The sequence below is a fragment of the Alosa pseudoharengus genome, unplaced genomic scaffold (assembly GCF_046254945.1).
Source record: "Alosa pseudoharengus isolate Yale_2024_CS ecotype anadromous, Long Island Sound unplaced genomic scaffold, YU_APseudo_1.1 YU_APseudo_1.1_scf_2, whole genome shotgun sequence".
Lineage (NCBI taxonomy): Eukaryota > Metazoa > Chordata > Actinopteri > Clupeiformes > Clupeidae > Alosa > Alosa pseudoharengus.
This window is the reverse complement of record NW_027468663.1, coordinates 18,034,805-18,095,752: the sequence shown is the minus strand read 5'-3', so window position 1 is coordinate 18,095,752 and position 60,948 is coordinate 18,034,805. Positions and strand designations below refer to the sequence as shown.

At 42.6% G+C, this 60,948-nt stretch overlaps 3 protein-coding genes across 5 annotated transcripts in view; 1 reads left to right on the top strand and 2 right to left on the bottom strand.

Annotated features, from left to right (window-relative positions):
* Positions 1–5,443: 5,443 nt before the first annotated feature.
* hmgb2a (high mobility group box 2a) lies at positions 5,444–7,732 on the top strand. The gene is made up of 5 exons (XM_076294001.1): positions 5,444–5,527; positions 6,316–6,472; positions 6,675–6,829; positions 6,931–7,105; positions 7,192–7,732. Exons 2-5 carry the CDS (start codon positions 6,326–6,328, stop codon positions 7,369–7,371), a joined length of 657 nt encoding a protein of 218 aa, XP_076150116.1. The 5' UTR covers positions 5,444–5,527; positions 6,316–6,325; the 3' UTR covers positions 7,372–7,732.
* Positions 7,733–8,685: 953 nt separating this feature from the next.
* On the bottom strand, positions 8,686–32,963 carry galnt7 (UDP-N-acetyl-alpha-D-galactosamine: polypeptide N-acetylgalactosaminyltransferase 7). 2 transcript variants are annotated; one of them, XM_076293999.1, is made up of 12 exons: positions 32,698–32,963; positions 30,926–31,356; positions 19,456–19,622; positions 17,714–17,844; positions 17,132–17,211; positions 16,365–16,547; positions 14,861–14,978; positions 13,524–13,646; positions 13,167–13,385; positions 12,953–13,051; positions 12,741–12,869; positions 8,686–12,619 (listed from the first exon to the last, which is right to left on the bottom strand). In XM_076293999.1, the coding sequence occupies exons 1-12, from the start codon at positions 32,818–32,820 to the stop codon at positions 12,482–12,484; spliced, it is 1,941 nt and encodes a 646-aa protein (XP_076150114.1). In that variant the 5' UTR covers positions 32,821–32,963; the 3' UTR covers positions 8,686–12,481. The 2 variants fall into 2 exon arrangements, with proteins under 2 accessions (XP_076150114.1, XP_076150115.1); XM_076294000.1 differs by lacking the exon at positions 16,365–16,547 and adding an exon at positions 15,989–16,171.
* Positions 32,964–51,318: 18,355 nt separating this feature from the next.
* Positions 51,319–60,948, bottom strand: part of galntl6 (polypeptide N-acetylgalactosaminyltransferase like 6) — a 152,772-nt gene continuing 143,142 nt past the window's right edge. For both annotated transcript variants that reach the window (XM_076295814.1, XM_076295813.1), the window contains 5 exons: positions 59,840–59,947; positions 59,069–59,290; positions 54,028–54,144; positions 53,352–53,501; positions 51,319–51,486 (listed from right to left, as the gene is read on the bottom strand). In XM_076295814.1, coding sequence (XP_076151929.1) covers positions 51,319–51,486; positions 53,352–53,501; positions 54,028–54,144; positions 59,069–59,290; positions 59,840–59,947 — 765 coding nt within the window. The remainder of the gene's footprint in view (positions 51,487–53,351; positions 53,502–54,027; positions 54,145–59,068; positions 59,291–59,839; positions 59,948–60,948) is intronic.

Sequence of the window (60,948 nt, the reverse complement as noted above, 5' to 3'; positions counted from 1 at the left end):
GTGTAATCCACTTGACTCAGCTCCTTCATTGGGAAGTCAGAGTTTGCTGGGTCCATTTCTGGTCGGATCGTACTGTCAGGGTTGTGCTGGAGGACCCAAGTGCAAGACTCCAACAGGACAATACACAAAATGGCCACCAGGGTGGCACAAACTCCAACAGTCCGGGCCAGATCCTGACAGAAGGGGGCAACAAAATACTAGAAAAGTTGTGTAATGACAAAGAAAACAAAAGGAGGAATATTTCACAACTAGGGTAACTGGCAACACGATTGGGTATGAAAAAATCATAGAGAGGCAGAGTCTCTTAGAAGTAAAGATGTAGGGATATTCATCACTCTGTGTAAACCAACCTGTGTGGACAAATAATGAAACGATATACCTGTAATATATACAAATACTTCATGCTTCTTAACATGAAATTATGAAGTATTTGGGGAGTTCATCATCTATAGATATTGCCTGAAATACACAATTAAATAGGCCTAACATGACTTATTAATGTTAATAATGCTAGTGTAAACTTTACCATGCAACCGCCACAATTGAATTTAGAGTAGACGATACAGAAATACCACACTTGTTTAAGATGTTAGTGGAAAAGGGTCCTGTGGTTTGGCAAATTGGCAATTCTTTTTGGAAATCATGGACTCATCTGGGCTAAAGAGGAGAGGGCCTATCCAAGTATCCAACCTATTTTAGTGCTTAGTTCGAAACCCAACATGACGGTGTGGAAGTGCATTAATGCCTTCAGAATGGACATCTTGCAAGGCAAGGCACAATCAATTCTGAATGATGTATGATTTTGAGCAACACACTGCCATCCAGGCAATGTCTTGAATATTTCAGGAAAACAATGGCAAAATTAATTCTGCACATGCACAGTATTCTAGAAGATTCCAGGTGCTAAAATGGCCTGTCTGCAGTACAGACCTGTCAAATTAGGTGCATCATGGGATGACAAACATGATTAAGAATACCCCATACTGTTGAGCAACTGAAATCCAATATCGGGCAGGAAGAATTTCATTCTCAAAACTGGTCTCCTTAGTTCCATTTACAGAATTTTGTTAAATGAAGAGGTGAAGCCGCACAATGGTAAATTTACCCCTGTCCCAACTTTTTTGAAACATGTTGCTGGCATCAAATTCAAAATGAACATATATTTTCCATTAAATAGTCAAATATTTAATTTTCAACAACATTGAAATTTGTCTTTTTGCAGCTAAATATGGGTTTTCAAAACGTGTAGATTTTCACAATCTGTTTTAATTTGCATTTTACACAACGTCCCAACTTATTCTGATTTGAGGTTGTACATCCCCAACCGCCCAGTCTTCTGATGAGTGTCTTTTGTGTCGTCCAGCCATAAACGTTAGGTCAAATTCATGTTGAGTTATTATTGCTAGCCTGGGCCCCAGCCGAACTTAGTCCCGCGCACAACATTTGAGGTCGGGAAGTTCGGTCTGGCATTGCTCCATTGTGGAGCAACTATGCTCGCCCAAAATCTGGCGGACCAATCAAATCGGGCTTTACGATGATGGACAGGTGATTATGTTTGCAACAAAAACGCTGTGGCTAGGAGACAGATGGCTTCTGAGACCCCATATGGAAAATGCATATTATTTCAATGAGGTTTTATCACTGAAAATTATTATTTCTGAAAACTTTGGCCAAAGTTGAGATGTGGGAAAACTCATGGTTTTACTTTCATCAAGGGAAAACAGTGTGTTGCATTGTGACATGTTGTTCCCTCATTCGTTTGAAATCTCTGATTGACCACCTGTTCGAGGGATTTGCGACAGCCTTTCCGAGCTGTTTAGCCTATAACATGTTTGTAGCATATCCGTGTTCAACAGAATTATTTTTAAAAACGGAGGGGATATAGGCTATCAGTTTTTCCTAATAGCCTACCCTACGTATCTCTTAGATTTCGCTAATGAGTGTTATAGGAGATATTGACGGCACAATAACTTTTACAAAAGACCAGAAAACAATGTTAAGGCATTTGTGGAGAAGGATGGTTCTTTTGTTCTTCCTACAATTCACGGTAAGTTATTTCGTTGCTCTGATTGGTTAGGTCTATCCAATTAAGTGCAGAGGCATCCCCCCCCCACCCGTATTGGTTGAAACACGCCCTATACGTCCCAATGGAGCAGTATCAGACTCATATTCTGACTAGAATTGAGTATGGCATCAGGCTAGCTATTCTCCTTAATGTAGTCCAACCTTTTAAACTGTTTACTGTTAAATTTAACTATTGTATTGTTGTTATTTGTATGTCGCTTTGGACAAAAGCACCTGCCAAATCCCATAACCAAACTATTTAAAAAAAAAATCTGTGCAACAGTCATCATTTGCTGACTTTGCATCATTTCCATGCCTATGCCACCCATTAAATGTTCACCCTGGATTTTGTTATTATTTACACGCCTCCAAACAAATTTGGCAAAAGGTTTTCTTGAGGAGTTGGGTGAACTGCTGTCAGCCATCTGTGTAGAGTTGGACTGTCTTAAAATAAGGATGGTCACTGAAAAGAGCTGTGAAGGAGCTGTCCGAGGCTGCTGAAAAGGCAAGCATATGGCTGAAGCACTCAGACTACTTTGAGTCATGTTATCACCTGAATAGACTCGGAGATAGAAAAATCCGGTCACTGCATGTTCCATAGCTGTGTCTGTTTGCAATGTGTCCTAACCCTTGAGTTTGAAGAGGGATGGGTCCAAGACTCTGGATGCCACTGTTGAGCCTTCCTGAGGCATTGTGGGCTAAACTAAACTACGATTAAAGAAGGTGCCTGCTTGAAACCCTCAGTGAAATGCTCACAAATGCTGCTCTGTTAGGTAGTAGTGTTTTTTTTTTTGCTGGGCAATTGTGTAATTTAAGACTAGTTGTTGATTGGCTTCTGTACCAGCACACATTGTACTGTGAATGTGGGCCTTTGCAGATCATGTGTAACTGTTTGTTTCTGTTTGTGGCTGTTGCAGACAATCATAGGCGATATTGCTTTTGTATCGTGTCATGTTAGCTTTGGTTGTTGGTGGGCCACTGTGAAAAATCCTCTAACAGCACAAGAAATGTAACACCTTTCCTGTATATCTGAAATTATTAAGGGATCTATTCTGAATAATCCAGAAAACAGTTATTCCAAGGAACTAATTGCACTACTTCATACCTTTACACAGCAAATCTTCACTGGGTTGGATTCTCAGACAGTCATCAAGTGCTTGTAATTTTATACCTAAGAAATGAGCTTCAGCAACCTATGCTGTCAGCCATGATGCAGGGGTCAACCTTGGGGCCACTTTTCAATCTTCATATGTCTGCACTTAAACAATCATCAAGAACAATTTGATTACCCAAATTGTAATCTTCAGATGCCTGTCTTTAGGTAGCGTTATCTAATTTTAAACTTTCATCTCTCACACAATATTTTAATTAGGCCTACAGAAGTTTGAAGCCAAAGATCCAAATAAGCCCAGGGGGAAGATGTCATATGCCTTCTCTCCCAGTTACAGCATTTGGTGGCACATTCAGAGATAGCAGTGGTAGGGGTCACATTTTGGAGCATGAATAACAATGCTGTTGCCACTAGTGATGGGGCAATAGAATGAGTGACTTATTCATGGTTTACTGACATGAAGGCTGATACACAACACCAAAGGTATACTAAGCTTAGTCATTTCAGTGTTTCCTTTACTTCAAATAGCACATGTTATCATACATCAATACCCCATAATTTCAGACAGAGTATCCTGCATATAATTACAAAATAACTAAATGTTTAGGACTCCTAGTGGATTGGAGTTCAAATGATAGTTTTCCTTTTCAGTTTTTCAATATTTATGTTTGATATCATCTAGGCCTAACAGCCATGGTCTCATTGTCCTTGTCATGTTGGCCAAATAATATGCATGTCTCAAAATGTTCTTCAACTGCATGAACAAGGACAATATTGAATTTAGGACTGCCACACATCTTAGCAAAAGTGTTTATTTTATAATATAATTCACTTTAAAGCACTATTGCCTGTTAAATCACTGAATGGGATAGGACCAAATTACCTTACAGATATGTTTCAGCAATACACACCTTCCAGGCCACTTAAATCACTGGAGAAATAGTCTAGGCCTACTGGTTTGTAAAACCCACAATCATGAAGCATTTTTTTTTGCTGCATATGTTTCAGCTCTGGTAACAACTTCTGAATAACAAGCAAGATGCTCCAACTGTTTCTAATTTTAAATCAAAGTTTAAGACCAAACTGTTCATGCTGTCTGTTAACTGATAATTTTATGCACATTCATTTTATCACACACCCCTGTGATGTTGGTCTTAATTAATTGGCATGAAGGCCTACATAACTTTTTGTGAACTATTGTTATTTTATGCTTTTATTGACCATTTCCTGTTGTTATTTGCAGTAAAGCATTGGTCTAACTGCCGAGCTGTATTCAATGCGATATATAAATAAACATGCCTCTCCTTGTAGCTTAATAGGTTATGCTAAAGTACTAGGCCTTAGCAAAAGGCTTTGGCAGCTGTGCTTCAGTCATTCACTGACTGTCTCACGCTCCCGCACACAGTCTTGACATACAATCCCCCACACACAATTCACTTCTCTTCCCATGTGACACTGCGACCGGTTTGGTCTGCTTGGATCCAGTTTGCAACACAGACTGAGAATGCAATAACATAGCCGGAGACTACGGTAGGAAGACCTAGTTTGCCTTCAACAAGCAGGCTACACGTTTAACCAAAAAAGTCTCACAAACTCACCATAAGAACAATTTAATAAAAAATAAAAATTAAGAAAATGAATGCTGTATTGCCCAACATTAGCATTAAGAAAGTCAGACCTTAAAGCTAGTATTTTCTGTACATGGACGTTTCAGAGCACCACTAAAGAAAAAAACATTTTCCCTAAAACGGCAAACGTTCATCATCATTTCAACGTCCCATTCAAACTTATCCGACATCAAACAAAAGAGATGGCGTGGCTTGGGTTTCATATCCCAACAATGAGGTCAAGGCGGGAGACTCATGAACCGCGAGTTTAAAAACATATGGCGTATGCTAACTAGCGATTTCGCAAACCATCTGTGGTGTAGTTAACCACGGGCTAAAATGTGTACATTGCATTAAAAATGTTGCCTATTTACATATAGTATATAAAAGACTCACGGTAGTGTACAGAAACTTTGTGACAACACCAGCCTACAATAGCAAGATCTTTACATTTAGCATGGATGTTTCCCGCTGGTTATTTTAAAGAACACAGCTGACTTACACCTGATTGGCTACAGAATCACGATGGCTGGAGTAAGTATAGTACCAACCAGTAGGAGCAACGCATTTCTTCCCCTGTGCCCGCGGTTCAAAATTTGAAAGGGCTGGAACCACTAACAGAGTAACAAGTGGGAGGAGCCCTCGAGCCATTTAATCAAGCTTGTGCGGCTTCTGCTTCTGAGAAAACATCGAGAACTTCTGTAGTTGCAGGCGGTGATAGAACAACGTTAGTGGCTGAAAACAGGTATGTCATAAGCTCTTCATTCAAAGTGATTCATTTTTGGATTCTATCTATGTGGTTTTCAATGGCTATTGGTAATAAGAACGTATATTACCCATATGTTTCTGTAGTTTAATAGTAACATTTAATTGTTAGTCTGCGGACTAAAGTTAAGGTTAATGTTAGCCTTGCGAGCTAAGGATTAATGTGCCCGAGGACCTGCTAAGTGTTAGCCTGTGCGTTGTAAGGCTAGATATTCGATGCTCTTTTCTTAAAATGTAATTTCAGGCGTTTTAGCAATATGGACTTGTGTTTTGCCCATATCTTAATTAAACACCCGGCCCATTTGTCAGCAAAGTTAACCTACGCAACTCGCTGCTAATGGTAGCTGGTTAGCTAACGTTAGCTACCGCGTTATGGTTAAACTCCATGCAGGACGAATTATGCATGCGTTACAATAGCAAGTTGATGAAGCCGTAAACGTTAACGTCCCGGAGAGCCTATGTTTGTCACGTCTTGGAGTTTAACATCAACAATGGTTTACACACATGCTTTTAAAATTATCAAGGAAATTGTTTAGGCGGGAAACAAAATGGTGGGGTGCTTATTGTTCTGTGCTATGGACACCACGAAGCAGGAACTTGATCGGATTAGATCAGTAATTTCCTCGACGGGTTAGCAAGCGCATTAGTGAAGCTAAATGCACTGTTAACGGGTGGTTGACTTGTTTTTTTTACCTGTTTTGATGGGGATAATGGTTAACGATACCGAATTTTAAACTTTAATCTACTCCCACGCAATTTTAATTACAGATTTGCAGTCATGGGTAAAGATCCAAATAAGCCCAGGGGAAAGACGTCCTCATATGCCTTCTTTGTTCAAACGTGCCGGGAGGAGCACAAAAAGAAACACCCAGGCACCTCCGTGAACTTCACCGAATTCTCCAAGAAATGTTCGGAACGGTGGAAGGTGAGTCGAACAGCTTAACAGCCATGTTGCAGAATAACTTTGTTTTTCCGGGGGTTGGACAAGACTGGAGGGGGTGGGGCGTAGTTGACACAAGTGTTAAAACCAACCTGACCCCAAGCAAATGGCAGACGGGAGACTCTTTGAAATGGCTGATGTCGACACTAATCCCTTTTTATTTTATTTTTTTATTTTTTTTTTAAAGGGCATGTCTGCCAAGGAGAAAGGAAAGTTTGAGGACCTGGCCAAAACCGACAAAGTTCGTTATGACCGTGAAATGAAAACCTACGTGCCTCCCAAAGGCACAGTTGGGAAGATGGGAAAGAGAAAGAAGGATCCCAACGCCCCCAAGCGTCCACCGTATGTTCTAGATAAATTTGCAATTACTTGTCCCCCCCCCCCCCCCCAATATCACTGCGGTTTTGATCCTTACCTTCAATATTTTTGTTTTGTTTCACAAGGTCTGCATTTTTCGTCTTCTGCTCGGATCACCGAGCAAAAATCAAGGGTGAGAATCCAGGCATCTCTATTGGCGACATTGCTAAGAAGCTTGGTGTCATGTGGTCAAATATTACCCCCCAGGAAAAAAAACCGTATGAGCAGAAGGCACTTAAGCTGAAGGAGAAATATGAAAAGGTAATTTTCAAATGTCCATTCTTGATTCTAAACCCCCCCCTCTTGGATCTTAGACAGTTATGTAATGAAACTATTCCTATGTGCAGGATGTTGCAGCCTATCGTGCTAAGGGGGTAAAAACCGATGCTGGTAAGAAGGGTGGACCAGGTCGGCCAGCAGGAGGGAAGAAGGCAGCACCAGTAGATGATGATGACGATGATGATGATGACGATGAGGAGGAAGAGGATGACGACGAAGATGACGATGATGATGATGACGATGATTAAAGTGCTTGGAAATTTGAGCTGGATTATTTTCAAAACAATGTGAACACGCAATGAATTGTTATATTTTTAGATTTTCAAAACGTGTACAGAAATGTTTAACTGTTGTGCATATCAAGGGTCATTTACTGTTTTGTAAATTAACAGCTTTTTTTGTTTTTTCCTAAAGCACTGCTTTCTCATGGGTAGTGGTAATTGCCCTCCCATCTCCATTTTTGAACTGGTTTCTACTGCTGTGTAAAGGATTCAGAGGAACAAGTCTTGTTTAGTAAATGTAATGCAGTTTTTTAAAAACTGAGCTTTAAATTGTGTGTAGACGGAACTTTTTTATATAATAAAGTTTTGTATATTATGATCGACCACATTGCCATGTGTTTGTCCATTTATTGCCAGCTGAAAGGATGCCAGGCTATGCCTCAAAGTTATATTTTGTTGCTTTACAGGGAGATATTAGCTATGCAGTTTCTTTTCAGAAGCTTTGTATTTAATGATTTTGTGAGGCTTAGTTTTTGTGCAGGTCTTAAAGGGATATTCCACCATTTGGGGAATTGCACTCATTTTCCACCTCCCCTTTAGTTAAACAATTGATATTTTTTTACCTTTCTCCAGTTCATCCAGCCGTTCCTTGAGTCTGGCAATACCACTTTTAGCTCCAGCCTAGCATAGATCATTGAATCGGATTAGACTATTTGCATCTCGCCTATCACGTTTAAAAGTGACTCAGATTTCCAGTCATTTTCCTATTTAGAACTTGTCTCCTGTCAAAATAGAAAGTGTAATAAGACCAATGAAAAATGAAATGACGGATTTGATATGGAACTATACTCATTCAGGTGTAATAATCCAGTCACTAACCAATTTGGTGCTGCATGATATTGTGCTGCTGCTGTGCCCATGGTGTTCCTTGATTATTACGCTGGAATGAAAGTATAGTTCCATGTCATCAGCCTAAAAAATTGTCAAGTTCCAATTTACGTTGGTCTTATTACACTTTCTAACTTGAGGAGACAAGTTTTTTTTTTTTATAAGAAAATAGGAAAACTTAGTCACTTTAAAATGTGATGCTAGCAGGCGAGAAGCTAATGGTCTAATCAGATTCAATGATCTATGCTAGGCTGGAGCTAAAGCTGTTATCGCCAGACTCTGAGAACGGCTGGATGAACTGAAGAAAGGTAAAAATCAATTGTTTAACTCAAGGGGAGGTGGAAAATTAGTGTAATTCCCCAAATGGTGGAATATCCCTTATAAGTTAAGACTGTTTACTGGCTTAAATGGTTGAACTTGAATTGCCACACAATGTGGACACTGGGAGCCACGTCGGTAAAAAGATCTCTTTTATTTGCGAAAACAGAGCCAACATATATTTTGTATAAGTTAAGATATTTACACCTTCATTGAAAGGCTCCACCTTCATAAGTATAGAAACCTATTTACATTGTACAAAAGCAGCATACATAGCATGATTCCTCACCTCTGAAAAGTTTGTCCAATTGCAAGAATTTTGTACATTGCAATAATCAGTTAGCCATATAGTGGGGCTGTTAAGCTCTTAAAATAGGGACGATCTTGCTTTTTATGAAAAAAGCATGAAACTTTCAGAGTTTGTTCTTGACCTAAGCTTTAATTTAAGATCTGGAGGCATTCTCAGTTTGACCTCTGTAATATAATAATAGATATCACCATGAAACTTTCTCAGTTGATTACTCATGTTAAGCTAAGAAAAATATGTATTGAAAGTTTTTTTATATTTTAATGTTTAAATATGCAAATTAGGCCTTATCTCGTTAAAAATGTGCTAACTTGCATACATAAAAAACTAAATCAGATTGTCTGATAAAGCCAGGCTCAAAATATTTTTTTCATTTTGTTGTCATATGAGATGAGAAAAGAATGGACATCTACTTGTATTATCCTTTAATTCACCTGTGCTTCTGTGATATGAAATTTCTAGGCCCGAAATTAGAAATGGGTGTTTCGATTTAAATGTGATAGAAATTTAAACTAAATATGTTTTTCCATGTTTCTGGGCCTGAGGAACTCATCTATAGCATGGATGTCCAGTCCACATTGGGAGTGTTTTCTTTATCAAACGTTGAGCACATGGTGCAACAAGGTGTTCCTAGGTTTCTTAATCAGTCATGGGTGTGTTTGGGGCGTAACATCATTTAAACCAATGAGAATGACATCTGTCATTCCCTTTAACGGCGCAAAGCGTGACCTCAAAGAATGCATCGGTATTTTGACAGTCAACGGCACACTTAAAGGAGTCTGCAGTCAATTGCGAGACTGTATGGAACAGTCATTCCACTACCTTTTTTTGCTTTACTAAAACCTAGCATAGCCTTTACGCGTTTGCGTCTATGGTTTGCACTCGTCTATTATATAACCTCATTGGCAAAGTGAAACTAGCTTCACCATGGTGTCAGTCAACGACAAGACAGTTATACGCAGTAAGTTACTTTCAATATTGACTGACAATGGGTTACCATCGAAAACATAGGCTGGAAAAAGCAACACTTACCCTAATATTTTTTTCGAATGACTGAATAAAACAACGTTTATCCTCCAGGAGTTATATCTTGTGATAGTGCGTCTTCAGCTGTATTCTCGCCTAATCACTTTTAACCGTCATTACCAATTTGCAAATGCTAATTGTAGTCTAATCGTGTAATTTCTAATGTTTTGTATGGATGTGTGCGCTGGTGTGCGTTCATGGAGGATAGAAGGATGGTGCGTTGTGCACCTGCCAATATGACTGTTGACAATGCGCTCTTAAAATAACATATAAACAACTCGCCATAGACTTCTGACCAGGTTTCTCTTGGTCAGTGGCATAATGCGCTTTAGGTGGTGTACAATAGCGATTTTTAGACAATGCGCCAGGCCACTCCCTAGGTTGTTAAACGGCACACCCCTGGGCGCAAAGTTTAAAAAATAAACGTGCAAAATAAGAAAATAAACTTTGCGCCGGGTGGAAAACGAGTTTTACGCCATGCGCCACGTTGCAAGATAGGGCCCTAAGAGGTAAACATTAAGTGCAGTGAAGATCACTGGCAAAACATTTACTTCTGTTATCCTGCATATATATAGCAGGGTATTCAGGGGAAAAAACGATTTCATCTTCCTTCGTTTGTGAAAATAATTCTGTTCACAACAATGATAAAAACAGCAGGGGAAGGGTGACATGAACACTTGTGGAAACAGGTGGTCAATCAGAGATTCAAAACAAACGAGAGACCAACATGTCACAATGCAAAAATGCCGGTTTCCCCATTTACATGCAACTGCGAAACTGGAGTTTTCCAAATCGTTTTTGTGTTTTTTTGTGTAAATGAGAGGCCAAACCACGTTGAAATATCTGCGTTTTCCCTTCGTGTAAACGGGATCTTATTTTCCCACAGTTCTGGGGTACAGGGTGGGGCAATGGGTGTGGTTTCAGAAGTTACAGCACTTGGAAACCTAAAAGGTTGTATGCTGCTCTCTCTCACTTTCTCCTTTGACTGTCCAACAGTACAGAGCGATAAACAGCAGACTCAGTTCTTCAATTAAATAAATTGCATTGAATCTTTTCTTGAAGTCCATTTAAAAATCATCATCAAAAGCTAAGGCCTCTACAGCAACTTTCACTGTACTATTTTAGAATGCTGATATGTTACCTGTTCAATGTTACATTGGGGATTTGTGATAGGAGTTCAAGTTGAGTTTCTGATAGGAGCTGAAGTTCAAGTAGCTCCACATTTTAGTCATGTCCATATTTGGAATTGTTTGGTGAAATTGATTTGTACTTGGATTTGCTCAATCACTGGATCTTTTTCCAGTGATCTTCACTGCAATGTTGACGAGTGCTATCAATGCTATCGATGAGTTCCTCAGGCCCAGAAACATGGAAAAACATATTTAGTTTACATTTCTATCACATTTAGATCCTAAGATACACCCATTTCTAATTTCAGGCTTAGAAATTTCATATCATAGTGGTACAAGTGAATTACAGGATAATAGAAGTAGATGTCAGTAAACCCACCTGTAATTCTTTTCCCATCTCATATGACAACAAAATGAAAAAAAAAATATTTTGAGCCTGGCTTTATCAGACAATCTGATATAGTTTTTTTTTAAATGTATGCAAATTAGCGCATTTTTAAATGAGATAAGGCCTAATTTGCATATTTAAACATTAAAATCTAAAAAACTTACATTTTTTTCTTAGCTTAACATGAGTAATCAACTGAGAAAGTTTCACGGTGATATCTATTATTTAAATTTTTTAGCCCATTCACCTGTAGTGTCACAACATTTTACAGAGGTCAATGACCTCTATCTGACCTCAGAGGTCAAACTGAGAATGCCTCCAGATCTAAAATTAAAGCTTAGGCCATCAAGAACAAACCCTGAAAGTTTCATGCTTCTTTCATAAAAAGCAAGATCGTTGAGCTTAACAGCCCCACTAATATGTATGTTGAGTCAAAGATTGCTCACAAACCATTTCCCCAAAAGCTCAATTTGTGCAATTAAAAATGGAGTTTCAATTAAGTACTCCCATGATTTCCATGTTCTGATTTCAGTGATTCACCACAGCTAAAATTGAGGCAAAGAAAAATCCAGTTTCGAGCTCTGACGTTTCACTGTGCCTGTGACCCGCATCGTCATTACAATGTCAGTAAGTCCTCATAGCAATCCAGTGTTAAGTCTTAAGTATGAAAAAAATAATTCCAAAAATACTCATCACTTTTCTCCAGTGATGAACAGTGGGACAAAAATAAGTGGTTCTGAATCAAAAGTCAAAACACTTGCAACTCCCAAATTCGAGGGGAAAAAAACAAAAACCCTTAGAAAGACCCCGGAAAGTCAAAGTAAAAAAAACCCCCAAAATCCTTTCATTAAGATATGGCAATGAGGAGTGCATTTTGAATGTAAACATCTACAATGAGAGAAGAATAGAGTGGACATCCTCATAATCAGCAGTCTGAGCCAGGTTGGGATGGAGACTGCCCAGTTCTCTGTCAAATTATTTACACCCTTTTTAAATTCATAAGTACATATATTAAAAAGCAAATCCACATGTTCCAATGTTTAGAGAAAGGATGCACTCCTGCCGAGCTGTGTTTTGGTGTCAGACTGCAACAATATTGTTCATCTCCCACTTCTGAGTAGATTTGCTGTTGTCACACTCAGAGATGAAAACCTTGTGCAGTATGTCAGAACGGTCTAAGCACTTCCCAGTCGGAATGTGTGTGAAACGGTGAAGATCCTATAGGAGGGGAGGAGAAAAAAAAAATCAGTTGATCCACCAGAGTAATCTAACTAGTGTGTGAGAAAGATGTGATTGCCTGATTGACAGGTATTGACAAAGGGACTTGGTGATCACCCACCTTGAAATATCTCCACTCCATGTGCTCATTCATGTTGCAGTGTGTGATGAAAACTGCAGACCCGTCTGGACCTTTGGTCAGACACTGGTCGTACTGCATCAGCTGATTGGCCTCGTTTATCCTAAAGAGCTGTGAGAAAGAGATAGGGAAACTGTTATTTGCCAAGCAACCCCTAGCTGTACAGAATGCCCCTTCTCACCACATCTGCATACCTGGTTGCCGCCCATCCGGTGGCAGGGCCCTATCTCCACGTCACCTCCATTAGTGTGACCCATGCTATCTATGCAGTAGCTGGTTTCAAAGCCTCGGATCTAAGGAAAAGCAAAGTGATGTGATGATTCAAAGTCAAATGTATCTGTTCGGCAGCTACAGCGATCTTTAATAATAATGACTGTGATTAAAACTGAAAGGTATAAGGGGCAGCACCTCTCCCCACTCCACATTTTTGGGAGGCAAAGGGTAGTGTGTGGGTATGTCATAAGCAACCTCCTCCATGAACCACTTGAAGCTCTTGCATCGGTGTTCTTCTCTGAACTTCTTGAGCTCGCTGATGTCGCCATAGGCTAGTGTCAGAGTCTCAGGCCGGCTGGCGTAGAAGTAGTCCTTGTACTCGTCCCACCACACCTCTACCACACGCACATAGTTCTGCAGGGAAGCAACAGAGCAGAGGACATCTTTCAGACACCTAAACCTGACAGAGAGCACTGATTGGCGCTGTAAGATGAACTGCAGTGCGGACAGTCACAGAAGAGTTTAGACAACTGTGCTTAGGTAAGCACTGACCTTAAGTGTTGGGGATGACCCCACGTGAGCAGGGGGTGGATTGCCCTCCCAACCCTGCAAACGGTAGATGTGTCCCACACGGGAGCATGGCACAAAGAGCAGCTTCCCACCACACTGCCAGATCTACACAGGGTACAGGGTAAGCCATGAAGACTTGTTTAAAATCATTTTACAGATGCCTGTTGACTTGTACATCACCTATACTAATACATATTCACTCCATACATACAACAAAATAACACTGTTTTTAAATACTTATACAACAATTGGGTTCTATAGAACTATTTATTTGTTTCTGATTGGCCGAGAGACGTTCCATGAGTTGGAATATCCCTGGACATTTCAACTCAGACTTTGCACAGCTAATAATAAATCACTCCGCAATACAATGCGAAGATTTGACACAATGTTCTCATCCCATCCCTCCACTATTTCAAGCAATGGGTTACTCCTTAGCAAACCATAACGAAACAGTGCTTCACCACATCTGTGGATTAAGCCACACAGTCAACTCAATGTAAGTAAGATAAACGAGGATGCTCTCAGCATTGCCAGCATTGTGTATAATATGATTGTCACTTGGAGGAGACTTGTAGATAACTAACGTTAGCATAATTAGCTAACCACTGCTAACGTGCTAGCATCGTCACGTCAGGCTGTGCACAGTAGTGTAACATTTATTCACCTTAAATTAATAAAGTTGAGTGGTTCTGCAATGTAGACTATGTTTCCGTTTTTTTGCAGTACCATGTCCCTTACATGACATGGCCCAGTGTCCTTGTAACATGCATGCAGCAAACCTAGATATGAATGTGATTTCAGCCCGACTTTCAACATTTCTGTCAAGAAGACATTTAAACCACAAAGACCCGTAACGAGGGATCTGGAATGTTGGTTACCTAGCAACCAAGACGCTGTCTATTGAAAAGGGAACTATGTTTTGATGCGTAAGAACGATGTCGAAATAACATTTTTAAACAATAATGGGGTGTTTTCAGATTATTTAGTTTGTGGTAGAATTGTTGTATAAAAGCAATATAGCACCCGTGATCGTGGGATTGGTCATGGATATTCCCACGGCTGTTGTTGCCTGCGCCACTCGGCCTCCGGCCTCGTGGCTACGGCCGAACAACACCCGTGGGAATATCCATGACCAACCCCACTCTCACTCGTGCTATATTGCTTAATTATATCACCAAGGAACAACCTTATCAAGTGTCAACATACATCCATTGGTGGTAAGATACTGAAATACATAAATACTTCAGCGCAAACACTGGCCTGACTGAAAGTCAACCATTTCATCAAAAACAGTCATTTCATTCACTTTTGTATACCTTATATGATATCTCAAAGTTCTCTCCTCCCCAGATCTGAAGGCCTGGATCATACAGCCCCAGCTCAAAGAAGAATTCCCTCTCTATGGCAAATAACCCGCCTGCCATGGCAGGGGACCTGAGAGAGACACACAGGCACACGTCAGATGCTGAGGCTTCCTCCTGTCGTCACATACACACATACATGGACTGACACACATCGACAGAGGAAAAGACCAGAGTGGCACCAGAAGAAAGAGTGTTTTTTTTTTACAGGATCTCACAAAGCCACAAACACTTAGTCAGCACTGCAGTGTTTTTTTTTATGCCCACAAACATTACGTACAAGAGTCAGAAGAGATTACAGTTGCTTAGTAACAAGTAAAACCAATCGAGTTAGTGAGTGAGTGAGTGACAGACAACTTGAGTGAGGTGAGTATGTGAAAAAGGAATTATGCCAGAGCTGCATGCATTTCCAGAGATAGAGCTTCTAGAGATAGAGTTTTTTTTGTTTCCCACCAGACACACATTTCAGAACCCTTTGTGTAAGTTATCACTGCAGGAACAAGGGCTACTTTTCTTTCTATGATTTTTACCTTAGGTAGAAATACCTGTATTTGAGTTTGCATAGTCTAAATGAGTAAACTTAAGTAAGGCTTAAATCTTAAAAAGTAGTATTATGATGGACAACTGCAGAGCAGGGCTGGCCATTATATCCTAAGTATGGAAGTATGTCATCACCTCAGATTAAATTTTCATGTTAGCAATTGTTTTCCTACAATCCCTCCAAAAAGTGGTAGTGCTGTGTTTGCACTACACCATCAGAAGCATATGATTCCATCCTTTCTTTGCAAGATAAAAGCAGGAAGTGCCACAAGCGAGGCAGTCTTACAACATTAGTAGCCATAAGCTGCTAGCTGAGGTCAGTGAAGATTCCGTCACCAGACAAAACAATCAATGTAAAGCGGGGAAGGGGGCCACCACCAAAGGGACCACAAACCACACTTGAGGCCCAAGCACACACACACACACACACACACTCACACACACACACACACACACACACACACACACACACACACACACACACAGTTAGGGCTCAGGTGTGGTTTTCACTCCCTTTGGCTCAGCGGTGTAGTGCTGATTTACCGATAGGGTTCGGTTATAGTTAATCTCCTCTGCGTCTCCCTGTTAGTGAGCGGCACGCGCTTCCAGAGCATGCTCCAGTCCCATGCTCCTCTGGCAAAGCCATCCTTGTCCCCTCCCCCCTGAGGTTCAATGGTGAATTTGTGGCCGTGAATGGAGTCAATGAGCGGCACCGTGCACACCGTTCTGAAGCCACGGAGCGTAGAGGGGATGGTGGGGTGCGGATGAAGGTGATGAGCCATGCACACGCACACACACACACGCACACGCACACACACACACACACACACATGGGGGCAGGGGGCAAAAAACAAAAACAAAGAGACAGAAGAGAGAGAGAGAGAATGTGTTTAGATGGACATGCGGGACCAACATTTACCCATAGGGCTCGGTCTTATGCTGCCTCTTAGCCTTCTCCCTGCTGCTGAGCGGCACACGCTTCCACAGCAGGCTCCAGTCCCACGCCCCGCGGGCCAGACCGTCCTCGTCGCCGCCCTGCTGGGGCTCTATGGTATAGTCTTTGCCATCTATGTAATCTATCAGTGGCACCGTGCACACCGTTCTGCAAATGTTAACCACAACAGCAGCTCAGCACACACACACACACACATATTCACTGTGCAGTGAGGCGAGGGAGGGCGAGACGTTGGTTCTTCCACCTGGGTTTAAATAAACTTGTTAGACGAATTAAACAGGCAGGAATTAACAGGGGCACAGGGGATTTCAATCCAGTACGTATATGGGTCTGTAAATTTGCATTTAACAGTGGTAAATAAATGCTGGCAAATAATATTGAACACACTTAAAACCAGTTCTTCACTACTTGCATTCATCTTTTCATCAAACAGTGGGCTATACTGTAAACATATTGTAATGGCATTGAAACGTGAAACAATGTCACATTAAAGCAAGAGACAAGGTACATATTAAACAAATCACCTCAGCAAATACAGACAATGAGATTACGCCTCAGAAGGACAAAACCTGAACGAAACCTGATCAACCAAATAGACATGAAACCGCCCACACTGGTCATTTGAATATAAATTGTGGGCTCTGATCCTTATTTGTTACCCCCAGTTTTCTTTTGAACAAATTCACATCATGACCGTCGTAGCCCAAGGTGAGTGAGTGGGTGTGCCATACCTGTCCTTAGATATGGGGGCCACCAGTGGAGCGTACCAGTTGATGCTGACCTCACAGTGAGCGTCCAGGTAGATCAGCACCTGTGTGTGTGTGGGGGGGTAATTCATGATGAAGTAACAGGTGAACTATGGCTGCGTGAGCCTTGCTGGCTTTCAGGACAGAGGCTTTGCTAATATTACCACTTTTAAACATCCAGGCAATAATCCTTTTGATGCCTAATATACCATACTATTTCTTACAAGGTAGTACAGGCTAATTTATGTCTGCTTTGCAGTTGTGTGATGTGGCACTATGACAGGCGCGCAAAATAGGAGACGCACAATCCTGGTGCGCAAGTTCAAGACATATTTTTCTGTCTCCCTTCTTTGTGAAGTGTAGGTGTACATATTTTACATTCAATTCCAACACACTGCAACACTGAAAACTGGTCTGGGCAGCCTAGTTGCACTTGTTGAGTAAGCGTAATAACATGTGAACAAGATGCAAAAGATGATCACCAGATATGCATTGTGTTTCACTGTGGGTTAAGCGTGTGCGCACACACACACACACACCCACACACAAAGAGGAGTCAGATCAGACCTGGCCCAGAGTAGCTTTGCGAGCCCCAATACTCCTGGCCTGGATCAGTCCCTCTCTTTTTTCATTCCTGAACACCTTCACCATGCCATTCCACTGCTTTATGTACTCCTCCAATCGCTCCTTTAGATGAACTACAGGGAGAGAGAGAGAGAGAGAGAGAGAGATAGAGAATTAATACACTGCATGAGTGCAGTCAGACAGACATTGGCTGACTGCCTGAGGACTTAGCAGAAATGTGCTCCTCAGTGCATGTGATTTTGCAGAAATAAATCCTTTACAAACACCTCATGATAACATGGAGGATCTCCACGCCATGTAGGCTGCCATTCCCCACATGGGAAGCAATCAGACAGGTCCCACCTCATGTTAGCTAGCACTACAGCTGCTTGCTAAACTGACTAGTCTCTCTTGAGGTTTAACATATAGGGCCTGTGTGTACATCAGCAACTATAGCTTTCTAAAACGGATCGTTCCGATCTTTGATTATTATTGGCTGGCTCCTGTTCATTGTCATTGTAAAACCCAATTCAACCACAAATGTATTAACCTGACTCTCGCCAGATGAATTTCGTTCCGCCTAGCTCCACTCACATCCATCAGGGATCATTCCGTTGAGAGTGATTTTGGCACCAGATTGTATGGTAGAGCCAATCAGGAGGCAGGGCGGGAGTTTCATAGATGTGACGTAGCGTAGAAGCGACTGTGAGACTGTTCTCAGCGTCACAGGTTGGCTTCGATGTGAGTGGTTGAAGTAGCACGTCAATAGATGACGGACAAGTGGCTTATCCAATCATATGCAAGTATTTTTGATGAGGCTCAGCCTTCTGAAGCACCACTCCAATGGATCGATCCCAGATGGATGAGTGGAGCTAGGCGGAATGAAATTCATCTGGCGAGAGTCAGGTTACAAATGTATAGCCTACAAAAGTTAAAGTTCCAGTGTCTCATCATTGCTTGGCAACCATTCTGATTCAGAAGGATCCAGTGATTTTAGAGCGGTTAAGGGGGGGAGGGGGGGTCTTGCCTAATGCCTCCTCTTCTTATCGTGCCTAACACCGCCCTTAGCTCTTACAACATCAACTGGAACTGGAACAACTGGAACCTACAGCCTCTGGGGGCTTATTGCTTGAGTTTAGCACAACAGTGGGGCCACTTCAGCAGAGGATGGGCTGACACCTCACTGATGTCTTCTCTCTCCACGAGTAGCCACTACCTGAATGGCCTTACCATGACAATAGGCAGAGTGCTGAGAGGAGCTCAAGACGAGGTGACAGTGGCTGCATATTACGCACATATCTTGTGTGCTATTTTACCTTTATTTTACAAGGCAGAACAATTGAAATAAATGAATGCTTGGTCTGGCCTGAAGGTGTTTCAGCACACTAGTGCTAATACACATGCCAGGTCACGTGGTAAAACAAGAACAAAGTTACTTAACTTCATGTGTGAGATAGACTACCTCTTTCAGGCAAACTGTATCTCATACCCAACACACAAAAACACACAGAACAGAGAGAGAGAGATAGAGCTAGAGACCTTTCCAAAGTGCTCGCCTTATCTGTGCTAATTCAGAGAGAGATTGCACTCAAGGGATTTGAGCGGGCATTGTTTTACAGGCAAGCTAACCACAAAAGGAAGAGATGGACCGTTACACCCCGAGCTACAGTCACCGAGCCTGTTTTGCACACTGCAGGGAGGGCAAGAAAAGGGGAGGAGGAAAAACAAAAGACTGCCAAGCATACCTTTGTTGCTGAAGTCGTCGATCATGACTATCTCGGCCAGGTAGCGACGGGGGGTCCTCTTGATGACGCTGTGCACCGTCCTCATCAGCGTGGACCACCCCTCGTTGTGGAAGACGATGATGACGCTGGCCGTGAGCAGGTTCTCGTCATAGTGCCAGTATTTACACCTGCCAGGCCAAGGACAGAAAGAAGACTTTTAACCCTTAGAACCCTAAGCTGTTTTTAGGGCATTTTCACTACCTTTATTCATAAGGATTTATTCTGGTCATTGTAAGTGCCACACACACATATTATATATTGTTTTTTTCAGCAGAGTCTAGGCTATCCAGATCTGCCATTATTCCATGTATTAGTACTAGCATAGTAAATATAAAAAGCGTATTATAAAAAATCGTATATTTCGACATGTATCTCACCACAGCAAGCTCATAGCTCTACATGCATTTCATGTGTGTGTAGGGCAGACTGTCCTGAATCGGGCAATATAATTGCCATGTTGGAGGGATACTCTGGGGCTGAGCAATTTACAGAAATATGTGGTGTGTGATTTACGGAAATAAATGCCATTTTTTATTTAGTGATGAAAAATGATCTTTCTGCGCTCCATTTCTGACACGAACTGATCTGACCTGACTTGACCCGAGGTTGCGTGTTAGCCTGCATTCCTATGCACTCATAATGATTCTCAACTTTTTACTGGATTGCCATGAACAAAGTAAAGGCAAAAAAGGTGTTTCTTTGTTTAACAAATTGGGATGCAATGTGAACCTTGAATTGGATGCCATGCAGGAATTTGCTAGGATCTCAAAACCGGATTATGAACATGCTTTGCCATAGAGAAACACACGATAGCGTTGGATTATAAACATGCTTTGCCACAAGAACAGACAAAAACATGGGGTAAGTCCAGCTACAGTGATGGCCAAAAGTGTTGGCACCCATGCTAAAGTTGACTGAAAAGAGGAATATAAAATCATCTTTTGGAAATTGATCTTAATGCCTTAAGTGAAAAATTAGGAAATATCTAACCTTTAAGGACACCAATTTTCTTAGTGAATGAATAATGTATCATAAATAAATAAATGTTCTTCCTTAAAATACAGGGGTCATAAGTATTGACACCCCTATGTTAAATTCCCACAGAGACAGGCAGATTTTTATTTTTAAAGGCCAGTTATTTCATGGATCCAGAATACTGTGCATCCTGATAAAGTTACCTTGGCCTTTGGAATTAAAATAGCCCCACACCATCACATACCCTTCACCATACCTAGAGATTGGCATGGGTGTTATTTCAGTTAGCCTATTAGCTGGTTTGATTTGCATTGAGCTCAATGAGCATCAAACCAGCTAATTAAGCATTAAGATCAATTTCCAAAAGATGATTTTATATTCCTCTTTTCAGTCAACTTTAGCATGGGTGCCAACACTTTTGGCCATCACTGTATATGAAGTTATTATTTTGCTGTCACTTCGTCTTTTTTATAACCCAGAAAGAACTTGGTATCAAATGATAGCTCTGTGTCTCCTCTTTCATCTGACATGCGTGGCATATCTATCCGATCACGGGTCCGCCAGTAATTCAAACGAGAGTAATGGGTGTGCAGCGTTGGTTTGTGTACATGACGTTATTATTTTGCAGTCACTTTGTCTGTTTTTATAAGCCAGAAGGATCGATAAACATGGCAATGGATAGCAATGGATAGCCCTGTTTCTCCTCTTTCATCTGATATGCTTGCCATATCGATGCGATCACGGGTTCGCGAGTAATTCAAACGAGAGTAATGGGTGCGCAGGTGAACGCTGAGAAGTATAGACTGTAAATATGATGCAATTTGATTTAATTTCATGATTTTCTTTAATTTTCATACTTGATCGTACAGACAAGTGTGTAGTCTCTTTGGAAAGCCCCACTTCTGCTCTGTCATGCAATAAAGGTTTCATCTCGCTGCGATGAACAGTTCCGGAGCAATGTAACAGAGAAGAAAGGCTGTGCACTTTGCGTCAATCGGGTTCTAAGGGTTAAAACTGCCCGCTGCATTGCAAATGAGCAGATGGTTAAAGGGAGCACCTGACAATAAAAAGATGAGATTTGGAATGGGGATGTGCATAAACAAAGAAACTCACTGCTACCGTTCAACCCCCCCCCCCCCCCCACACACACACACACACACACACACACCCACACACAACCCTTAGCGAGGGCCATCAGTGAGTCAGAGGAAGATGGTGGGCCCTGCTCTGGGCTTCCTGTGAGCCGCTGTGACCTTGCCTAACTTCCTGCTGTGCCTCGTGCTCGCAGCTGAGCTAGGCTGAGCGAGAGGGTAGGGAGGCGGGCAGGGAGGCCCGATCAGACTTGCTGGCAGCTTGGCACTAAGTTAGCCCGCCGCTCCCCACAAGCTACGCGCCTGAGCCACGGCATCCAGGGCTTATAAAGAGGGAAAGAGAGAGAGAGAGAGAGAGAGAGAGAGAGAGAGAGAGAGAGAGAGAGAGAGAGAGGGAGAGAAAGAGCGCTGCTAATACTGCCACAGTGAGCGCTGAGGTATGCTGTGACTTGCATGCCTATTTTTAGATGCGTTTCCAGCAGTTCAGATTGTAAACATGCTATTGAATGAGGGAGAGGGAATGAGAGGAAAAGAAAGAGAGAGAGAGAGAGAGAGAGAGAGAGAGAGAGAGAGAGCACGCATGAGAAAGAGGCTTGGCAGCTTTTGGATTTTGAGGTCATGTGACGGTGGTATGCGGCAGACTTCATTGGCTACATGCAAATCAGCGAGTGTGGTATAAAGTTAGCAGGGCTGGGCTGGGGAGAGAGAGCACAGAGCGACAAAGAGAGACAGAGGGAGAGAGCAAGAAAGAGGGAGAGGGGGGGGGGGGGGGGAACTGACAGACTCCCCACAGGGAGTTCAGCAGGGTGAATCCAAAAGGGCCGGCTGTCCTGCCTGGCAAAGCCCAGAGTTTTATTACATTAGGCCACACAAATGGCCTCTTTGTCGGACCAAATGTGTGTGTGTGTGTGTGTGTGTGTTTACGAATGTGAGATTAACTCAAGCACACATAGCTTTTACACAGCTGCGCAGGAACTAGCTTACTCTCTGCTACCCAACAACACCCACACACACACACAGAGAAAGACAGAGAGAGAAAGACAGAGAGAGAGACAGAGAGAGAGAAACAGAGAGAGAGAGAGAGACATGTGTTCATGTTTCCTGTTCCAGACTGCCTTTGTATCTTAGTAGGGCGTGCTCTCTATGAGCTCTGTTGATCACAGCTTGCAGCAACCGCACGGCTCTGCTTGCTTTCCCTAATACCAACAATCAGGAGAAAATGTCAGCCCGTGGCTGCCGACACGCTGGGCCACAGACCCTTACCACACCAATAACCTCACTCACGTCGTCTATGGAGGAAGAGGTGACAAGAAGATCTAGGCCATCAATTTTCCTTTCTACTTAATGCTTTTTCACAGACCCACAAAACTTAAAGCAAGCATGCCACTACACAAGATCAACAACAAAGACTTACACCTCAAAGGTGTCTATTCAATAGAAAACATTTGACAAACAGGGGCAGCCACAAGCACATATAAACAGCAATATAAGTCAAGGGCTTGTCCTTTGTCCCCTCCAGTAAACTGATAGCAGAGAGAACCCGACACTCTTGGAACCGACTGAGCTTCTCCTCGGCAGCCGCATATAGGAGCTACTCCAACAAAAACAGCACTTCACTCACGAGCATGGAAGTGGGGAGCCCACGTGCATCAGGCCTATTCTAAAAGCACTAGGATACTTACTACAACATAAACAGAGCACGGTCTGTGAGTGTTTAAACATGTCCGCCACCACATACCATTCACCTGCAACAGCGCTCCAGTGGTGGCCAAAGGTGAACATATCTGCTGCTGTCAGAGGAATCCATTAAGGACAAAGAAACACAGGGGGAGATTTGAAGGTCATAAAGGCAGCGTAGAGATGTAGAGCCCTCTGCATGGCATACCACAGCCAACATATTCACATTCACTGTGACATTAAAAGCAGATTGTTTGTTAGCTAGGCTTAAGCTTATCTGTATAGGCTATAGATACCTACACAGAGGTTCTCACTTTTCTCTGTGGCACCCTGACGGTACAAATAAAATATATATAAACCTACCACTGTTGAATAGTTTTATAGTGAATGTCAAGCTGAGTAAATTAAACTTAATACATTGATGATTATTGCCCATGACTCAATAAATTACTAGAAAACTTTCTCTTATATTAGTAAAAGGCAGAACACTTTAAATGTGTTACAACAACCCAAATGAACCTCACAGGACAGTTGAGAAAAACATAGCACCAAAATGTCTCAATGGGCACCCGGCTCCATCTACTGGACAAATATGGTACTACACACAGATATTAGGAAGGAGAATAAAGTGACGGCAGTTCTATGTGCACAGAACTAGGGATGGGCAACATGGCGTAACAATCATACCTCAATAGTCTGAAAAGAATAAGTAGATACTACATTCTTTCCTTTTTTGTGTTATTTTGTCATGCTTGGCTGAATGACGTTTCAACATTTCCGTCTTTTGGAAATGCCATTCAGCCAAGCATGACGAAGGAATGAATCAAGATGTGTGCAGACTTTTTAAGTATCTATTGACAGATTTTTTTTTCCTACACCTGGAATGTGTTCTAACCTATTTTATACAGTCTATGGTTCTAACTAAATGAAGTATAACGGACATAAAATCGAAAACAGTTTTTTAGCCTTGTTGAATAAGGAGAGCTCAGTGCATGGCCGCAAAGTTAACGTGAACTGGAAACACGGTTGTTTCCTCCTTCACATGCAACTCTCACAACTACCAAACAAACTGAAACTAAAAAAATGGGCGAATCAGAATAAAGAGAGAGTGTGATGCCAACACAGAGTTGGACACAAACCATCCCTCTGATCACCGCCCCCCTCCACGTTATATTACAACTTTCGAGTTTGAGATCCAGGTAGAAGATGCAGGAGCCTGTTGTGAGCAGTCTTTGGGTGCAAGGCAGCCAATAAGTAGCCTGGGTGCCAGCCCCGCCCACAACATTTGAGGTCGGGAAGTTCGGTCTGGCATTGCTCCGTTGTGGAGCAACTATGCTCGAACCAAAGTTGTTAGGACCAATCAAATTGGGCTTTACGATGATGGACAGGTGAGCAACAGTGCCTTGTCTATCACATCATCTGAGCACGCTTAGGTTTAGGGCTGAAACGATTCGAGTTACTCGAATAAATCGATTACAAAAATGACTCGAGGCAAAAACCCTGCCTCGAAGCCTCGTTAAATTCCTATGACGCGCACTATATGCGCAGGGATCTGATTGTTCCACACGGACAGTTGTTCAGGAAGCACACCATTAGCGCGTGAATCGTGATACATTCTGAATTTAGCCGGCGCGATTGCGGAGTCAAGATGTCCATAAATGGCAGAGAATGTCTAAAGTTTTCAAGTAAAGTTTTGGGATCATTACTCAAAAAGGAAAAGAACAAGCATCTGAACCGAAAACATCCACTCCATGCTGTTTCACTAAACGTCAATAAAGTAGGCTATCCATCTACGTAGCCTATAGCCTACATTGATGTTGGCTGATTTTAATCACATACTGTATTTGTAGCGATGTCATGATATAATGTTTAGCTTTAATGTTTTTAAGTAGTAAACTTATTCACGTTCAATTGCAAGACAGTAGGTTATGCCTAAAAAAGAACCCCTTCTTATACACATGCATGCACCCTCATCTTCCCTCATGCACCGCACGCGTGCACACACACACACAGGTTGCTAGGTTACCACAGCAAATAGGCTCACCCAAAAAAAATTTTTTTTAGTAGCCTAATGGTAAAATTATTTGTTAGTAGCCTAATGGTAGGCTATTTTTTAGTAATGGTAAAATTATTTGTTAGTAGCCTAATGGCAAATGCTGCAGGTGTAGAAATCTACATAAAACAGATATTTACTTTGATGTCAGGTCTAGATTACAGCATGAAACTTGTTGTGCATATTAATACATTAAATTGCTTTCCCTCTTCTCCCTCCCAGCACTTCACAACATAGTATGGACAGCTTTGTTCGCCCAGCTAAGTCATGCACAAGAGGCTGCAATTTTACAGAGAGCATTTTGAACATTGTTTAATTGTTGGCACTGGCACTTATAAACACTAAATGGGTAAATTGCAATAAATGGGCTTAGTTTTGGAGCCAAATGTTGGAGTTAGAATAAATACCTCTGTGCCAATTGCTTGATCATTTACAGCAGGGATTCCCAAACTGTGGTACGCGTACCCCCGGTGGTACGCGAGCTGCTGCTAGGGGGTACGCGAGATGAAAAGGGCTATGGCGGACAGGTGTAAAATGAAAATTTTAAATCTTTTGTAATTAATTCATGAATAAATACATAATTTCGAATCAGGTCATAATGATATGGAAACATGAAATTAAAGGATATCATTTATAAACTCTGTATGTGTTCATCAAAAAAAGGGCAGCTTATTAAACATGACGCCTGGAATAGCTAATAGAATGCGTTACTTTTGAATGCGTTGGATGGTCCGTGGTCGGTGGGGGGAAAGTTTCGCGGATATAACAGGTTTTTGAAAACAACAAAAACAGAAAGGAGGGAAGGAGCAAAGCTAGGAGTTATTTCAGATGGGCAAGAAAGGTAACATTAAGCTAGGCTTTACATTTAACAAACTAAAGGTAGCCTAAGTTTAGCCTTTCTAGGCTGTATAGCCTAATGTTGTCCAAACGAATACATCCTTGTCAGGCGTTGTTGTAGGCCTATTATAAGATATTGTATGTGGATGTAGTTAGGCTACTATGCAGGCTACTTTTCATAACTTTTTAACTGACCAAATGCACTCACCTAAAACCAGGAAACGGACAAATATTGTCAACGCGGGGGGGGGGGGGGGGGGGTTATAGAATGCGTTATGTTTTTATGTGTTTATGTGTCGGATGGTGGGGGTACGCGAGCCGAGTCGGAATGTAGGCGGTGGTACGCGGGGGGAAAAGTTTGGGAACCGCTGATTTACAGCAATGTCATTTTCGTAAAAAAAAAATGTTATCCGATTAATCGATTAATCGATCGATAAAGTGCTAGATTAATCCATTACAAAAACAACCGATAGCTGCAGCCCTACTTAGGTTGATTTTGTTTGCGACAAAAACGCTGTGGCTAGAAGGAGACAGATGGCTTCTAAGACCCCATATGGAAAAATGCATATTATTTCCATGAGGTTTCATCATTGAAAACGATTATTTCTGAAAACTTTGCCCAAAGTTGATATGTGATATTGATATTGATATTCTGCTATCGGGTGTTACAAAAGACCAGAAAACAATGTTAAGGCATTTGAGGAGAAGAAGGCTGGTTTGTGTGTTCTTCCTACAGCTCACAGTAAGTTTGTCTATCCAGTTCGTCCAATTGAGTGCAGAGGCACCCTCGTATTGGTTGAAACACGCCCCATAATTACGTCCCAATGGAGCAATATCACACTCATCATGACGCGTCAGGCTAGCCAATAAGAGTACAACTGACTTAATTATTCAAGTAAGTGCCAGCTAAGCATGGGGGGGGGGGGGGGGGGGCTAGATATCTGCTAAAATGGCCCATTTTTTTTTCCAATTTTTAGGGTTTCAAATGGACTTGCAAAATAGTGTCTGGGCATGTTTGTTGACAGACCAACGTTGCATACCTTCTATGTTAACATCAGAGAACAAGGTGAAATACTCCGCTCATCCATTCTATGTCATCTTTAAGTATCAGTATTTAAAAAGGTCAATAAAGGTTAACTCATCATATCACACACAGCTGTACAGTACCCTCCAGAATTATTGCCACCTCTGCTAAAGTTGACTAAAAACCGGTATGAGCAACGTGTTTTCGTTAAAAATATTTATTTCTTTATGAGATTTTCCTTTTTCCTATATAGAATAAATTTGCTTTCCTTCAAGGGTGGATTTTTCCTCATTGTTTTCATTGTGAGAGTACAATAAATCACCAAAAGATTATTTTTTATACCTGTTTTTAGTGAACTTTACCAAAGGTACCAATAATTCTGGAGGGTACTGTACATATTATGTTGCACATGTGCACATGCCTCCACATGTAGTCCACTGAAATATGCTAAATGCACAGCTATGAAAAGACCTTACCATACCACAATATCATCAATATTGTAATATGGCAAATTCACATTGCATACAAGAATGATAACAGTAAATGAGATACTCTACGACAGCGGTTCCTAAACTTTTTTCACACGTACCACCACCTACATCCTGACTCAGCTTGTGTACCCCCACCATCCGACACATAAAAACGAAACACATTCTATTGATGCATTCCAGACATCATGTTTAATTAGCCGCCCTACATGATAACAAATAACAAAATCAAAACGTGCAACTGATCTATGAGCTTTCACACTAAGGCTACGTTTACACGTGGCCGGCTATTTTCATAGACGGACATTTCACCCTCTCCTTTTCAAAAATAACATTGTGCACACCTGTCAGTTTTCAGAAAAGTTTTTGTTTACCCTAACCCGTGTATACCATCAAGAGCATGCCAAATCTGTAGGTGGCAGTGTAACGACAAGCTCAAGCCCACGTTAGCCAATCAGAGTCCCGAAAATAGCAACAGCAACAAATCACTTCCTCTTTGTCTTTTACACTGTATGCAATTGCAAACAGACAAAAAGAGTTTGCACCAACATAAATGCAACTACTACTCTGAATGCATCCATGATCACCATAGCCAAATGAAAATGTGGCTAAAGGTTGTACGTTGGATGCCTAAACCTCTGTTTTTGTCAGTTTACATGCAAACGTGCAACCAAAGTTTTCCAAAATCTTCACTCTGGCCGGAGTGTTTAAAAACTCTGTTTGCGGGGGGATGAAACCTTCGTTTGCATCTAAATGACAGGCTCAAACACAGAAAAATATCACCGTTTGCATCGTTTTCGTTGTCGTCTAACCACCTAAAAAAGGTTATTAACACTTTTCCGACATTGCCCTTCTCATCTTGCGTACCCCCTAGTGGAAGCTTATAGTTTGGGAATCCCTGCGCTACGATATAGCACATGCCAACACAGAACTCTTTCTGCAGAATTTCCGTATTGGATAGACACTCCAGATCCGGTTCCTGGCCATGCTGATCTGCCACTCTCTGTGTGCTGGACATGGGTGTCAATAACTCAGTGTACTGTTTTATGAGCAAACAGCACACCCTCAGCAGAAACACGTGCTGTAGCAGTGGAGAACCATAAACCAAGTTAAGAATCAACTCTGCCTGTTCTATTCTATTCTATGTGTGCATGCAAGCTTGAGAGAGAGATAGTGTGTGTGTGTGTGTGTGTGTGTGTGTGTGCGCAAGCTCGAGAGAGTGTGTGTTTACTACCTGCCCCGTAAATGCCCATTGTGCCACGCACACATTTGCACACATCCCTGAACAACAGGGGAACCTTCAACAGGGTTGGCCTTTGTTTGCTGGCTGGCAATCAGCCAGAGCCAGTCTAGCGTTCTCCACCAAAAGCCTATTTGTATTTCCCTGTGGAGTCTGTTGCTTTTGGCGTGGCTGTATGTAGATAGACGTGAGTATGTGTGTGCTTAACCAAATGTGTGTGATCACCAAATGCTGTAAATACTGTAATCAGACACAGACTTAAATGATGTATTAAGTCGAATCTGATCCACAGAAGTCCAGGATGCATCTATTGACTTTTAAAACACACATACAGACGTGGTGGATCAGTGAAAACCAGCTGACGATGGGTCGACATCTTGACACATGATAGTAATGTACACATCTCTTTCTCACTCTGAATGCACAGAGCTTAGAGTGCCAGGCAGGGTGTTGATAAGGGACTTGCAAGGAGACTGATCTGTTCCTCTGCATGCAGCCTCTCCATCCCCAATCCCACATCCAATACCACCAACAGCCAGACAACATTAGACATCCCTTATTAATTTACCGGTTGCTATGACAGCATGGCAGAAAGATCTTCAAGTCGTGGCTTCGGGACGGTTAAACACAAAACTGTTTGGCCAGGCATTGTGCAGGTGAGTACTGTTCACTTAGGCGGAGCTTGCGGTCATGAACATTTATTGGTTCAAAAAGAACAACACCAAGTGACCTCTGAAGTTCACCTACAAAAGGGAGCCATCTTTGCCTATATAAGGAGATCTGGGTGTTAATTGAAGCTAACTACACCTATGGCAAGTTGCATTGTAAGTTATCTCTGGGGTAGCAAAGATTAAAGTGTGCAGAGGACAAAACTGTGTAGAGCAAAACGTCTGCATTTCCGATTTCTTCGTCCCCGCAAGAGTTTAACAGATGCAATAATTCAAAATCCCCATGTTATTTTCCCATAGAAAAAAACTCAAGATACCGGATCTCCTCATTTGGGCAAAGATGGTAGCTTTGTAGGTGATCTTCAGAGGTCTATGGTTGATCAGAAAGCAATGTAATTCAACCACAAGAATGCAGCTGTTGAGTGAGAAAAAGTAAGTGTATGACAAATAAGTGTGTGTGTGTGAGTGTGTTTGTATGTGTGTGTGTGTGTGCATGAAAGCCCTGAATGAGATTGTGTGTCTGAGTGTGTGAGATAGCCCTGCCCCGCCTGCTTGCGTCACAAAGACGAAGGCGTCATTACTATTAGATACCACAGTTCTGCTTATCACTTGCTGGTGACGTGGCTAGTCAGTCACATTTCAACTAAGGGATTTATGTAAGAGCAACTACAGCACTGCTGCAGTTTTTTTCTGGGGCAGGATTATGAGGCGGGAGAGACAGAATGAAATTCACATGGAAGATCTTCTAAATCCCAGCACTGGCTGACTGCTCGGAAAGACTACAGTAACTTGAGCTAAAAGTGCATTACAACAAAACCCAAACCAATCCTGTGGAAATTAGTGCACACTATCTTCACGACTCCTCTTCCACCCAGCATTAACATAGGATCCGTATGAGGATTATCCGTCTCTACGCAGTAAAATGGCCTGATCTTACTCGCACTTTGTGGGTTGTACACAAACAATGCAATGGAATTGAATTTGGGATGGGCCCACTTGATCTGACAATACAGATCATAATGAATACCGCAACGTGGTACATTCCGTTAGCATGCACTTCCCCATCCAGAATCAGAGTGCGTGCCATGTGCAGGCTAAAGAGACGTGGCATTAGTGCATTGCAACCAACTGTAAGGGCTGGTCCTCTGTCATTCACATCAGAAACCTGTTCTATCAGTCCATCTCCCAGGCCTCACCTAGTCAGAGACACAGCTCTATTGCACTTCATTCAAAATCTCAGACACAATTAAACAAAAACCTCTAATTGAAAGGATAAGAGAGTTAAGAAATTAAAACTACATGCATAAAACTGATCACTGGCTGACTGGGCATTTGCTTTCAGTGTCTAAATAAACTAAAAGTATAACAACCAACTCACTCTTCATGTCGCAATTCATTGATGGTCCTGTCCAGCGAGATCATGTCACTGGCAACCATATTGAAACCGAACTCCTTGACGCTGGCCTGGATCGCTGACTTGTATTCTGCTCCCAGCACAAACGGCTTGGCCCCCTCGCCAGGTCCACCCTGCACCCCCTGGGGCTCTGGCTCTTTCGGCTCCAGGTTGCCCAGGATGCCCCGTTTGAGTACAGGGTCCGAGTAGACATGCGTCTGGGGCTTGAAGGTGACGTACTGCTTCTGGATGACATTCTGTTGGTTTTGCGCCTCCGCTTGCTGCTTGTCCCCACCATTTTTCTGCCGGATGGAGTCCAAGTCAACCTCAACACCCTCTACATGTGGCCAGGGCACTACGGGCTTGAACTGGTTGGCTGCAGCGTCGTTTTTCTGGGGCTCAGCCTCCCTGGAGTCCTGTGGTTCAGAGGTGATGGTGACAAAGTGTACTTTTGCAAAAATGTATTTATAATAATATGCAATCCACGTCTTTAAAAACAAAACATTATCTCACTTATCACCTATGCCTGGACACGTGTTCACAACGATTGCCTGCGCTGTCCTAACGTCAACCCAACGCTACCACTTTTCATAAGGAAGATGCCTTGATATATATGTAGTAAGTGCTTCAGGCTGTAGTGTAGTAGGCTACATGCATGTCAGTTTAAGACATGCACATTGTAAAGAAATTGACATTGCAGGCACAACTGTTGGACATTGCAAATAACAGTTTGCTGTTCATCCCACGAATGAGTATTTGCAGCAGTGCTCATTCAATTGACCTACTCTCACGAATGTTTCCTGGTTACTTTCAGCAAGTTAGCCTAAATAAAGAATGCACTGGTTTGAAAACAGGTTAGTAAATTGAATGCCACGTGTCTTACTCTAAGCTCAAACTCTGAGACCATCTATTTCGGGGTAAAACGTATGTAAGCAACGGTAGAGTTATACTGATTTTACCAGTATAACTAGTCAAGCTAGATGTCCAACAAGAAAATCGCGTGAAACCATTATGAACGTTCTGTATGACAGCTTCCTTCACCTTAGGTAACGTTAGCTTCAATTACATTAATGTTGCTTGTTGGCAAAATTTACCAGAACCCGTATTACAATCGCTCTGATTTAACCCATCGCTAGGTTGCTTGCTAGTAAACGGAGGTTTCTAACTGGCTGCAAGGAGTGAACTATCATACCTTTATTCGGTATCCTGATATCAATTTAATCTTATAACATGACAACATTAGTTAATGTTAAACACCAGGCTCCATTATCACATGTATGGCTTTCTGGACATCAATTAAATTACATACATATGAGCTAGCGTTAGCATAAACCTTCCGGGTTTGAATGATATTGCTGTCCAAGCAATTGTAAGATAATATTGAGCCAGGCAGAGAGAGAAGCAGGGGCAACTAACGATAACGTTAGCAAGCTAGTCTGAATACTTATTTAGCCTCCAGATGTCACCAATACTATTAACCCGTTTCAACCTATTCACAAGCATGTTATATCAAACTATGCTAATGCAATTTAATAATAACGTCAACATCATTGCTGTTCATGTCAACATACTAACGTTAGCCAGCTATCTCCATGACAACGATTTGGCTAACCTGCTAGCTCGCAACCTATCACCCATAGCTAAAATGCTTGCATGAACTGCAGAGGATTTTTATTTTTAAGTTAACGTTACCATCAGCTAACTTATCATACGTGAAATGAACATAGTGAATTATGGTAAGCAATGGAAATACATACCACTTTACCACCAAACGGCTCATCGCTTGTTTTAGGTGAGAGGGAAGACCAGAGTACGACCAAACCTAAAAATGTGCCAATGACTAATATACTGCGCAGAATAAATCCAATTTTTAACCTCATTTTGCAAATATAGTGGTGATATGACGTGGAGCTAGCAGCTAGCTAACCAGCTAGCAATGACTACTTGGTGACTCCCAGCTCGAGCCCCCTATCCTGTTCCTCGTTGAGTTGCAGTGCTGCGCCTCTGTGGTTCGAATCCCTCTCAGCCAGTCATGCTGCCTCCTCAATTAGTCATGCCGCCCTTCCAGCAAAACTTTTTTTCTTTCTCTGAGAAGCAGGCTGACGGGCCTTGAACAATGGCATTTTATCAGCTCGTTATCCCCTTTAACTGACACACACACACACACACAAACGGATATGCGCACACGGATACAGTTATTATCTGTAAAATGTTATGGCCTTCTGGGTCTATCAATATCATGTTTGAAACAAATTGTGTGAATTATCCCCGTGTTTGGTCCTACTGTGGTTGTTTGGTTTCACGATCAGGGTAAGTGTTTGACATGTCTGTGTAGGCTACCTCATTGGAATTATTGACTAGAGTTATGTTACATGCTCAAAGCCTACTTGGCAGACACTTTTGTCCAAAGAATAGGCCCAGAACAATATGCACAGGGTTCCAAAGGGTCATGGAATTTCTGGAATATCAAAGTCAGGGAATTTTATCATTTTTGGGACAAAGTTATGAAATATCATGGAATTTTGTTGTAGCAGTTTACAGTTTACTTGGCAAAAAACATTAATACAAATATTTCCGTACAGAACTAGCTTTTCTGCTTGCTTGAGTATCCAGAACTTTGTTTATTCAATGTCCATTCATCTCCCTCTCTAGAAAAGTAAATGACTGCACGGCTGCTCTGAACTTATTGGTCGGTATATGTAACATTCATTAGTAGGCCTAGGCCTAAGTCTTGGAAATTCAAGATTTTTGTCAGGGAAATCTCATGGAATTTTACATTTGACTTAGAGTGGGAACCCTGTAACTGTTTGACGTCTGTGCACCTCAAATGATTACATTGGAATTTAGTAGGTATTGACTAGGTGTGTTTAATGTTTATAGTAGGTATTGACTAGGTGTGTTTAATGTTCATACTTGGCAGACACTTTTGTTCAAAGAAACGCACAACAATATCATAAACACTATGCCTACATTATCATTAGTATAGTATAAGTATATATACTCTTTTGATCCCGTGAGGGAAATTTGGTCTCTGCATTTATCCCAATCCGTGAATTAGTGAAACACACTCAGCACACAGTGAACACACAGTGAGGTGAAGCACACACTAATCCCGGCGCAGTGAGCTGCCTGCAACAACAGCGGCGCTCGGGGAGCAGGGGTTAGGTGCCTTGCTTAAGGGCACTTCAGCCGTGCCTACTGGTCGGATTTCGAACCGGCAACCCTCCGGTTACAAGTCCGAAGCACTAACCAGTAGGTCACGGCTGCCCGCACATTGATTAAAATCAATAGTTTAAGGTATGTCAAATACCCTACATTAATAAGTCAAGTCAAATCAATTTATTTAGCACATTTTATGCAACAAGGTTGAACCAAAGTGCTAGGCTTACAAATGATTAAATATGAATAATAACAAAAGTTCACCTGCGACCGGGGGTCTCTCTGGGGAGGCAGCTCCCAGGACGACTACACTGGCATTCTGTTCAGTTCTGCACCCATGACTGGCTGGACCCATAGGGTGCAGCAGTTCTCTCCTTTCCTCTAATATCCTGTTTAGAACATTGAATGAGGGGCAATAGAGCTCAACAGTAACCGCCCACTCCGATTCTGGAACTTGATTAAAGAGGCCCTATGCAACAATTTTAGCAAAAATGACCTTAATTATGCAGGTTGAGAGTCGTTGTGATGGTTCTACAACACTTTTTGGGTCGTTTGGTGGGTGCTTTGTCTCCCCCTAGTGCTTCTCCGCGGAAAAAATGAATATGGAACTTTCTGGTCGCGGTCCGAACACATCCGGCTGTAACTCGGCGGAAATACTCGAAAATGTAGTCAGATTGTAGTTTCTAAGAAGACTGCAAAACGGACTCCGACTTGGCTTTTTTGCTGTTGAAATTGTAAGTAGCCTACCCATGGGTGAACTTCGTTTTTGTAATGTGATTTGATAGTCTCTTGAACAATGTGTTTGCTCGACCGTTTTATTGTGAGCCCTATGTGTTTAGCTTGGTTTATTGATGGCTAGCTCGCTAGCTAGTGGGGGTTTAGCGTAGCAGTCACTTGCTACCGAAGCTGCAGGGGGAGCTATGTCGTGAAAAATGCGAGCCCAAATCAGGTGAAAACCCAGAAACAGCGAAGGAATAACCAGACCTGCATAGGGCTTCTTTAAAGGAATTATCCGGAGTAAAATGTACTTTAGATCAATTTACGGATGATTGGGAGTACATACGTTGAGTTGACATCCAAATCATGTCATTCGGATGTGTTTTGAGAAAGTTCGATGTTACCGTTTTTAGTCAAAACTCGTTAGCCTGGAAGTGACGCGGGCATGTCATTTCGCCGCTACAAAACGCTATTTTTATACCTCTTCTACAGTTCCAAACAACATTACACTTACGTGGTAGTGAGTAGAGGGTCCCTAAAGCCAAACCGAAGTATCCCGAGGTCTTTATGTGGTCGGATAGAGAGTCCAGAATGAATTTCATCAAGCCAGTACCTTTCCAGAAATGTTGCCATCTTTGCTGCCATCTTCAGGGGAAAGTCCGTAGGAGTCGATTGCTGAGTGTGGACTGGAGTAACACGCTCTGGAAATTCACAATTTCGTCGCCATTTAAAAAAAAAAAAAAAAAACATAGTCCAGTATTTCTTTCGAAATTGAAATGAAGTTGTATTTTTTTTTTAAAAACCTGCGTCACTTCCAGGCTAACGAGTTTTGACTAAAAACGGTAACATCGAACTTTCTCAAAACACATCCGAATGACATGATTTGGATGTCAACTCAACGTATGTACTCCCAATCATCCGTAAATTGATCTAAAGTGCATTTTACTCTGGATAATTCCTTTAAGGCATAAAATCATAACTGTCCAAGGTAGACTTAAAACCAGCCGGCATGATTAAGCGACAGCCTAAAGCAAGGGCTAAAACTGTTTTTATACAGATTTGACTGTTGAACTCTATGGTGGGAAAGCATTATCAGAGCCTGTTTACGGAGAGCCGGATCACTCCCTATTAAAGGGACACCAGGCAAGCCTAATGCTTTTTCACTACGAAACTACCCCCTCGCTCGGTCTGAAGCTCTTTTCTTTTTCTTTGCGTCTTCCGTCAAGGGTTTTCGCTGCTTCTTCGCCGGCTCTGCCATTATACACACGTTTGCAACAATCTCTAGCGTTTTGTTAGCCTGCCTCTGTGCTGTAAACTGATCCTGCTTCGGTCGGCGGGTAGGATACACTGAACTTGCAAGTGGGATATTCTTCCTACAGGCAGTAGGGGCGGGCGAGAGAGCCTTCATTCGCCCCGTAATGAGTCATTTAACCATATACCGACTTACGAAGATGATTAATTAACACGAAAACGTTGCCTGGTGTCCCTTTAACTCCATTGTACCTGCAATCTGTTGCAGTTCCGCTAGGGGCGATCACGAATAAGTGCAAAAACAATGGTTGGTCTATGGAGCTAGACGGCTAAATTTGTCTCTTTCACCTGGTTGTCGTTGATAAATTGAATATTTGATTGTGGTTTCTGCAAGCTCAATATGGATTATAGGTCAAAAGTTGAATTAACAAGTAGTCACGTCCTTTCGATTTTTTACAGGTTGGGTTGTTGTTGCCCACAACACACTAGCTTTCTGCTAATGAATGACGTCATTGACACATTTGAAAGGCTTTTTAGAACAAATAAGTGACTCAAAAAATATAATACTCAGCGGTTTGTATTTTCTCTGCCCCCTCTTTCGACTGCAACATACGAATTTCTGGGGGAAAAATTATATCCCGAGAAAAGTGGATTTGAGGGGTACAGCTCCTTAGGCCTCCATTCATTCTGCACTTATTCGTGAGCGCCCTCATGTGGAACCAGAAAAGGAACTGCAACCAGTTCAGAAACCGGAAGTTTCCCGAGAGTGGCGGTTCTCCCCTTATTAGACATTCTCTGGTATTATAGACCTCTCCAGAATAAGTCCCACCTCTGTAACTTCCGTATCCATCCAACTTCCGATCGTCAAATGTCTATGGGAAATAACATGGCAAACATGGCAAAAGTGACGATGCCTCTCTACCTGCATCGCAGCCGGACCCTCCTACCTCTCCTCTGAACAGAGAGGTGGATGTGGTTTCTCATGCTGCCACTGATTCTCTGCTTCCTCTGGACACAGATGAGTTTTCGCCTCCAGAGGATCATGCTTTTGACTTTTCTGCAACAGAGAGTGGCAGGGAGTCAGAGGACTCGCTCTGGCGAAGCTCAATGTGGAACCTCTTCCCCAGGCTATGATACAGACGAACCGCCTCTGCCGCCTCTCCGTGCGCAGCAATGACCTGTTTGTTCCACACTGTGAAGACTTTATAAAGATGTTTGCTGAGGCTTTGAAGGATGCGAACACTAGCAAGATGGATCGCCCCACTAGACTGTTAGCGTCCATGGCAGAACCGGGCTCTGCAGGCCTGGGCCCTATGCCTCCAGTGGAAGCGGCAGTGGTCTCCTTGGTCGTCTCACCTGACGAGGCTCTTCACGCTGACCCACGGTGCCCTAGCCCTGAATGTAGGCGTACCGACAACTTAGTGTGCAGAGCGTATAACACACAGGCGACGATTGGACGGGTCCTTAACACAACACTGCAGCCATCCTCAGATGCAGCAGCTTCTGAGTTAGTTGATACAGCACTTCAGGGTGTGGGAGCCCTGGCTAAGCAGTGTGGGAAATCAATGGGGCTACTACTTCAAGCCCGCAGGCAGATTTGGATAGCACAGTCCCCTCTTCCAGATGCAGCTAGGATTGTGTTGCGCCAGCAGCCTCTGGCCCCCGGCCAGGTGTTTGGCCCAGCTGCGCAGGAGGCTTTGAACTGCCGCAAACTTGCGTCTGAAACTCGCTCTCAGCATGTGAAACCGAGAGTAGTTTTCAAGCGTCCACCTCTGCCGCCACCACCTACGTTTCGTGGCGCCCCCTCTTACCGCCGACATACATCGGCTGCCAACCAACAACCATATAGGAGACAGGCGGAGCACAGTTTTGCGAGTGCGAGGCAGACCCACGCAGTCCTTTCATAGGACAGACTGGGCTGCTTATGGCCATCCCCCCAAACCTACACAGCGTGCACAGACACGAGACTGAGGGTGCATGGCTGGCGGCAGGGTGTTTCACTCAAGGCTAAAGACCAGTGGGCGCTGAGGTCTTTTCTCCTCAGGGGGGGTTCCGCTGGGGCCACCTCCAGCAAGGAGGGAGGTCATCACCACGAACGCCAGCCAGCACGGCTGGGGCGGGGTTTGGAACCATCAGGGAATACACGGCGTATGGCGGGGCAGGCTTCAGGCCTACCACATCAATTATCTGGAGCTACATGCAGTATGGCTTACACTGCAGCACTTCAAAGAACAGTTTGAACACAAACATGTTCTTCTGGACTCTTCGAATATACAGGTAACCCACTTTTAAACCCAAATCCAAATTTTCCCCCCTCAGTAGTAATGCATGTTTGAATGCCTTTGTGAAAAAAGTAAATCATGACGTGGAAAAATTGCTGAACACTAAACCAAGTACAACTCCTAACCTATCCCGTGGGGAATGTGAAGCGCTGAAATTGCTTAGAAACAATGAAAACATTGTCATTAGACAAGCTGATAAAGGGGGAGCTACTGTAGTGTGGGGGATGGATGCGTAGGCCTACACACAAGAGGCTCTCCGGCAACTCACGAACACAAGTTACTACACCCCCCTTGCCTCCAACCCCATGCCACAGGTTAGACTTGATTTAAAGAATATTTTGGATCATGCTTTGGCACACAACTGGATCAATGTCAATGAGTACAAATTCCTATTACCCTCAGACCCAAAGATAGGCATATTTTATCTCCTGCCCAAAATACACAAGGACCCTCTCACCCCACCTGGAAGGCCCATTATTAGTGGAATTGACACTATCACAGAACCAGCTTCTAAGTATATAGACTTCCACATTAAGCCTCTTACACAGTCATTACAGGCATATCTCCAGGACACTACACATGTTTTGAAAAAGCTGGGGAAAATTATAATCCCAATTTTATACTGGCTACCATGGATGTGGAAGCTCTCTACACAAATATAGCCCACTCAGACGGACTGTTTGCTCTCCATCATTACCTTCAAAAAAGACTTAACAACCAGAGCCCTCACACTGATTTCATTGTGGAACTGACACGTTGGACTCTTAACAACAACTTTTTCTTATTTGAGGACATACAGGCAGGTCATGGGAACCCGCGATGGGTGCTGCATATGGCCGGAAAAAAAATGAAATGTCCGACAAAATTAAATCTCTCCGGTCAAATTGTCCGATTGAAATTGGCTAATAATCCCGTCCCCTAACGCAATCTGAATTTGAGAATAAGCCTTAATATGTAGGCCTAAGCCTATATTATACGTCCTCTGGCTATGTTTTTAAATGAACAGGCTCTACCGTTTGAAAGTTATTAAACAACACGCATAACCTATTCTGCATTTCAAATAGGAAGCGCACGCTTAAAACGTCCATGTTAAACAACGAACAAATGAGAGGCGGTTCAAACATGGCCAGGCCCAGGCAGACTAGCCTTAAATGTTTTTTCAAAGTCCAGACGCGATGGATGATGATAAATTGGTAACGTCTGAAGCCTCAGATGTCTGGTCAACTCCACCACCACCAGATAAAGTGTCGGGCGTATCTGTCAGAAGTTGCGGGGGGTGCGGCCGCTCCAAAACACTGTCATTCTCCGTGTATATTGGACATGCAAAGTGTTCTTTACCCAAATCATACAGTAGGTTTATGCGTTCTCTGTCTATGATTAGGGCTTAGGGGGTAGGGTTAGGGCCTCCACGACGAGGCGATTACTGGTCCGCGGATAATTTCTGGCACAATTAAACGGTATCATTGAACCGCGGCCGAAAGAAAAAGAAACTAAACATTTCCCAGAATAGGAAACATTTCTTAATTTATTGTTATCAAATAAAGAGGCATAGCATTAGGGGGTAGTGGTGTGAGCGCTCATTCTTGTGCACATCTGTGCAAGTTAAACAGTCACCACTGAGATAACGTGGGTAGCAGCAACAAACAACGTAGCCTTTTTAAAACAACGAACGAAGCGGACTTTTGCTGTCCATGAAAAGATACTGGCTAGATCTAGTTAGGCATGTTTAAGTTAGGCTAATGAACATGTTGCATTCTATACAGATTATGTAATTCTTTAAGCTACATAGCCTGTCTCCAGTTTTCCTCAGTTTGACTAATTAAGAAGGGATAATAGGATATTTGACCGGCATATCATCAAAATGTCCGGAAAACGAAACCTCTTTGACCGGCACCATTTTTTTCTAGCGGAAACTCTGGTCTTGAGTTCAAGTAACCCCTACAGACATTACATCCAGTACTATGGGCGCTACATAGATTTACACATAATTTTCTCTGGTTCTGTCCAACAGCTGAACGAATTCCACCTGTACTTGAACAGCATCAACCCCAACATAAAGTTAAGCTTGGACTTCAGCTCAACCTCAATCAACTTCCTTGATTTGAAAATCTATGTGGACACGGAGGGGGCCTTCACACCACCATTTACAGGAAACCCACCGACAGGAACACCATCCTCAGAGCAGACAGCTTCCACCCAGCCAACTTAATTTCAAACATCCCATAAGGTCAGTTTCAGAGACTCCGACGAATCTGTGACTCAGACAATGATTTTGAAGTTCAGTCAACTGACATGTATGAACGTTTTAAACAAAGGGGCTACAAGGAAAAAACATTGAACCGTGCATTGACTAAAACAAAATCAACTGAACGAGCCAACCTCTTCAAACCCAAACCCAAGAAACCTGTGAGTAACAGAACCTTTTGCTCCCTGGTTTGTAACCAAACCATCAAAATCAAACAAATCATCAAAAGCAACTGGGACATCTTACTGAGTGACACTGCTCTGGCCCCTGTCTTCGCTAACCCCCCCAGTTTGCTGTGAAAAGGGCCCCTACCCTCAAGGATAAGTTGGTAAGAAATTACATCTCTGCTCCCAAACCAAAAACGTTCCTGACCAAATCCACAGGCACTTTTCAGTGCGGCGCCTGTAGACACTGCCCACACATCAACAAGTCAACCACATTCATGAATGCAACTGGTACTAAATCTTTTCATTGTAAACAATTTGCCAATTGCAACTCTATTCATGTCATATATCGTCTTGTTGTGTGGCTGTTTCTACATTGGCCTCACTAAGAGGAGACTGAGGGACCGCTTTGGAGAACATAAGTTTTAACTATCCCATCGCCAAACACTTTCAGTCCTCCTCACATTGGAACCCTACAGAACTTAAAGTAATGGTCATTGAGGTCATCCAAAAGGACATCAAGGGTGGGGATAGACTGAGAACATTGTCCCAGAGAGAATCCTTTTGGATTGACACCTTAGAGGCAGTGAACTTTCCTGGACTGAATGAGGAACTGGACTTTTCTGTGTTTTTATGAGAGAGAAAAAAAAAAAAACCTGATATGTACTTAGTTTACTGAACTGTAACATACTCATAGTTTCCTGCTGTTCCACTGAGGTGTATGTGAGGGATCTGCCACTCACAAGGAACTGCATGGGTTTTTTGACTGTTTCTTTGTCCTAAGCATGGCTGTGCTAATGTTAGTGATGCTTTGTACATTGGTATTGTCTTAACTACTATCAACTTGAAACATGGTATGTGTAGTGCTCTAGTGGTATTTAACTTTAACATGTCATGTTGTGTCATTTTGTCTCTATGTCTTGTTGTGTCAAATTTGTGTCGAACCAGTCACGTGATTGGATCACATGACTTTTTGGAAAGGTGAAAACACACCTGTTTGATACTGTTTTAATCAGCCCTGAAGAAGGCCACACGCGACCGAAACGCGTCGGCTTGATGTCCCACTCAGAAAAATAAAGGACATTTAACTTTACTTCAGAGACGTGCCTCAGACCCTCTCTCTGCTCTCTACTTGTATTCCTCTGGACACCGATGAGCACCTGAAGTTTCACTGACTACCCACAGACGCAACTCTACCCCTCTCTCTCTCTCTGCACAAACATGTTCTTGTTCGGTCCGACAACACATCGACAGTCTACCATGTCAATCACCAAGGGGGGACGAGGTCCCCAATGCTGAACCGCCTGACCAGACAGATCTGGCTGTGGGCGAATGCACACCTGCTGTCGCTGAGGGCGATTTATTTGCCCGGGAAAAATAACTGTGTGGCCGATGTCTTGTCCCGGGGCGGGCCCCTCATGGGGGAGTGGCGTCTGAACGAGGAGGTTGTTCAGATGATCTGGAAGACCTATGGGCAAGCAGAGGTAGATCTGTTTGCCACCAGTGACACGACTCACTGTCTGAAGTGGTTCTCACTGCGGGACGAACCAGGGTCCCTGGGATAAGATGCATTAGCCCAACATTGGCCAAATCTGAGGCTGTACACCATTCCACCGTTTCGGTTGCTTTTACAGACGCTCCAGCGAATACGGATGACCAACCAGCCAGTACTTCTAGTTGCACCATATCGTGTCCACGGCCCTTGGTTTTACGTTCTCAAAGTGCTCCTGATGGGGCAGCCCAGCCCACTACCAGTCAGGGCAGACTTGTTGACCCAGTTGAATGGCCGTCTGTGGCATCATCAACCGCAGAAACTGAAGCTTTGGGTCTGGCCCTTGGGAGGTCATGCAACGTACTGGACTATTCACAAGGGGTCAGGGACACTATTCTAAATGCCCCGTCTACGCGCTTACTGTATAGTAATAGATGGAAGTTCTTTTCAACTTGGTGCGCTGAGCGTAACATTGTACCACAAACATGTTTATTGGCAGACATCTTAAATGGCTGCTCTGGACAGTTTGAGATGGACAGAAATACTAAAGCCTGGCCAGTCTTCTGTCTGACTCACATCAACATTATCTCATGCATTACAGGCCTACCACATTTCACTGCTTGATTCAATGAAAAATCACTACTGAACATGGACATCGCCATAGGTTACTTCAGTCATGTTGACAATGGAGAAAACATATCCATATTAGCATATACATGGTTTCTGATAGAAATTAACATGTTTGTGCATTTCCCTTTCTTTACTTAGTTATAGCCCATGTTCCACATAAGCAGGTGTAAGTGAAGCATATTTATTTGTAGAGCTAGACTCTGACTTGGCTGATATTAAGCCAGGTCGACGGCAGTTGGATGGACGGCCATTCTGGACTTTTCCAGAATGTCCAGATTGCCAGTCTGCCCCTGTTGTCGCCCCTTAGAGAAAACTAAAGCTGAAAGTGGGTGTTCTGCCTAGTGGCGAACAGGCACACGTGGGCCCTGTAAAACCACAGCCATATTTGACAACTTCAGGGTGGAGACACCAGTCTGCCACCCGAGGATTGTCCCTCGATAATAGGTTTGTGCCACAATTGCGATGACCTGGAACATGAACCCTTCTGAGGGACAGAAGGTTCTCCACAATTTGCAGACGATACAGAAACAGAGAATGCACGTCTCCCTAGCGATTTCCATATGCCATCATAGCTGTGGTGTTGTCTGTCCTGACCAGCCAAAAACATTGACAGTTCTAACTCATTTATGGTAATACCACCAGTTTCCACCCCTTTCCATTCAAAATTTGTTACTGTAATGTTGTGCTCCCTATTTCCACCCACTTGCTCGGTGCCTCAAGGTGTTACAAAGAACATTAAAATGTGGCGAATTGAAAGCCACTGTGATGGCCATCACACCTTGTCTATCATCCTTTGTGTCTGCTCCCCTAAATTCAGGATCAGGTGTGCCGTGGGCGGGGCAACCGCTCAACAGCTGATCGGCTACTCCAGCATGCAGGTGTAGCCGGACATATTGGGAGTTCGCTCATCTCGATGCCTCTTTCTTTCATTCCACAACAGGCAAACAGCACATTCCTTGAATCCCAACACCACTGACCCTCTAGCTGACTTAGCACTCGTTACTTTGATCCGGACAATATTGATTGAAATAAAAAACCCGACTTTTCATTGCACCTTGCACACCTCTGTCCCCCTTTATTGTTTCGGCTTCCCTAGGCTGTAGCAGCCACATTCAAGTTTTATCCTCCCAAGACCTAGCCTAGAAATCTAGACGCACCCTAGTGGCAGCAAATGTAATTTGCAGCCAGGGTCGTCTAGCAACTCTCTATTGACTTGCGAGCTGGAAAACCAAACTGGTTTAGGCCAGTGTTTCTCAAACTTTTTTTCTGGGGACCCACTTTGAAAAATGACAGACCATCGCGACCAATTCACTTATTGTCACCAATATTGTTTTATTGTTTTAGGCCACAGGTTCTCAAACTTTTCTATACCCCCCCCCCCGACCAAAAAAAAACATTCTACAGTACCATATCTGGATACGTAATAGCGCCTACTAGATCTGGCCTACTACCACTACTATTACAGGGATTGGTGATGCACTGACTTTTCAGTTTCCCACAATTCTGCAATCTCAATTACACATGAAACAATGTTAAATACTTTCAAAGCTGTAAAATGTTTTGTACAAACACACAACCTCAGCTTTTTCTCATCCTGCTTTGAGCACAGTTGTGTTGCATTTTGAGCATCATTAGTGTGGAAAGTTGGAAATGACTACCGGAAAGATACGCCTGTCACAGTATGTTGTGACAGGCTATGTTGTAAGAATGGAACAAGAGGCTTTTGCGCAATAGCCAAAAGATAATGTGCCTTTATTGTAGGCTAGCCTAATAGAGTTCACAAGGTGGAAAACGAGAGGAAATAATAGCGTTTAAAATGTCCATTTAAATTGTAGCCTAATATAATGTATGCTGTAGTGTGTTTTAAATCTAAAAATATAGAGGAATGTGAGGAGGTTGCTATTAACTTTAAAGAGTGCATCTACAATTGAAAATATCTACAGCCTATGACGCAAATTGAATAGCCATGTCCGGTATATGGATGTCTGCTTTAGTTGACTAGATTTTAATCGGTCAAGCTGAAGAGATGGTGTCCGTTAATGTTTGTGCAAAAAGGCTGATTCATGTCCCTTGCATTTTGCAACTGCGAGGTCCATGGCAGGCGCCCCACAGAAATGTTTCATTTTGTGAGTGAGATGTCCACGCTGTCCCCTCTGTGACGCAAAATTGCACATAGGGCCGTGACTAGTTAACAAACTAGATCCTAATAGAAAACTGTTAGCTTTCCTGGCTAAATGGTAAGTTAGGCCTATTACACAACATAAATTGTGCTGGCGACCCAAATAAAATCTCCTGCGACCCACCTGTGGGTCGCGACCCACACTTTGGGAACCAATGGTTTAGGCCAATAACATCGTGTATAGAGTCGGTTGGTGGGCTTAACAGAGTTGCGACGGTTCCGTGTGAATTCCCTGCTACATTAAAAAAAAGAAGATGGCTGCTGCTACCGGCGAACAGCAGTCTTTCGAATTGGCTTTGGCCGCACAAATATACCCAGATTAGATGTATAACGTTATTTGATAGGCAGACTCTCTTAAAGCACTCGGCAGATATCATGAACATAGTCAGATAGTTTTGTGAGATATTTTCTAACATTAGTGTTCAAAACTCGACAGTCCTTTGAATGTGACATATTCCAATATATTTCGAAAGTTTAACATGCTTTTTTGTGAAAATATATGAACAATGCAAGTGTTCCTTTCTAGCGGTGTCCGCCATCTTGGTTGAAAAATTTGGCCGGCTTGCTGAGCTCACAAGGTATTCTGGGTAATTTCATCTCCCACTTAGTTTTAAGCCTACATCGGAACTCACTATATTTTTAGGGTTGATTTTAAGAGGAAAATAGCACTCCCCCTTGCTCCCAAAAGTGCAAGGCTTACGAGGGTTAGAGCAAAAATCTAGGGGAAGGGGAGGTATTGGGACATGCCCTTAAAAGACTTGGAGTTAAAGGGATGGTTCAGGATTTTGGACATAGGACCTCATTTCCAAGTTAGCAAGTGTGATATTTATCAGTGGAGACCGTTTTCAACACGTTTCATCCAGTCCTTCTAAATGCTTCGCAGGTGCTAGGCTAGCGCAAGTAATCGGTATGTGTTAGCCTGCCACTAAAAACTTATCTTACCAATACCACTTCAAAGTACTGTTGCACTCCAAATGAGGTCCTATGTCCAAAATCCTGAACTACCCCTTTAAGCTTTTCTTTGAAAAAAGAACAAAGAACGGCACAGTGGTTGTATTATCCTATTGCGTGCAGAGGGAATTTGAAAGACAACCGTTTATCCTGCCCTTCGGATTGAGCCCTGCCAATGGTGCGTGCCCAGACCCAACATCTTGATGAAGGTCTGGCTTTCCAGGCTACCCAAGACCCCTACTTCACTACATAATCAGCACATTAGCTGAGACTAGTGGAGAACTACTATAGAAAATGGGTGTGCGAAATTCAGAATTGATTTGAGAAACAAGACTCCTAAATTCCAGTTCAATTCTTGAATTTAAATTTGAATTAAGGGAAAAAACAGGATCTAGAGTTACAATTCGGATTCAATTTGAATTAAAGGAAGTAGAATTGAAATTCAGTGAAATTCAAAGAAATGAATACATAATTTAAGTGAATGAAGTAAATAAAGCTTTTACAGTATATGTCACAGGACTCTGATGCTTGGTTTATAGGCTACGGAGTCTGCATGTGCCTGGAGCTTCGCTGGAAGGGCTGGAGGGCGAAACCCACCCCACACACCCACAGCTGACGCTGGTCCTGATGCAGGTCCATGGAATTCCCCTCTGCTGCTGTTGGGATTCAGGCCTGGAAAGCATCTGCTCTGCCCCAGTCATTGCATCAACTGCATTGCCAAATAACCCCTCCACACTCACCAGGGCATCATTGGCAACCATTGACAGTAGTTTGAGCTGGATTTGGTAATCAACTTGTATGGACTCCTCCTAGTAAGGTAGCAGTAATCAGGAGAAGAATTCAGGTAATGCACTGACGGCTCAAAACATTTTTTACCCTTTCTGTACACTTATTAAGTTATAAATATAACTGTTTGTATAACGGTTTGTCTGCAGGGCCCCTGCACAGTTTTAGAAGTGTAATGATATTGTGAGCCCTGTCAGTGGCTTAACCCTTAAGCACTGGTGTGACAGGAATGTTGAAAATTGAACGTTCTAAAGAATATCTGGAATGTTTTTTTATGGAATTTAGAATCTTACTTTGCTGCGGAACAGAATCTTCAGAACCCCTCTGGTCACTAATGGGCCGTGGCGCGACTGGCTGGGGCACCTGCACCATGCGCCAGTGACCCGGGTTCGATTCCCGCCCCGTGGTCCCTTCCGGATCACACCCCCACTCTCTCTCCCTTTCGCTTCCTGTCTGATTAAATTCATAAAAATCCCCAAAAATATACTTTAAAAAAAGAATTCTCAGTAGATTGGTAATGCTATTGGTGCTGTCTGTAACACATGGAAAGTGAGCATTGCAACACCCATGGTTATCATGTTGAATAGTTAAATGTTTGGTGGTACTGTAGTGTGACATGTCCTGTCATTTTGGATTGTATGTGTCTCATAGATTGTAAAAAAAAAAAATCATTAGCAGCGTGACATGGTGAATGTTGATTTCCCACAGGAAAACAAAATTTGAAATGATCTCACCCATTTCTCCTAAAGGCCCCTTAGGAGAAATAGGAAGATAAGAATATATTGGAAAGAAAAACATTTGAGAAATAGCCCTCCTTCTGTCTCAGGCTCAGCTCATATCAGCAGATATCAAAATACTCTCTTCTCAATCCATTCTTATCTCTCATTATGTCTCCTCAGGGGCATGAGAGACAGTTGAGATCTTAATATCTGATTTATTTCTTTTGAACAAAGAAAAGACCATATTTTTGCCTTTGAGTATGCCAATAACTCATTAACCATAAATCATTGCACTTAAGAACATGGCTTGAGATGTTGGTAGACTTTAATGTGTGAATAGCTTTTTCTCCTGGTTAGAAGAGAGATATCAAATCTAGCATTAATTCATTCCATAATTCGATTTAATAATTGGGTAACACTTTACTTGACGGGTGAGTGTTTCATGAGACATGACTCAATATTCATACCAAACCTTTCATGAATGTGGAGGACAGAACGACAACAACTTGTCAAAATAAAAGTCCAACATTGTATTTGTGTAACCTGGATACCATTAATTTAATCTCTCTAGCCTTTGTAAATATTTCATGAATATCTTATGAAGTCTACATTTCATGTCACTTTACTATACAAGTTGTGAAGTATTCGTAATCACTGAGTTTAACACTGGGAGGTAAACTAGCCTACATTCAGCTGACCTGTATTTGTGTAACCTGGAACGGTTGGACATTCCCAGTAGCCAAAGATGAGAAATAATCTGCAAAGGTTACATCATAAAACAAATATTTTTATGAAACAAAAATGATTTGCTTGACCATGTTCTGTCTTTTTTGGCACTGGAGTAGCCCATTGACTCAGATGTGATCAGGTAGGCCTAAGAGGTTTGCACCAAAAACGGCAATGCTGCTTTGCGATTTGGGACTTTTATTTTGACAAGCTCTCGTCGTTCTCTTCCACATTCATGAAAGGTTTGGTATGAATGTTGAGTCATGTCTCATGAAACAGTCATGAATGCTTTATGTGCAGTGTATGACAGCTGCTATGAATGTGTTATGAACTCACCTGTCAAGTAAAGTGTTACCAATAATTGTATAAGCTTTTGAATTTTGAGCAGTGAACTCATTCAGTGTTTCTTGCTCCACTGTTTATGGAAGCTTTGTGTTTACAGACTACCTTTGCATATCAACTGATATGTACTTGTTAGCAAGTGACCCTGAAGACACATAACTCTCAGGATGTTCTAGGGCAAAGTCATTGAGACAACCCAGAAGAACCAAAAACAAAACAATGATAATGGAAATGATCACAGTAGTGTGTGACCTGTATTCCTGCCATATGGATTAGCATTACCCTGTGTAGTCATGTCCTATTCTTGCTGTTGAGTCAAACTCAATGAACCACCTCACTGCATCATGGCTTAGGACCAGGGGTGTAGAGGTAAAATAAGAGGTGGGTAAACTATATATAAATTCTGTGATCATGGCAAGGTGGATTTTTAAAAAGGCCATTCAGAACATGTTTGATGATGGCGGAGGTTATTGTCCAGTGTTTATAACACTATCAGTGGTATTAAATGATTCCTAGAGTGTTGATGAGTGCACATATTGTGAATGTGGATAATACAGTGTGATTTTTGAATGTTTGAATTTGCCACTGGTGAATAAACTCTGATAAGAGATGGATAAACTCTATTTCTGAAATTTCAGAGGTGATAAACTGTGTTTACTTGTGTTTAACCTCCACTACAGCCCTGCTTAGTGCATGATTTAAGTGCATAATACTCCATGTCATTTTTTGTGCCAAGACAATCACAGAGTTTGAAACAGCACAGACAAGGACCTCATCATCAAATAGAGGGCCAGGAATGCAAACTGGGAGAAGAAACTCTATTATACATATATTGACACATGGCACAGCTTCTGGTAAGTAGTGTGAATCAGGGCCAAGCATAATATCAAGCTTAAATGACTAAACCTAAAAAAAACCCCAGCAATTATAATGTTTTGTGTGTGTATACGCCGCTGTCCAAGGCTGGGCCCACTGACTCTCTCTTTCTCCTTCCTACACTCCTGTTTGTGATTAGGTGAGACAGATTAGGATAGTGAGGTCAAATGGAATAATAGATCATTGGCCTAAACCAATAATTGAATAAATCTATAGATTTATAAAAAGTAAATGAGTCACCCAACCTCTGTCAGGCAGTTTAATCAGTCAGCGGAATTATTTTCCCTCAGTGTCTTCTGTACCTTTATTTATGCGTACTGTATGATTCTGAACAGTAGGGGGAGGCCTAACACCACTTCTTACAGACACCATCAAGACAAGAGAGACAGCCTTCAAAGACATGTGCAACAAAGGTGGGGTCCAAATCATCAAGTAAGTCCCAAGTCACTGTAGTGAAATTCAAGCAGGTCAAGTAGAGTCCTGATGTAAGTCAAATCAATGCTCAAATCCAACAGGCCACAAATCAAGTCAGGCAATATCACAGTTTCTAAAACAGAATAGATTCACACATGTCATTCACAGATATCAATCATTTTTCTTCATTAGATTCTCTTTGAACGAGTCCCATTTAAACTGCATGGCTTTTCTCTATGTGTTTACTGCATTCTAGCCAGGTTTGCGTACATTGCATTAATCACTCAATAATTTTTCAAAAACAAAACAATGTCTACAAATTGTAGGCTATAGACATTTCATTTAGAAAGTCAAGTCCTGTCGAGTCATTTGATTCCAGTCGAAGTCAAGTCTCAAGGCATGAGTGTAAAGTCAAAGTCAAGTCAAGTCTTTTATCAATGTTTGTCAAGCAAGTCTCAAGTCCTGAAGTCCTCAAATTTGGACTTAAGTTGGTCTTTGAACTTAAGTCAGACTCAAGTCAACCCATGTGACTTGAGTCTCCGACCTCTGATGTGCAACCTCTCCTTACTTATACCAGTGTGTTGTGCCATCAATTATTAAGATGCACCCCCACTCCACCCCTGTACACTTCCACTCATGCAGACTTTTATTTTGCTTTGTTGGAAATGAAGCCTGAACAAAAACTGATTCCGGAGCAATGAGCCAAAAAATCACTTTATCAGCAGTTTGAATCTTACTATCACAGGAACCAGAAAAAAGAAACCTAAGTATGTACATAACAATAACTTACATTGATAAAACAAATGACACAGAATAAATACAAAATAAATATACATCAAAACAACCATGTAAAATAAATAGTGATACAAAACAATGTCTTTCTTTCAGAACCTCTCACCAAATCCAGCTTCACTATGCGTCTTCAGAGTATGGAGGAGCAGTCTTGAGGTGACTGGGGCAGAAATCAAATTGAAATTCCTCCTTATTTATCATGTATTCAGAGAGTCAGATCAGTATGTGATCTCATAACTAAGAAAGAGTGTGTGTAAGAGAGAGAGTAAGAGAGAGATGTCGGCAATCCGCATTTTCCTTGACCAGCAAGGGCTCGTTATGGTCCTACATGGGACTCATCAGCCACACATCTCACAAAGCCACTGCAGTCTCCACGGCTTTGGACTCTGGGTGTAGTACTTTTGATCCACTTTGGTCTAACTCCCAGAGCGTAAGGGCCTCAGACAGATCAAACACATACACACACACACACACACACACGCACACACGCACACACACATGTGCATGTATGCAGACATGATGCACACAGTTAGTTAACTGTTCAGCTCTGCTGCTAAGATCTATCGCTGAGGACCCTGTGAGGTCTGGGAGACAGCTGCTTGCTTGGCTGCTGTGTGTGTGTTAAGGAGGCAGGATGGAGGCTGTCAGCATGCCTAGGAGCTGGCGGCGCTGTTGAATTTGTCCAAAACGGTGGCGTTGACTCTCTGGAACAGCCATTGCTGCGTCTCCGACAGTGGGTCGCACTTGTTCATGAAAATCCTCTTATCACTGAGGCTGCTGTCCATACAGCCGCTGCTTACCTGGTGGAAGAGTGATTTATCCTGCAATCCAGAGTAGGGGGGGGGGGGGGGGGGGTATTGGAAGAATTAGAAACCATAAAATGAAAGCAGCGAAAATAAATGAGAAACGCAGTCACTGTGACTTTGACAGTGGAATAAATCCACATCTCATATCTCACTTTTGCTTTAGTTAGATTAGAGAGGTTGTTTCAGGGAAGTATACACAGTCAAGCATTTTTTTCTTCCAGACAAAACATTTCACTCAGCCTGAGTAGCCAGAGTGTAAAAATAAAATTACAAGAGCATGATGGAACAGACGATCTATTTTGGGACTTGAGAGGCAAAGTAAAGCATGTTACAGGCTTCTTCTGTAATTGCAAGTCTGTAGTTTGCCTGCACTCTTTCATTCATTTAAAACATACACTGAACTCCTGTGGAATACTGACAGAAAATAATAATTGTATGATGAATGGTTTAGATCAAACTTGCCCTTTTGAGCTCCCAAAACTCAACCCTCTCAGAACGAAATCTCTGATTACAATTTTCTGCCCTCAGTAGAATCCTTCATTTCACTATTCTATGATTACAAACACACAGTAATTGTCATTTTTTTGTCATTCTGGTTTAAATGGTTAGGTAATGAGCTCATAGATTCAGTTGGAACAAAGTATTATGTGCAGTGCAGCCCAAATAAATGTGGTTCCTCATGCCTTCCTCAATAAGATTGGTTCTGTTCTGACCTCTTACCACCCGGCACAACAATAACAAACCAGCTCATCTCTATGATGCTTACATCAGCTAATACCCATATACTGTATAACATGGGTATTGTTAATTACATCTTTACAAGGTCAATGTCAAAGTTATTCAGATGCAACAAAGAGGAGGAAGAAACTTTATGGCCCTAATATAACTGGACTAGTTTCCACTAATTAATATTCCCTATTTGGGTTTGCTATCCTTACTCGTTTTGCACGCAATTAAAGAGTACATTCAGTGGATATTAAATAGAATGCACTGCAGCACTGATTAATGTATAATATTGTCATGTGTGAATAGTAAACCTATATTTGATCAAACCAAATTATTACAAAAATACATATGAAAGCAATTACATCGATGGTCTACTTAATAGCTTTTATCCATTGTACAACCCCCCCCCGATACAGTACATCCACTATTAGATTTAATGTTCATGCCAGCATGAGTTGCAATTAGAGGATTGGTTCCTTCCTCTTCCTCTTGTGCTGTATTTTAAGTAGGGTAGTTGTTTATGAGTTTGGATGGATAAGCAAATATTAGTCCTATATCTAATATCACAACCATATTATGGTCACTGCAGTATATAATTTACATAGCAATCAAGGTGATGTACTTAATGGTTTTAACAGAGCTTTGCTGTAAATAGGCCTATGTATCTCAGTTATGCAGGTGTAAGCAAAATGCTAAATATTTTGTTGTTATGAAGCAGTGGCGGCTGCTGACCAAATTATTTGAGCAAAGCCCCCATCCAACACAGCAACTCCCCCACATTAGCTGGTTAGTCTACATTATCTAGAAATGGACAATTCAAATTACTTCTAGCACTTGCTGATTGTAATATTTTCATAGGAAGTCTTGGTCTCCTCACTGATTTCACTTTTAATTTCTCTTCATGGCATGTGATGTTCATCACTCTGTGAGGTAAACCTGAGTAACAATGAGTAACACTATGCAATACTGCATCTATGTGTATAGTCTCTACAGTTTGTAATCTTTTGTGCAGTGGTCGTCCTCTGGCCTCTATTGTAGGTTAATATATGTAGATGAGCCCCTGCTATGGTGCCTGCTACGGGATCTTGGTTTAAAGGAAGGTCAGCAGGTTGCCGTGAAATGGCGGCGCTGTAATGCAGATTGATGGCTGTTACCTTGCGGTAGCTCCAGTGCTGATTGCCCTTCATTCCGTGGCAGTCGTACAGTGTGACGGGGCTGCTCTGGGAGATGGCATCGAAGCAGAACTTCCTGGTGTGGAGGGGGTCACCGGGCCGGATGTCTTCCCGCCAACCAAAAGTAAAAATCTAACGGGGACAAGGGATGCAAGGCTCAGATCTGTCAGCCTGACAGTTAGTAACTTACATTTGTTTATTATTAACGTAAGAGACATGATATTTTTCAGCCAAGCAAGAACCAACACTAAAGCTGTGTATTTCCTGATGCCCTGCATGATCTCAACCTCCTCCAAGTGCTGCTACTGACAGTGATCCAAAGCACGAACTTCCCTCCAGAGTGCAAGTGGAGCCCCAGACAATAGCCATCAAGCAGCTCGTGGGAGTCTATGAGGCTGCAATTTGCCCAGCATGGCACTCTGTCTCCACTGTGAGGTCGCGGCACTGCCATCGCCCGTGCAGCTGTGCTGAGCGAGTCTGTCTGCCGAGTCACAGCTGAGTGGTGTGTGTGTGTGTGTGCTTGAAATCGCTCTCTTATTGTACACTTGCAATCCCAACAGCAGTGTGTGTGTGTGTGTGTATGTGTGTGTGTGTGTGTGTGTGTGTGTGTGTATGTGTGTGTATGTGTGTGTGTGTGTGTGTGTACATGGTGCCTTACCTGTTCATGTGCCCACGTGCGCTCAGCCCCCTCTTTCAGACAGGCGTCCAGGCGCAGTTCTGTGCCTGTTGAGCCATGCTTGGAGTCGATACACAACCCTGACGCCACATTGCGTATCTGTGGGAGACACACAGACACAGATCCTGCTTCAGTTACCGGCTCACAGCACACCGTCATTTGATCTCTACACACCAAAAGGACCTAAATAAGGTAAAGGCAGAAATGCTCTCCCAAACCCTTGATGCGCCCCTATCCCCTTCTTCTTTATCCTGACTCAGCAGAAAATCAGCATTTTTAACAAGTGATTCATGATCAACAGTCCTCTCCTCTTCCCCTGGCACACTCTGCTGTGTGTGTATAGTTCGTTTCATTCCAGTGCCCGCTGAGAGCAAACTTTCAAAGCCATTTTTTGATGCACCGTCGCATTTGCCTAATTCTCTTTAAAGCATTCCGGCAGCGCGCTCGGCAGTTTCGAGGTGCGTCTCCATAATGCATGAGGCTGGGATGTGTGCATGTGAAATGGCCTGAGCAGGACAGTGCCAGGTGTCCTGTGCCTCCATGCGTGACTCGCTCGCCCCCCCCAGGTGCTGACCCCCCGCCACTGTGTGTCCCTCCAGCAAGGTGAAAGGGACCCCTGCCACAGCACAGCACAGCACACACGCAGCGCCACAGAACCAGTGCTGCATCAATGCTAAGTTTTATTTTCATTCAATCTGTACCACCCACATGTGCCACTAGGCGGAGGCATGAGCTACCATTTGCACTTTAGTATGTTTCGGATGCAGTTACGGTGAGTTATGGAGGATCCTCTTCCTCTTCTACTTTCTCTGACTTATGCATGGTTTGTGTAGCTCCCAATGGCATGGATGTACTGCAGGACAGTGCTGAACACATTAACCATACAGCTTACACGTGGACTAAGAGACTGAATAGAGATACATCATTTGGTTTATATAAAAGCTTACAGGAATAAAAACATGCAAGTGCAACTACACTGTTAGGACTGGCATATTTTATTGTCAATGTCTGTGATTAGCTGAACTAGGCAGATAAAGATGTAGCCATCATTCAATCTAACTATTGATCTTATTCTAAGACTAAATTTGTTACAGTGTTTATGTGTTTGTATGAGCTGTTTATGCAATATTCCATTTATATTCCTGTTTATGTTATGGAGCACATTCCGATTAATGACTTGTGCTGGAATCCAGGACATGCATCATCAAACACAGTCTATGTGTAGCAAAAGACTGCCAAAACTCCAATAAGGAGTTAGGCTAAAGTGCACTGAAAGTACTTCATCAGGTGTTTCCAAAATATTTTCTACTTCGACAAATGAATGTTGCTGAGAGCTACTCATGTTTGATATTAGTGGTAGTAGCATGTAATCACAGTTATTGAATAAGCTTTGTTTATGCATTTAAGGCTCCTTTCAAGTACTTTACTCTGTCTGCTACTTGGAAAGCATGGGAAAATTGCTGTGGATTTAGGTGAAGTCGAGATTGATGTCACATCGTTATGACTGAGACAGAGGCACACACACGCACACACACACACACACAATTCCTCACAAGCAGTATAATTGTTACTTATATTGGCCCGGTTATTTTCCATAGTCATTGTCAACTCTGGTGTGTCCTGGGTAGTATGTCATATATCACCTCATGCCCAGCCTACATTACTAACTAACCAAACCTCTAGGGTGCAGTGTCATTTGATTAACTGGCAAATAATCATGTTGTATCAGAAGGGTGCAGGATGTCTGAATTTGAGAGCTACCTGTTGAAGACGCCTGGTCACTCTGAGTATGATTAATTGGGTTAATGAAGGTAATTACAAAACAACATTTAGGCTACCTGACACTGCCTTACCAGTAAGAGTATTGCCTTAATCTTAAAATCGAACTAGTGCTGTCCACATCATCGCAGAAAGTGTCTCTATCATCATCAGACATTTTAGTCGTTAATGTGATAAAGGACTGACAGGTGTAAGCTTGAGCGTAAAGACAGGCCATTGGCAAATGCTCCCTTGAACAGATCCATTCACAACACAATTTCTTTTCACACTAATCACAGCACACTATTTCCTTCATGGTGTGCAAGACTGAGAGTCAAACAGGTGTTGTTGTTTTTTTCTCTTTGCTTTCTCTCCTCCCTCCTCCAGTGTTGAAACGAGCTATTTTAAAATGTGGGAGAGCGCCTCATCCTGATGTGTGACAACTCAGTGGCAGTTCCCTTTATTACAGCTGGCGCGGGTGCAGAATTAACACTGGCCTCTCCACAAAAGCCTCCTTTAAGTGACTATTATTGCTTCCAATTATTTTGTGACAGGCAACAGCGTTCCCTGGTTGTGTTGTGTCACACTTCCAAATGAGGTACCGGCACAGAAAACTGAAGAGCACGGGCAAAACAAATGGAACTAAAATGGAAGCCAAACGGAGGGTCAGATGCACATGCCTCCTTCGTAGCCTCTGGTTGTAAATGTTTATTTTGATTCTTTCCAGGGGAAAAAAAAAACAGAATGGAACACATGCAATTTATTTTTGTTCCCATTATCAGGCTGCCTCTCCCTTGTGTCAGCCAGTGAACGATATATTCAGGCCAAATGATTTGACCTGTTTTTCCCATGGAAGCAACTATGTCTATTAGAAAAAGTCAATTGAATGGTGGATGACAATTTACTGCAAGACCCTTTTTTTCTGTGAGGTCACAGCAGCAGGAATGTGCAGTGAGCTGTTGCTTCCTTCATACTTTCCCAAGGTAACAATGGTTTTAGAATGACATTAACCCACATTTAGGAGAATAATGAAAAATCAATGACTACTACATAACTGTTCTGAAGCCAATTCCAGAACTCTGAGAAATCAAATCCTTCAATTATACTGCTATGGACGATTAATTGTTAGTAACCCCTGCTTCCCAACCTACCAATCTTCTGAGATGTGTTTGTCTGTATAACATGCCACCTAGACTGACAACCACTATTCAAATCCTAGAAGACTAAGTCCCCGAGACAGCCGATGACTGCATCATCTCTGACTGCATCCTCTCAGAGGGACTTGGAGAGGTGCTTGGAGAATCCATAATCTGCCTGGAGGGAAGGGGGCAATAGGGACATGGCTGGGGGAGGAGGCGGGGGTGGGGGCCCTGAGCAGACACCCGACAAACTATTTACCCAGACTGCCACTCAGTGAGGCAAAGGGGTCAGGCTGAATTTGACCCCTGTCCTCTGACGGAGAAGTGCAGAGGATCTGATTTGTGCCCCACGCCTTCCTCCCTTCCCCACATCTCTCTCTCTCTCTCTCTCTCCCTTCCACCTCCTCTTTCCCTCTCTCTCAGTCTTTCTCACACACTCTCTCTCTTCCTCTCTCTAGGTCTGAGCCACAGGGGTGTCTGTGAATGCCCAATGAGGCTCTTTTATTGTGCTGTATATCAGCACGGATGACAAGCCCACAGCCTGGAAAGCCTGCAAATGAAACTATCAACCTGACAGTAAAATTACTATCATTTCGCTGCAGGAAAGAGGATATTTACTGTGCATAAATTCCCCCTGAGCAGGCTGAGGAGATTTACAGTCCTCTGTCCCTAAAGGCACTCACCCTCCACCCTCTAACTTATAGAGAGAGGTGCGGGAGGGAGGCCACTGTGTTCATGGCTAATGGACCTTCGGAAAGTGGCTAGTGCACCTACTGGAGACAGGAGCAAATAGTTATTGCCATTATCACTGTCTATGCAGAATGGCATGCTGGGACAACATGAAATGTGCCTGCCAACGGTAGACAATGGAATCCAATTAAATGTGATATGAAATTAATTACTTTTTGTCCTGACTGTTTCGTGTCTTTGACACATTTCAGCATGCAAAAAAAGATGTTTTGCCAGCGCAGGAGGAATTAATTAAGCAATGGCGTTTATGAAGCAAATCTATCAGCCCTAATTTAAACTTCCATCAGAGTGGGTTTGGAGCAAGGGAGATATCCAGAGACAGAAAGAGAGCAGGAGGGAGAGAGAGAGTAAGTGCACATGAGAGACAGAAAGAGAGAGAGAGACACACAGAGAGAGAGAGAGAAAGAGCGAGAGTAAGTGTACATGAGAGACAGGGAGAGAGACAGGCCAAAATGATGAACAACTAATCCTCACCCCAAGCCCGTCTCTGTGCTTCCCTCTCTCCTATACGACAGGTGAAAAATAATACAACCTAAATGACTTGTCTTGGGATCATTTTGCTAAATAATAAAAATGTATACCACAGAGCAGGTTTGTTTATGGATGGGGGGAATCAGTGAGGCAAACCCTATTTTGCCTGCCTTTCTTTATGTATATGTATGTGTATGTGTGTGTACGTGCACATGTATATTAAAATAGGGTCCATAAATGGGTGGCCTGCCACCTGCCTGTTCTAAAATGAAAAATGCATTACATTTCAGCCCACAGCGCATCCCATAAATCAGCATGCATCTCCCCGTAGCCTTGGTGACATCCACCTGTGGTGGCGGTGACGGGGGTTGTGGAAGGTGAGGGCGGTGGGGTGCGGAGCTCAGCCCTGTGTTTGAAATGCATGACCGTGCAACACCACAGTCATGGAGAAGTTATGCCCTCCTCTCTCAAATAGAGTGGCGTGAGTGCTAGCTCAGGCCGCGGAGAGGGGGAGAGCGGAAGAGAGAGGCACAGGACCGATGTGCCTTAGGGAACCAAGCACGTTAAAAACACTAGGCGTCTTCCACCAATAACACGGAACTGGGAGGCTGGACATGGATGTCTTTTACAGGATTCTGTGGTGGGACTCTAAGTCATATGAAAATAAAGTCCCTTTCAGCAATGAATAAAGCTCCACTGCTGCATGGTTAAAGTATGGAATATTACCGTAAGAGATGATGTGTGTGTGTGTGTGTGTGTATGTGTGTGTGTGTGTGTGTGTGTGTGTGTGTATGTGTGTGTATCTGTGTGAGTGTGTGTGTGTGTGTGTGTGTGTGTGTGTGTGTGTGTGTGTGTGTGTATGTGTGTGTGTGTGTGTGTGTGTCGCTGTGGCGGAGCTGGCCCACCTCTCCCCAGGCAGCGGGTAGTGGCTCCACAGGAGGGTAGTACTTGGGCAGGTCCCAGGCCACGTTTTTCATGTACCACTTGAAGTCTTTACACTTGAGGTGCTTGCGCAGCTCTTTCTGTGCGGTCAGGTCCCCGGTGGAGAGGTGCCGGTACTCCGGCCTCCGCTGGTAGATGAACTCGGTATACTCATCCATCCACGTCTCTGCCACTCGCTTCAAATTCTGAGAGAGAAAAACAGACAGACGAGAAGAGAGAGATACGGAAAGAGAGAGGGAGAGAGAAAGAGAGAGAGAGAGATTACTACAAATGCTGCTACAACTAATTCAAGGGGTGTTTGTGCCTCCTACTGCAGTCTATCAGTACCAATAGTCGCTGCCTTCAATCATTTTTATAGTTAACAGACTTCCTTGAGAGACTGGAGAAAAGCTGATGGGTGTGTGAGAGCACAGGATCACTACGTGCCCGGGGTTCAGGTCTAAATTTAGTGCTAGTTAATCAGCACATCCTTAGGCTGCCAACGACACCCACAGCAAAAGTGAAGAGCCGTGCTCGGAGAGTGTTACATGGCACAGCGGCTCTATCCTGACGGGACTTCTACTGTCATTACCTCCACACCGGGACACAGGATACAGTTCGGATAATGATGTGAGTATGGTACCGCAGCATGGTAGGACTGGACTGTGTCTTTTTTGTCCATCTGGCTGTTACAGAAGCCAGCTGTAAGGGTGTAAGGGTGCGTTGAGAAAAGGTTGACTTGCCCACACACTCACTCTTGCCAGGCTGGTCCCAGAGGGCACTTTGTAGGGCACGTACTTCCTGTAGATGTGCCCCACTCTGGAGCAGGGCACATCGTACATGCTGCCGCCACACATCCACACCTGGGGAAAATAAGACACACACACACACACAGAGAGAGAGAGAGAGAGAGAGAGAGAGAGGGAGTGTATATAAATGACAATTTTTTTCAACTGCTTACATGCTAAATTTTTGCTTGTCACACAATTTTGTCTTGCCATACAATTTTGACCCCACACCAAATCTGCAAAAACATACACTTATTCTCAGTGTTTGACTGTGTTTTCAATTACCTAAAACACATTTTTCAAAACACCAAACACAATTTTCTACCTAACACACACAAATCTAACAGGAAGTAACTTGAATCAAAATGCCACACTTATTTGCCACTTATTCACACTTAGTCCTCAATGTATAAACACTCATTACTTTACTGAACACCATCCGATCATTGCCTTAGTATAGGCCAATGAATAGATATACTCTATACAGGTATAGACCCTTTCAATCTGTTCCTTTATGGTTGCAATGTTCAGAACAATGAAGATACATGAACCTACTGAACCTAAAACTTGTCTTTTGTCCCCAAGTTACAATTAGATCAATGTTGTTTTCTGTGCATCCAGAAATGCCTTAGGAACGCACATGTTTGTTTCTGCAGTTGAAAGGGTCTATAGACCTATGAATATACAATGATGTATCCAAAATGTCATATTGGTGTAATGAGTTCAAGCAACTGAGAACTTTCTTCAGTCAATGGGTTTTAGTGTTTTAGCAACTGAGTAAAAAACTGTAATTTTTGCCACTTGTGTTTACCAGTATGGATGGCATTAGAGTGCAGAATGTGTTTTGAGAATGAGAATGTGTTCAAAGTTTTGCTAAAAATCTGCAAATCTGCAAATGAGATCTGTGTTTTACCATGTGAAATGGTTTAAGGTATTGACAACAGACTGAACAATTAGCTTAATGAGTTCAAGCAACTGAGAACGTTCTTCAGCCAATGGGTTTTAGTGTTTTAGCAACTGAGAAAAACTGTATTATTAAAAAGACTGGGATGAAAATGTTTTAGGCGTGAGACAGA

What these genes read in the sequence shown, in the direction of transcription:
- hmgb2a (XM_076294001.1), top strand. Translation starts at nt 6,326, where the DNA reads ATGGGTAAAGATCCAAATAAGCCCAGGGGAAAGACGTCCTCATATGCC. An exon ending in AATGTTCGGAACGGTGGAAG is followed by an intron (nt 6,473 to 6,674) that starts GTGAGTCGAACA and finishes TTTTTTTTAAAG; the next exon opens with GGCATGTCTGCCAAGGAGAA. An exon ending in AACGCCCCCAAGCGTCCACC is followed by an intron (nt 6,830 to 6,930) that starts GTATGTTCTAGA and finishes TTGTTTCACAAG; the next exon opens with GTCTGCATTTTTCGTCTTCT.
- galnt7 (XM_076293999.1), bottom strand. Translation starts at nt 32,820, where the DNA reads ATGAGGTTAAAAATTGGATTTATTCTGCGCAGTATATTAGTCATTGGC. An exon ending in AGCCGTTTGGTGGTAAAGTG is followed by an intron (nt 31,357 to 32,697) that starts GTATGTATTTCC and finishes TCTGAACCACAG; the next exon opens with GACTCCAGGGAGGCTGAGCC. An exon ending in ACCGGATGGGCGGCAACCAG is followed by an intron (nt 12,870 to 12,952) that starts GTATGCAGATGT and finishes TCTTTCTCACAG; the next exon opens with CTCTTTAGGATAAACGAGGC.